Source organism: Triturus cristatus, chromosome 6 (assembly GCF_964204655.1).
Source record: "Triturus cristatus chromosome 6, aTriCri1.1, whole genome shotgun sequence".
In the NCBI taxonomy this organism is placed as follows: Eukaryota; Metazoa; Chordata; class Amphibia; order Caudata; family Salamandridae; genus Triturus; species Triturus cristatus.
This window is the reverse complement of record NC_140589.1, coordinates 1725016915-1725089003: the sequence shown is the minus strand read 5'-3', so window position 1 is coordinate 1725089003 and position 72089 is coordinate 1725016915.

The following is a 72089-nucleotide window of genomic DNA, read 5'->3' as shown; positions in this document are numbered from 1 at the left end:
CATCCTGGCTGATAGGGGCGGAGCTTGTAGGGTCATCGGATCAAGTTGCTGCGTATTCATACCAGAAAATTCGCCATCTGTATATAAAGCCATCACTCGCCTTCATAAGATTGTAAACCAGATACACCAGAACCCAGGCACTTGGACTTGGTCCAGTTGGTTTTGGAGTGTGATATCAGCCTGGGGATGGAGAGTTTTATCCTTCCTAGGTATTGGCTTTCTCATACTATTCAGTTGCTGTCTATGTCTACAATGTGGACCAGCGATTTGTGGCCTGTGTGCCACATCGTGTATTCCACCACCAAGATTTCATTCAAGATCCCGGAAGAAGAAAGAAGAACAAATGATGCTATGTGAACAGATCGATGGATTGATGAAGATCGATATCTCTTGAAGGGCAAGTAGGGGGACAAGGAGGGAATGTGGAAATGTGGATTTTCCTGGTCAGTTATGTCCCCTATCTTGGACCCCAACGGTTCTATGTGCATGTCACAAGTACATGTATGTTCCCTCCAGTTCCAGTTATGAAGACGCAAATACATGTGCGTCCACCGTCAACATGTCCTCTGTCAGATCCGCCATGAATATGTCGGATATTCCACTCCTAAACATGAAAGGCCACCGGCTTTATATGGTTCACTTATGCCATTTTACAGTCCAAGGCAAGTAGGCCCTGATTCTGTCATCAAACTCCTTTTTGCCTTCTGCCTCTGAAAGCTCCAGTCTGAGCCTGCATCTGTGACCATGAACTCTGTCTCATTCTCTGCGCGGCCCACGAAGCCTGACATCAGCCTATTCTCTGCCAAGAGCTGTATTTCACCTTCGAATTATCTGCTTCCCCCTCAGCCGATGCATTCCTGCCTAGTAGCTTAAGTAAACATTCCTCCAGTTACCAAGCAAAAGGCCCGGTTTCTCTGCCCTCATGCAAGTAATTCATAGCCCTGTCACCATGGAATATTCCCATCCCCTCGCATTCAGTGTAGACACTTAGACGCTTGTACACACACGCACAGTCAGTATAGAATAGATTTTGTCCGAGAGTCCTTCTTTATGGATAACATAGTTCTTTAAACATAGGATGATAGATATGATTTGGGATTAGGTTGATCTGACCCCCAGACTTTTCGTCTCCACATGTAGAGCTAATGTCAAGTTCCCTTCACCCCCTAGTTACACGTCAATTACACGTCATGCTGCTGCGCGCGCATCTATGTCAAGTATTATCTTATAGATCCACCTATGCATGAAATCATAACCAATCATGTGTCTTTTTACTCCTTGTAAACACCCATTTTCGGTTACGCAGGTACCACGTCAAGTTCCTTATCAATTATTACGCCTACTGTATTTGCTTCATTATAACGTATGTACTATAAAAAGTACTTCTTGTCAATAAAGTATGTACTTCACTTCCTGAACCCCGTGGTGATGGAACTTGAAGCATCCGATTATAATCGATAATTGAATAAAGCCCATTCAGAAACTCTAATATCACGGATTCTGCCTCTCATTTTACTGAGCTATTTTATTATGATTATGTATCAAATTCAGTCCCGGTAAAGGAATTTTTATTTACCACAACTCCCACACTGGTGTCAGATTCTGGGTGTTGGTTGTCAGTGTTGAACAAACAACAGGCAAATTACCCTGTGAAGGACAGACACAAGACACAGTCAAAAGCACAGCAGAACAGGAGAGAAGTGCAATACACATGCACAAAACATGTCACAATAAACCTACACAAAACAATTTAGCAGTACTACCCTATTGTGGAGTACACACCACCTGAATGGACACATCACTGCACGCATCCAGTCAAATGGCACACAGATACACTCAGACAGCAACAGAGCAGCCACAACACATTCCAGGCTAACTCCATACATTGACATAACAACCCTGGAAACTCACATTCAGGTGAAGTTGTTGATGAGCTGTGAGCGGACGTCATCCTCATCCTCATCATCACTGGCATCTTGGCCCAGGCCGGGATCCTCCACAGGTGCCGGAGGTTGGTCATCGTCATCCTGGATGAGAGGCACCTTCTTCCGCACTGCCATGTTGTGTAGCATGCAGCATACTAGGATTATTTTGCACACCTTTGCAGGTTCACATGGGAGGGCCCATCCGGTCTTGTCCAGGCAGCAAAAGTGGCTTTTCAGGAGGCCAAATGTCCGCTCAATCACCCTCCTGCTCCGACCATGTGCCTCATTGTAGCACATCTCGGCTGGTGTCACAGGGTTCCTGAGGGGTGTCCGCAACCACGGCATGTTCGGGTACCCGGAGTCACCTACACACTCAAAAATGAACAAGTAGCTGAGTTTTGTAGGAGTGCGGAATACAACATTGACAAACACACACAATGATAAACAGTCAGTACACACCGACAAGCCAGGCATGCTGAGCTGGCATCTGTCACATCAGCGTTGCAATGCGACTACTCCTCATGATGTAGGCATCGTGCGCAGAACCAGGGAACCGTGTACACACATGTGTGATAGACATGTCTGCAAGACATACCACCAGAGCAGTGATCGAGTGGAAATGTTTCCTGTTCCGGTATGCCTGCTCATGTGCCTGTGGTGGTATCAGGGACACATGTGTCCCATCAATAGATCCGATGACGTTCGGCATCCTCCCCAGTGTATAAAAGGCATCCTTTATTTCAGGGAGTTCAGCTGGGTTAGGGAACTTGATGTACAGGTCAAGGAAATGCAACATCTCCTCCAAGACATCGCGTAGCACACGACTAAACATAGTTTGCGACATACCACCAGCTGTAGCCACAGTGTACTGGAAGGTACCAGTAGCAAAGAAGTGCAGGGCTGCCATCACCTTCACCTCTGGGGTCAGTGCTGTAGGGTATTTCTGGCCAGGTAGCAGATGTGGCACCAACTGCTCTGTCAACTCCTCAATCAGTGGCCTGGTGAAGCGGTACCTTCGGATGCAGACGCGTTCCTGCATGGTTGCAAGGTCTGGGAACAGTCGATGGACAGCTGGTGCCCTGCAGAACAGAGATGAACAAAGGAAGATTGTCGGTTCATCCACCCATGTGGCCATGACCAGGGTCAATATCACATGATAGATCATGACATTACACAATGTACTGAGGTGTGTGTTGTCGGGCATGGACACATATGTCACCTACATGACCTTCACCTCACATCTCAATTCCACACGTCTACATGAGTCCCATGTAGTGCAATGGCCAATCATCTGGCTGTGTCACCCGGCCTATGTACTGCTGTGACGTTACAAACACACACCACAGTGACAAGTGAGGCCTGATGTCTCCCAGGCATCACATATCTTTGCCATGCAGATACCCAGGGTCCCTGTATTGCCACATCGACACTGCCATGTTGATGGCTGAGTCGCCTGCGCCGATGACCTCGCACCACTAAAGAACCCTCCCAGCAGACACGGCAGCAAGAAAACCCCCTGGTTCACCGACGAACTCAAGGAATCCAAGAAGAACTGCCGCACCCTCGAGAAAGCCTGGCGGCTCGACCACACCACGGACAACAGGACCGCCCTCAAGCACGCCATCCGCAAACACCATCAGCTGATCCGCACCACCAAGAAGACGGCACTCAAAGAACGACTGGACAACAACACCCACAACAACAAGGAACTCTTCAGCATCGTCAAAGAGTTCTCCAACCCCAGCGCCGGAAACAACGACATCACTCCCTCGCAAGACCTCTGCAACTCACTCGCCTCGTTCTTCCACCGCAAGATCGCCGACATACACAACAGCTTCGACGCACAGACCACGCACCCTACCACCGAACCAACGCCCGCCACCACCACCCTCTGCAACTGGACCCCGATCAGCACCGAAGACACCACCCGCACGATGAACTCCATCCACTCCGGATCACCAACCAACCCGTGCCCACACCACGTCTTCAACAAAGCCGATGCCACCATCGCACCCCATCTCCGAGACACCATCAACTCCTCCTTCCACACAGCCACCTTCCCGGAGAGCTGGAAGCACGCCGAGCTGACCGCCCTCCTGAAGAAACCAACGGCGGACCCCACCGACCTCAAGAACTACCGTCCCATCTCGCTCCTTCCTTTTCCGGCCAAAGTCATCTAAAAGACCGTCAACAAACAGCTGGCCGCCTTTCTCGAGACGAACGGATCCCTCGACCCCTCGCAGTCCGGGTTTCGGGCCAACCACAGCACCGAGACCGCCCTGATCGCAGCCACCGACGACATCAGAACCCTGATCGACAACGGGGAAACAGCGGCCCTCATCCTCCTAGACCCCTCTGCGGCATTCGACACCGTCTGCCACCGAACTCTAGTGAAGCGCCTCAGCAACATCGGAATTCAAGAAAAAGCGCTGGAATGCATCATCTCGTTCCTCACCGGAAGAACCCAGAGAGTCCGCCTCCCTCCGTTCAGATCCGAGGCCACCGAAGTCATCTGCGGCGTACCACAAGGATCCTCACTCAGCCCAACCCTCTTCAACGTCTACATGAGCCCCCTCGCAGCCATTGCACGCCAGCACAACCTCAACATCATCTCCTACGCCGATGACACCCAGCTCATCCTCTCCCTCACCAGCGACCCCACCACCGCCAGAGCCAACCTACACGAAGGGATGAAAAAAGTCGCCGACTGGATGAGGAACAGCCGCCTTAAACTGAACTCGGACAAGATGGAAGTCCTCATCCTGGGATCATCACCCTCCGCCTGGGACGACTCCTGGTGGCCCCCGGCCCTGGGCACTGCTCCCAAACCGACGGACCACGCACGCAACCTGGGTTTCATCCTGGACTCCTCCCTGACAATGACCAGACAAGTCAACGCCGTCTCATCCTCGTGCTACAACACCCTGCGCATGCTCCGCAAGATCTTCAGATGGATCCCCACGGAAACCAGGAAGACCGTCAACCAGGCACTCGTCACCAGCCGACTGGACTACGGGGACACCCACTACGCCGGAACCATAGCGAAACTCCAAAAAAGACTTCAACGCATCCAGAACGCCTCCGCCCGACTCATCCTCGACATCCCCCGACACAGCCACATCACCGGACACCTGAGAGACCTGCACTGGCTCCCCGTCAGCAAGAGAATCACGTTCAGACTCCTCACCCACGCACACAAGACTCTCCACGACCTGGGCCCCAAGTACCTCAACGACCGCATGACCTTCTACACGCCCACCCGCCAGCTACGATCGACCGGCCACGCACTCGCCACCGTACCACGCATCCGCAGAGCCACCGCCGGAGGAAGATCCTTCTCCTACCTGGCAGCCAAGACGTGGAGCTCCCTCCCCACCCAACTTCGGCGAACCCAAGACCATCTCGCCTTCAGGAAGCAGCTCAAGACCTGGCTGTTCGAGCAGTAACTTTCCCCTCTCCCAGCGCCTTGAGACCCTCCCGGGTGAGTAGTGCGCTATACAAATGACGTGATTGATTGATTGATTGACATGGCGTATCACGTACACACCACAAGGCAAGTGTGAGTCCCACAGGTAGTGGCCACTGTTGTCCCTGCAGGTCCTACATGTACGTCTCAGACACACACACACCATCAAGGTAGATGCATATACCACATGGATGTGGAGACTGTCTCCCATTGGGCACATTTGATTAGACCCATCAGAGACACAACATGCACACAGACTGTGGGTGCACATCAGAATTGTGGCGACAGGTCTCACTGTGACGTACATGCCATCACCCCCAGGACTCAGGGTGTATGTGACATGTCCTAAACATATCCAACATGAACCTTTGTCCGTGACTCACGCCCAATACTATACATTTGCACATCACAGTGGTAATGTGCACGACACACAAAGGATTCTGCCCCCATGTACATGTGCACAACCTGGGAGTGGCTGAACAAAAGTGCCACCCAACAAACCAAATGTGGCCCCCCCAACACACAGGGAATGCAGCCTTACATGCCATGGGACACTGTGTGGCCAATGCTGTAGTCTGGTAGGTGTGCACAGGTGTCCCTGGCAAGTAATTGTGTGTAGAATCCGTCGATTAGTCACACCAATGAGGTCCGACGCGGGTGACGATGTGTACGCATTGCACGGTTCATGACCGAGCCGCGCGTACGCTTTGCCATTGTCTGCAATGAGGTCCGACGCGAGTCACAATGTGTACGCATTGCACGGTTCATGACGGAGCCATGCGTACGCTTTGCCATTGACTGCAATGAGATCCGACGCGGGTGACAATGCGTACGCATTGCACGGTTCATGACCGAGCCGTGCGTACGCTTTGCCATTGACTGCAATGAGGCCCGACGCGGGTGACAATGCGTTCGCATTGCACGGTTCATGACCGAGCCGTGTGTACGCTTTGCCATTGACTGCAATGACTATCATGCATACGCGTCGGGCAGGCATGGTCCGAGACAGGTGTACGCCTTGGCCATTGAATCGTATGGAGACGGGTGCATGTGTATTTTCAAAATACGCGTTGTGCAGTCAGTTGACTGAGCAGGGCGCACCCATTGGCTCTGGACTGTCATGGAGACAGATGCGGATTCAAAACTTGTACGAGTTGTGCACTGGAAATTCAGTTGGATGCCTACAACAATGTTGCAATTCCTAGGGTTTCATGAAGGTGAAGATTTGAACGATGCGGAAGGCGTGTACGAGTAGTACATTTCCATAGATTGGCCAGATTCATACAATGCAACCGTGTTGGGCCTATCACTTGGGACACATGGCACAGACTCTGCCTCTGCAGCACAGATATAAGGCTGGCTGGCCCCAGGGAGCTCACTTGCCTGCACTACATGCTCCTGGACCACATCCCTGCTACCAATGCTGCTGTCTCTGCATCCTCTGGCTCCTGCAATGGCACATACTCTGGAGAGGGCCCCAGCCTTCACTGAGGAGGAGAACCAGGCCCTGCTGGACGGGCTCCTTCCAGAGTACAGCAAGCTGTATGGGAAACCAGGGGAGCAGGTGAGTGTGCAGTCCACTGCCTTCCTAATTGTGCATGTTGTCTGACTAGCAGTACTAGCAGTAGGTACACCAGTGGCAAGCATTCTCACTGACTACTTTCATCACCCAAAGTGTGTAGGTACATGTAAGGAACAGGTGTTCTGCTGCTAAAGTGTATTAGTGCAAGCTTAAACTTCCCAGGCATTGTTAACATGTCAGACATGCAGGTGATTTGTCCTTCCCATTGGTTGCACTACCTGTTTAACTCATTCTCCTTTGTGATGATGACATGTATACTCAAATTTGTGCAGCACAAATATGGGACATGTGTGTTAATGTACTTTTAACTTTGTAATCCTCACAGGTTGATGCCCACCAGAAGCAGGAGATGTGGCTGACCATCGCCCGGGCAGTTCGTTCGGTGGGGGTCTACAAGCGCCAGATCCGCAACTGCCAGAAGAGGTGGCAGGACCTTCGGGGCTGGACCCAGAGGATAGCTAGAGTCCAGCTGATGCTGTCACCTCCACGCAGGAGGGGCGGACACCGGACCCTGACCCCCCACATGCTCCGGATCCTGGCGGTGGTCTTCCTGGACCTGGATAGGCAGCTGAAGGCCAGACAGCAGCAAGAAGGGGTAAGTCCATGCCTAATCTGTGTACTATGTCTGAGATGCTAATTGCAGTCTTTTGCCCTGGTAACACCTCCACATTACGTAGGTCTTGCAGTCCAATACTCAGGTCCCTCAATTGTGTGATGCACCCTACTCATCTGTTCCACAGGTGTGGCCCCTACAGTCTGTTGCTTGTGTCACTAGGGCACGGTGTCCCTGCAGTCAGCTATGCTTCAGCTACCGGACAGCATCTGTTCCCGTGACTCTATTGAGTGTTTCATGGGTGGTTCAATTGTTTGCCCAATGCCTGTTATCTGATTTGTGATCTGTGTGTGCCCTTGATATGTGTTCCAATTGCTGGTCTGACTCGCCACATGTGGCTGGGGTATTTCAAACAAACCCATTTAGCAGGGGACTCCAATTTGTGGGCCTCAGGATTATGTATATCAAGTATGTCACACTTGCTTAGCGACCTGACTACTGGCCAGGGCCAAACACTGTTTCACGTAGACCTGGGCAGTCATGCCTCCTCAAGGGCATTTAGAAACACTCTGTAATCCCACTCCTGTGTATCAACGTACAGGTTGTGCTTAGTGACATGGCCTTCAGGTGTCTGCCTCTGTGTCATTATGGAGTGGCTTCCTGTTACGTACAACTGGGGTGTCCATGATTTTGAGGGTCAGCAGGACATCTGAGATGTGACTGTGAGAGACAAGACCTGTGTGACATATAGGTGTGTGAGCATCTGACAGCGCACAATGGTTTATGCAACTGTGTACTTCAGGCAGCTGGGTTACATGCACGGCAGACTGTGATGTGCTAATGTACATGGAGTTGTGTTTGCAGAGACTCATATGTCTGATTTGCATGAAGTGGGGTCTTCTGGGTCCTGGATATGTTGTTTGCAGGGGATGGGCAAGTGCACTTCTCAGCTGCAGAGTTTGCTTTACCCCGAGCTATGATTGTGACACAGTACATGCTGTTGTTGTCTGGTTCCCTGCCCCTGTGACAGGAGACAGTGTTGACTGACTTTCCAGGCATGCCAGTGCCATGGCATTTATTTTTGCTATGAGTGAGCCTGCATTGTGTTCAAGTGTGCACCATGCACCCCATTGTGGCATTGACTATCAGGACATGAGAACATCATAGTGTGTGTTGCTGGCATGCATCACAAGCATGTGAAATGAGTCTCTGCCCATCCCTTCATCCTGACACCTGTACTAAGGCAGTGGCAAGAGATGTGCTGTGTGTATAGTGACATACTCCTACATGTTCACTTGCATGTCCAACTGATGTGTGGGTGGTGCATGTCAAGACATTGGGGTATTATGTAAATGTAAATGTGTTTGTACTTATATAGCGCACAGCTACCCCATTTCGGGGTTTCCCGCTAGGGAACCCTTCCTGGTTTTTCCCTGTGAAATGTCCACTCCTGGGCATCCCCAGGGTGAAGCCAGGCATCCCAGCGCTGTTGGGGCCGTTGTGGAGATTAAGCAAGCTATTGCCCAGAGTTGCAGCGCGGGACCTATGATTAGAATAGGCACCGAGGCGAGAAATCAGGTCCGAGGAATTATGAGCCCAATACCCGCCAAGACCCGCCGAGGCGGGAATTGAACCCTGATCCCGGGCCAGACCTCCGCATCAGGGTCTGCCGCTCTAACCATTGAGCCACACTTCTCCACAACTATTAGCATCCAACATGCAACAGACATATGGGTGCAAGTCAAGGAGGGATATGTGTGCCATGGTTGATGTTGAGAATGACAATTGGCTTATTCTAAACAGTGTTGGCACGTTGAGCTGTGTTCAGCTGATGATGCCAGGGCTTGCCCTGTGATGTGATGTACTCACTGTGGTGTGTGCAGTCAGTGCAGGTGACTGATGTTGTCCTCTTGCTTCCTATTCCTATCCAGATACATCCACGGCCACAGAAGGGGACAGCTCCACGGACCAGGAGGAGCCACAGAGCCTGACAGGGAGAGAAGGAGAGGAGTCGGGGGGACCCAGTGGCACGGAGGGCGAGTGGAGCCACACCGAGGAGTCGTCAGCACCATCCACCCCAGCTGAGGGCCACAGCAGCTCTGAGGATGACTCCCTTGTGGAGGCGGGTGTCAGAAGCCACCAAACCACAGCTAGTGAGGCTGTCCCCGCCACCGCCCCCACCACCACCATCACCACCCTCCCATCGGCTCCCATCCCAGAGGTCCGTGGAGGCTCCCGTGTTCGGGAGCATGTCTCCTTTGTGCCAGGCACCGCATCCCCTGCCCCTGTGTCCCCTGCTGCCCTGAGTGAGGAGTCTGTGGACTTACTTAGACAGATCCATGTAGGGCAGACATCGATGCTGAGTGTCCTCCATGCACACACCACTCTGTTGACGCAACTGGTGTCGTTCATGGAGGGCATTTCATCGGACATGTCTGCCCTACAGTGGACCAATCAGTCCATGGCCTCCTCCCTGACGGCAGTAGTGTCCCTCCTCCAACAGTCCCGCACCCCTCCTACCCCTGCACCACCCAAACAAGGGCTAGACGTGCACATAAGCAAGCGCAGGGGCTGATACCACACTCACAGGGGATGGTTTGCAGACACACACACACTCATCCACAACCACTCCGCAGTCCTCCGAAACCTTTCTCTCCCAGCCCCCTTCCCTTGCCTCACCTGCAACCCCATCTCCACAGAAGCTCTTCCTCTGTGACCTTGGCCTCTTCCCCACTGACCCAGCAGATCCAGATTACAAGGGGAAGAGGAAGTCCCCACATACAGAGGGGAGTGCCCCTCACACCCAGACACCCTCCCCTAGGTGCAGTCAGACTGAGGCCCCCACCCGCAATTCCCCCCGGAGCCGGAAGAGCAAGACCCCACCGCCGCCACGCAGCTCCAAGGCAAAGTCTCCGTCCTCCATCCCCCAGGCCACCACTCCAGAGGTTCCTCCTCCACACCCTGCCCCGGGTTCCCCCACCCACAGATACACCATCCCCAAAATGCTGAGGCCCTTCCCCCTACCACTTGCTCCTCCACACCCGGTCAGACGGTTAGTGCCACTGATGTGGGGACCGAGTACCCCCTCTGTTCTAACGACCTCACCTGCACCCCATTCCGCTCACATGGATTTAGGCACTGCAGTGGAGTCCACGACCACCCCATCTGACTTGGGCACTGCAGTGAGGACACAATCCACTCCATCTGACCTGCCCACTGAAGTTGTGCCGGCACCCACCCCATCTGACTTGTGCCCCACAGTTGTGACTGCACCCAGCACTTCAGTCTGCTCCACTGCAGTTACAAGTGAGCCCCCTGCATCCACCACCTCTTCACTGCCTCCTTCTGCTGCGCCCTGATCCTGTCACTGCGGTGCCTGGCCTGCCCCCATGTATGCCCCTCCGAGGTGATGTCCCCTGTCCTTCCAGTGCAGGCAAACAACGTGTGACAGTTGTCACTCAAGTTCACTCCTTGTAATTTGATGATGGACTGGCCATTGGCCTTTTGTTTGAACGAACGTTTCAATTTTCATATGTTGAATAAAGCTTTTTTCTTTATCCTTGTGAACTTGATTTAGCTGTACATTAGGTTGATGATGTTTAGCATGCCCTTGCACCTGTAATGCTTGGATTCCAATGTTGAATACTGAGGTGTTGATGTGAGGTACTCCATGTGGTCCATGAGATATGTATTCTATTCTGGTCGGTATCCATGTCATCCTCTGCAGCTAACTGTGTGTGTCATGATCAACAATTGGTGGACATCTCTGTGAACATTTCATTTGCATGGTCACATCTGTGGCTTGCACCCATGCACATATGATGTGCTTCCCATTGTCCAATTTTACTTGACTTTGGGCGCATCTCCACTGGACCTACAGGTGTGGGCATCATTGGTATAGGAGCAACAGGGTCTTCTGTGCAACTTGCTGGACATATGTGTTGAGTATGTGCAGATGACTTGGGGGAGATTCACGTACCCAGGCTGTTGTGACCAGAGCCTTCATTGTGTGGTAACTGATGGCTGACTGACCAAGTGATCTGCTGACATGAGTGGGACGTACTGTGACCATGTTTGGCACAGCTGGACCTACACAGGAGTTGGGTCCCCTCAGGCTATGTCACGGATGTGTTGTCCCGTGACATAGCCTGGGCCCATGGTGTGTGTTGTATGAGCATGTGTGTGTGTGTCCACATCCCTTTTCATATACAGGCAGTGTTCCCTTGATATGTTCCTGTAGTTGATGCTTGCTGAGTGGTACTGTGTTCATCCCACAACTTTGCCATGGGGTACCAGATGTGTGGGTGCATGACACACTACTGTTAATTGGTGTTTCATCATTGGGATTTGTCTGTTCTGAGTGGTGATGATGTGGTCAGACACAGATGGGACACAGTCAGTGTTCCCCAAGGCACTTGTTAGTTCACAATATCATGTAGTTGTCCCTAGGTGGTACCTTTCAGTGATTGAGACATGTGTATGTGTGTGTGACTGATCCCACTTGTCGGGTTCAGGGCTGCAATGTTTGCAGGTGTCAGCATGTGTGCCTTGTGGTTCTCCTTGGGTTCTACATTGCCCTGGGACTGTGGCAGGTATTCGGAAGGTTACGTGAGCTTTGACGTCATGGCCATGTACCGCATACTGTGCAGTATGTCTGTCTTTCACCAGGGTTGTAAATTGTCCTTGTGTGATGAGTCTGTGTACCTTAGTTCCTCCCAACATTCCTGTGTTTGTCATGGGTGCATGTGCAATGTCACCTGTCCATGTGGGCTTCACAGATGCACATTGTTGCAGTTCAGGGTGTGTGGTGTTGAGGGTGGACTGATGTAAATGTTTGCATGGATGTGCCCTTATCTCCCGTTTGGCCATGGATGACGGGCCATGCTGAGTGATTTGTGTTTGTGTAGGTGTGATGTACGTTTGTGGCACAGGACACATGTCTGGGTTTCCCAGTTTGTACGACATCTACCTTTGTCATCACAGTGGAGGTGTCATGCATGCTTGTGTCACCCCAATGTCTGGTCCCTGGGGGTAGTGCTGTTGTGTGCCAGTCTCTTGCTGTGTTAGTTTGTGTTCATTCCAGCTTGTGTCACATGTGTCTGTTGTGCTCCCTCTCATCTCACAATGCCTGATTGCCCACTAAGGGTGTCCCAATGATGGTTTACTTTTGTATGGCACTGTGTCCACATCTGTGTCACTGTGGTTCAGCCCCCCTCATGTGTTGTGTAGTTGCCTGGGGATACTGAGACACACACACACACATGTTGTGTCAGATATGCAGTGTGAGGTTGCCTGTTTGTGTTTGTGCATCTGCATCAGTGCATTGGTATTGCTGTTGTGGGCCATTGTCTGGATGCTGTTTCTGTGATTTTCCCTGCTGTCCCTGTGAGTCATATCACATCATTGTGCACATTCATCCTGGTTGTTAGGTGCCATTGCTGGCATGGAATGGGAGTTTGTGAGCTGACACCTACAGTCTACACAGGTTGTTTTGATTAGTGTGCCTATTTTCGAGATGTGTATATGCTTTGTGATGGTCACTTCAGCTCTTGTGTCATTGTACACTGTGTGCATTGTCAGCCCCCATGTAAGGTGCTTGTCTGCACATGGCCAAGAGTATGTTTTTTTTTCAACTCACTGTTAGCCTCACCACATCTCTGTGGGTATGGGACACAACCACTAGTTTGCCCCAGAAGTGTTTAATGTGTTGGGAGCAGGGATCATACATGCTGTTTGGCATTTGCAGCTTTGACCATGATGACACTTACTTTTTGGTCACTGTGATGAGGGGGGGTTTAAACCCCATCACCACAATGCTCGACATTTGCTGCAGTTTGGAACCCCACACTTCACTTTTGTTCTACACAGTGAGGGGGTGTTATTTTTACATTGACACAGTGCTATAGTGATGCTTGCCTTGTGTAGGGCACACTCATTTGTTGGTCACACATGTGCTGTTAGTTACATTGTATGTTTGAAGTCATAATCACTGTTGTGGGCATTTGTCACAGACTACACACTGTTGTCATGATGTTATGGGGGATGTATTTTGCTGACATACCTAATGTTGGAGTATGATGGATGTGTGGCGCATCACCCATCCTATGGGTGGGGGTGGCAGTAGTGATGGGCAACAGGTCCCCTATGGGTGGGGGTGGCAGTGGTGATGGGCAACAGGTTCCCTATGGGTGGGGGTGGCAGTAGTGCTGGGCAACAGGTACCCTATGGGTGGGGGAGGCAGTGGTGATGGGCACCAGGTCCCCTATGAGTGGGGGTGGCAGTAGTGATGGGGAACATGAGCCCTATGGGTGGGGGTGGCAGTAGAGCTGGGAAACATAGGCCCTATGGGGGGGGGGTGGCAGGGGTGATGGGCAACAGGTCCCCTATGGGCGGGGGTGCAGTAGTGATAGGGAACATAAGCCCTATGGGTGGGGGTGGCAAGGGTGATGGGCAACAGGTCCCCTATGGGCGGGGGTGCAGTAGTGATAGGGAACATAAGCCCTACGGGTGAGGGTGGAAGTAGTGCTGGGCAACATGTCCCCTATGAGTGGGGGTGGCAGTAGTGATGGGCAACAGGTCCCCTATGGGTGGGGGTGGCAGTAGTGCTGGGCAACAGGTACCCTATGGGTGGGGGAGGCAGTGGTGATGGGCAACAGGTCCCCTATGAGTGGGGGTGGCAGTAGTGATGGGGAACATGAGCCCTATGGGTGGGGGTGGCAGTAGTGCTGGGAAACATAGGCCCTATGGGTGGGGGTGGCAGGGGTGATGGGCAACAGGTCGCCTATGGGTAGGGGTGGAAGTAGTGCTGGGCAACAGGTCCCCTATGAGTGGGGGTGGCAGTAGTGATGGGCAACAGGTCCCCTATGGGTGGGGGTGGCAGTAGTGCTGGGCAACAGGTCCCCTATGGGTGGGGGTGGCAGTGATGATGGGCAACAGGTCCCCTATGGGTGGGGGTGGCAGTAGTGATAGGGAACATAAGCCCTATGGGTGGGGGTGGCAGTAGTGCTGGGCAACAGGTCCCCTATGAGTGGGGGTGGCAGCAGTGATGGGCAACAGGTCCCCTATGGGTGGGGGTGGCAGTAGTGCTGGGCAACTGGTCCTCTATGGGTGAGGATGGCAGTGGTGATGGGCAACAGGTCCCCTATGGGTGGGGGTGGCAGTAGTGATATGGAACATAAGCCCTATGGGTGGGGGTGGCAGTAGTGCTGGGCAACAGGTCCCCTATGAGTGGGGGTGGCAGTAGTGATGGGGGACATGAGCCCTATGGATGGTGGTGGCAGTAGTGCTGGGGAACATAAGCCCTAAGGGTGGGGGTGGCAGTAGTGCTGGGCAACATAAGCCCTATGAGTGGGGGTGGCAGTAGTGATGGGCAACAGGTCCCCTATGGGTGGGGGTGGCAGTAGTGCTGGGCAACAGGTCCCCTATGGGTGGGGGTGGCAGTAGTGATAGGGAACATAAGCCCTATGGGTGGGGGTGGCAGTAGTGCTGGGCAACAGGTCCCCTATGAGTGGGGGTGGCAGTAGTGATGGGGAACATGAGCCCTATGGGTGGCGGTGGCAGTAGTGCTGGGCAACAGGTCCCCTATGAGTGGGGGTGGCAGTAGTGATGGGGAACATGAACCCTATGGGTGGGGGTGGCAGTAGTGCTGGGCAACATAAGCCCTATAGTTGGGGGTGGCAGTAGTGCTGGGCAACAGGTCCCCAATAAGTGGGGGTGGCAGTGGTGATGGGCAACAGGTCCCCTATGGGTGGGGGTGGCAGTAGTGCTGGGCAACAGGTCCCCTATGTTTGGGGTGGCAGTGGTGATGGGCAACAGTTCCCCTATGGGTGGGGGTGGCAGTAGTGCTGGGGAACATAAGCCCTATGGGTGGGGGTGGTAGTGTTGCTGGCCATACAACCCCTATGGTGGCCTGTTAGTGGCCAGGATGTGGATCCCCTGTGTGTGTGTGTCATTTTGCGGGTACGTGTCGTTTGTTTGTGTGGTAGGTGTCTGCACCATCGTTCCTGATTCGGTCATAGATGTAGAGTACTGGTATGACCTGCGCGATGGGATTCATGATGTGTTTGTATCGTACACGCTGCTTGTCGCTCCGTCTCGTACCGGTTGCAAGGTGGTCCGTCTCGTAGCCGTGGATTGAGTTGTGGCGTGAATCGTAGCTGATATGCTTGTTTTCCGGATGCTGTGACGTGCCGTACGTGGCGACCCGTCCGGCGCGTGGGAAGTATGCATCGTACTTGTCAGGGTGTAAACTGCTATGGATACTGGTTCGGCGTTCGGGGTTACGGCTCGGACGGAGAATGGAGCTTGAATCACAGCCTACGTATTTGGCAGTTATGCGCATTGTTCTTCATCTACAGGACGGACCGGCCACGGGTACGTGTCGGTCGCATGGTAAGGCTACGGACAGCTCTCGGAGAGCTGTCCGACCTGGAACGGAATCGACGCCTCTATAGGAATATTGCCTTGTTATTTGTGTGCTTTTGTTTCTCTGATTGCTTTTGATTGACTGTATCTCGCACGTAGCTTGGCGCGTGCTAATGTGGCTTTGTGAAAATTGCCTTGCGTTTAGCCATTATATTAACTTCTTGTGATAATATTGCTCATTGTATTGTGTGCTGTTGCCTGTTACATTTCGTGAGTCGCTTTACTGCCGCTGTGCTGCTTCGTTTACCGTTGTTTTTTTTCTGTCACAGGACGCTCGAGAAGTGCCGCGTCCTTTTCCACCCAGGCCGTGGGAGCATTTCTACTGCGGCTCTTCCCTGGTGCGTTTGCGGACCTCCCGCCGTCAGGGGGCATGGGAGGCAGCGAGACACGTCACGCGCATTCAAATCCAAATCCCAGCGAGCCCTGGCCTAAGGAGGACGCCTCTCTGAGGTGTATTGATCGTGCCATGCTGCATAATTAACACCCGATCTTGAATATTCACGCTCTGCTGCCTCAGGCACTGGTTTCTTTTTAGGCAGCAGGGTCAGTATTGTTTATACGCTTACGCCTTCTGTGGGTCTGTATATTTCAGGCGTCTGACGTCTGTTGGGCACTTTCCCAGGCCGGTCCTTTCAAATATACACAGTCTTGCACCAGATATTGTTGTGCCCAGGGCTTGGCCCCTTGAAATTCAGCGAGAGCCTTGTGGGACTCGGAAAAGCTGGGCACTCTGGGGACCACCAAGAGGTTCGACAAGTGGAATCTGATCGGAATCTCTACTATTGGACACCTGTGGAAAAACGGAGAGGTGGTAGCGTTCGCTGACCTGCAGCTAAACTACAAGTACTTCCGATATCTGCAGGTTCAACACGCACTACAATCGAACCTATCCAAAGACACCTCATTAGCGGACGCCTCGCCACTAGAGGACAGACTACTAGACGGATACTTACCAGATAGGGTTATATCTCTGACATACAAAAAGTTGGTTAACAACACACCGGATCCCTTGACACTCCTTAGACAGCGTTGGGAGGGAGATGGGCTTGAGATAGATGACGAGGAGTGGCTGGAGGCTCTGGCCTCCCAAAAGAGGTTTGCCATCTCATCCAGGTTGCGCTTGGTTCAATTAAAGATCCTCCTTAGGATATATGTTTCTGGGCCAACACTGGTTAAAATGGGTAGGATGGAAGAGGGTGATTGTAGGCACAGATGTGGACAGATTGGCTCATTTATGCACATACTATGGGAGTGCCCCCTCATTCAGTCCTATTGGTCAAGAGTGCTAGAATGTATGAGTCGGGTGTCAGGTGTAGTCATACAGCCGGTGGCAAAGAGATGCCTATTAAACATTTGGGAGCCCGCCAACCTCAATAGTAGAGACAAGATATGGGCTATGCTGGGCCAATTGATAGCTAAGAGGAACATAGCGCAGTCCTGGGGAGCGAGGGAGCCACCCGGGGTGAACTCCTGGAAAAACGACATGGACTGGTGCATGTACAGAGAAAAACCAGTGTATGTCTCCTGTGGATGTCCCAGAAAATGATCCTCCATTTGGAACAAATGGAATAACTATCGTGGATGTATCTGTTCCCCCCCCAGACCCTGATTCAGACGACCAACTTTCGCGATAATCCCCGTTGTCACTCATTGTGATTTGTATGTTGGTACCCCTGTAAGCTTTACAACTTGAAGTGTACATGTAGGTATCTCTAATGCCTTGTATTTTCAACTTTTTGGATGGTTAATAAAAAGAATCATTATAAAAAAAAAATGTATACCCGGAATTCCAGATTCCCCTAAGTTGTGTGTAGTCCCCGTCTGTAAGCATATGAAGAAATGACAGAGGAGTTCCGTCCGCCAGGAGAAGGTCAACTCCTTATTGCATTACGCAAACCATTTAAGGCAGTGTCGTCTCCCACCATGGCCAGATGGGTTAGGTGGGTTATGCAAGAGGCAGGTATAAGTCTCAAGGACTTTGGAGCTCACTCAGCTCGAGGGGCAATGGCTTCGAAAGCATTTGGCTTGGGTGCCCAATTAGAGGATATGCTCAACGCGGGGGATTGGTCTTCGGACTCTACCTTCAAAAGGATCTACTTCAAGCCAGTGCTGGACATGGCTCACCTCGTAGTTAACAAGCTTTAAACTAGCATAATCCTCGCCTCCAGTCCTGACATAGAATGAAAAATTCCTAGCTATCATAACGGAAGTTTCAATTCTATTAAGGACTCAGAGGTGAGGATTATCCCACCCTAGGGGTTTGGATTAAGATTACCCACCCCTTATTGGAGTAAGTATCTCAGTTTAATTCTAGACTGTTGAGAGTACTGATTTCATTGTCATTTCTTGTGGAAATCTGCCTCACTGCTTTTGGTTTACAGGCTGTTTGTTGAGTGATGATGTACCTTTGTCCTTGTAGGTTCGGATGCGAATAAACAGGATGCATGAAAGTGATCTAGCGGAGCTGGAGTGTCTCTGATTGGAGGACTCTAGACTGTGCCTGATTGGACCCTTTTCTTTCACTACAGGTTTCCCAAGGGTTCATGGGACATGTAGTCTTGTTTTAAAATTGGCTGCTGTTAATAAAAGTAAAGAGAGAAGGCATAATACTCGCCTCCAAGTCCTTAATAGAATTGAAACTTTCCGTTACGATAGCTGGTAAAGTTTGCATTCCAGATGTAAATCTCTCGCAAGACTGTCGAGACATTCTAGCCAAAGCAAGGGCTGAATCAACAAACAAGACCTACAGATTGAAATGGAAAAGATTTTGTTTATGGTGTCAGCAACATAACCTCCATATCTTGGAAGCGTCATCTGAACAGATTCTGCCATACCTACTCTGTCTAGCTAGATTAGGATTGGTAAATGCATCTGTAAAGGTTCACCTAGCAGAAATGTCAAGATTTAGGCATTCCTCTCATTCTCCCTCTGTTCAACTAGGATAGTCAAACAATTTATGATGGGGTTGTTCAGAAGCTTCCCTCCAGTAAGGGCTCTCCAATAGAATGGCATCTCAATGTGGCTCTCTCGCAGTTTATGAAACTCCTCTTCATGTCCATTCACAGGCCAGATCTCAAATTTCTCACCTGGAAGGTCCCTCTATTGTTGGCTCTCACTTCTACTAGAAGAGTCTGTGAAATTCAGGCTTTTACAATTGAGGAACGTTTCTTGCGCTTAACTGATGACGATGTGCTTCTCAGAACAAACCCATTGTTCATCCCCAAGGTTCCTTCACAATTTCATCTCAATTAACATATTATACTTTGCACTTTCTTTCCAAATCTGGAATCTCCACCTGAAATGTCTCTCCGCAACTTGGACATTAAGCGTTGTCTCAAATCTTATCTCCATCGTACCAAGCAATTCAAAAAATCTGATCAGGTGTTATTCTCTTAAGGACTCTCTCTTAAAGGTATGGCAGTCACGAAAGCTACCATTGCCAGATGGAGCTCTGCCGCTATACAATTTTGTCACAACGAAGCTGTCAAATTACTCTTAACTAGAGCGAAAGCCCACTTCACAAGGGCAGTATCTACCTCAGCTGGTCTGTTTGCAGGCGTCCTGCTGTAAAGGATTTGCCGTGCTGCAACATGGAAGAGCACTCACATGTTCATGCAGCACTACTGTCTAGAGTCGGCGCAGAAAAGTGATGCAGCCGTAGGACAGGCGGTTTTGCGTCATCTGTTGCAATGAAATGAGCCTCTGTAAATATGAGTGAAGTGAATATGTCTTTGCTAATGTATATCACACCACTGTATACTACATTATTGCCTCTTGGGAAATAGAATATTTACGTTAAGTTATGCATATATATATATATATATATATATATATATATATATATATATATATATATATATATATATATATATATTTTTTTTAGAATTTTAGAGCACATGCGTGCTATAAAGAATCATGATGTTAACTATCCGGTGGCACGCCACTTCAAGGAGTTTCACAAGTCCAATCCGAACCTTTTGAGGTTCTTCTGCCTGGATCACGTCCCAAAAGATGAGAGGGGTGGGGACAGAATTAAGAAACTCAGAAGACTCGAATCGAAGTACATATTAGAGATGCAAACCAAAAGCCCCTCTGGGTTGAACAACGAGGAAGAACTCTGGGTACACATTACATAGTAATCTGAGAGCAGCAAATATTTACTATATCGGGACTACCCTAACTTCTTCTCTGTGAAAAGGTTTGGCAGGCAACAAAGGGGGTGGAACAGGGGGGACACTGATCAATAAAGATATGAGCTTAGATTACAGGGGTTATAAATGATGACTATATAGCAGCAACGACATTAACCTCTGGTTGCGCATGCCCATTCAGGGCTAAAATCAAAAAGGCGTATTTCATGAATTATTATGAACATCTAATGTATATATGTATTATAAACTGTGTGAATACATGGAACCATACATGACATTTAAGCACGTTACAAGATGTCTGCCCATTAAGAGATCTTGAAAAGTGATACAATGTTTCCCTCCTCTATTTCAATGATATAGAAAGTAGCGACCTCCTCTCTCGATGTCAATGAAACTTTATTATTTGATTTAAATGACGAAGAAAAATGTAACCTTACCGACATTGACAAAGGCGTGTAGCCGAAACGCGTCTGTCGGGTGTTTTTTGTTCTGTTGCCAAATAAATTCTAATGAAGATATACCCATGGAGTGCGCCTCATTCATGATCCAGGATAGGATCAACGACTAGGAATATATATATATATATATATATATATATTCAACACCAATCCTTCTCGTCAAAGAAACAAACTGTGCCGAGCCCAAAATCCAGTTCAAATGTGGTTTATTTCTTTAGTTAAATGGCAAACAAACGCCAACACATTTCGGAACAGCCGTTCCTTTCTCACGGGTCCTGTGAGAAACGAGCGGCTGTTCCGAAACGCGCCAGGCGTTTGTTTGTCATTTAACTAAAGAAATAAACCACGTTTAAACTGGATTTTGGGCTCGGCGCAATCTGTTTCTTTGATGAGAAGGATTGGTGTTGGAGGTAAAAGGATCGTGTCCTTGCCGGTAGCCCGCTGCCATTTGTTGGCAGAGGTAACGCGAAAACTTTGGACTTGATATATATATAGATATATATATTTCACCAGATGCAAATCCACAGGAAGGAAAGGAAAGGATCCACACGAACCCGCTCGATCAGTGTAGCAGTTTATTTTCAATTAGGCAGAGATATATATATATATATATATATATATGTGTGTGTGTGTATATTACCTACTGGCGGTCGCCAGTAGGTAGTTATAGTTAGGACCTATTTTCCATAGGAAATCCGCAACATTCTATTCCCAATAAGTCTGGCGCCGGTTGACGAATCTTTGCAAAATTTTCCAAACTTTTGGCCAGCTCCGGTCCGCTCCTATCCTGAAAGTTTCGTGGTGATTCGTCAAGCGGGGGCTGAGAAAAAAAGGGGGTCCCAAAACGCGTTTTCCCCATGCAATTTCCCATAGGACCTGTTGACGCAGCTACAGCCTGAACTGCTGAACGGAATTACACCAAATTTGGCAGACAGGTAGACCTTGGTTCAGAGTCGTGCCTTTTGCTTAAATGGTGTAAATCCGTTCAGTAGTTCCTGAGAAAATCAAAAGTAAAATCACATATATATCTGGGCGGAGCCTAACCACACATCGCATCGTGAGATCTGATTAGCTGTCAGCACTTCATCCAAGAAGTGTTGGCAGCCATCTTGGGACCAATATACATGATAGCACCTCATTAAAAAGCATTGCAGTTAATAGAAGGTTTTAAGACTTTAGTTACATTATAAATCATTTGTTGATGGTACCATACTCATTTTAGGAATTGTGGTATGTTCTAAGGTGATTTTACCATGTGAAAAAGCCTTCTGCTGGGATGTCATGAATCATATTTGAGAGAAAACTATTTTCACATGCTTTTCCCACAGAGGTTTGGAAGGTGATCTGAGAGCATATTTTCGGTAAATTCACATTATCTTTCTTAGTCATGTGAGAATGAAGTCTGACATTCTCAGTAAAACATGTACATCCAACAAGGGCAGAGACTGTCATTTGATTCCTTTGTGTTCTACTGCAGCTTCCCAGAGTGTTCCAAAGAACAACTAGAGCGCTAACACACCTACTTATGATAAACGTATGGCACACCTGAAGCCATCTTGATTGGAATAAAGTGGTAACTCTTAAAACATTTAATTTAAAAAGGAACAATATGAGGGGGTTCATTTTGCCATAGAATGTATGATTAGTGCTGCAGGAAGAAAAATTAGGGCACATTTTGAGTGACTTCTCAAATCCTCTTCTATTTTATTAAAGAATTCTGACATGCAGACTGAAACATGCACTTTCAATACCAGCAGCAGACTTCCCTGGTGAGCAGTAGCTTTGCTACAGTGATCTAATGAGCAACTAGAGTGCTAACATTCTGAATTTATGGCAAATGTGTGACACATCTGAATGCCTTCTTGATGGAACCAAAGTAAACAAGCATTGAAAATGCAATAGGTCTCGCCCTCGTTTAAGTTAAAGCAATTCTGTTTGTAATTAGGTGGCTTTTTAGCTTTGCTTTTATTAGTGTTTTTCAAAATTTCATGTACATAACATGCATATATGTATATGTATGCATGCATTTATATTTGTATTTATATAGATATGCAGATTATATATATGTTTATATATGTATGTATATATATACACATACGTATATATAAATGCATATGCATATATGTGCATATGTGTGCGTGTAGAGAGAGGTAGAGGTGTAGAGGTAGAGAGGTAGAGAGTAGTAGAGAGAGAGGTAGAGAGAGGTAGAGAGGTAGAGAGTAGAGGATGAGTAATAGAGAGTAGAGAGTAGAGAGAGAGTAGTAGAGAGTAGTAGAGAGAGTGAGTAGGAGAGAGTAGTAGAGTGAGTAGTAGAGAGTGAGTAGTAGAGAGTAGTAGAGAGTGAGAAGTAGAGAGTAGTAAAGAGTGAGTAGTAGAGAGTAGTAGAGAGTGAGTAGTAGAGAGTAGTAGAGAGTGAGTATTAGAGAGTGAGTAGTAGAGAGTAGTAGAGAGTGAGTAGTGGAGACTGAGTAGCAGAGAGAGAGTAGTAGAGAATGAGTAGTAGAGAATGAGTAGTAGAGTGAGTAGTAGAGAGTAGTAGAGAGAGAGTAGTAGAGAGTGAGTAGTAGAGAGTAGTAGAGAGTGAGTATTAGAGAGTGAGTAGTAGAGAGTAGTAGCGAGTGAGTAGTGGAGACTGAGTAGCAGAGAGAGAGTAGCAGAGAGAGAGTAGCAGAGAGAGAGTAGTAGAGAATGAGTAGTAGAGTGAGTAGTAGAGAGTAGTAGAGAGAGAGTAGTAGAGAGTGAGTAGTAGAGGGTAGTAGAGAGTGAGTAGTAGAGTAGTAGAGAGTAGTAGAGAGAGATTAGTAGAGAGTGAGTAGTAGAGAGTGAGTAGTAGAGAGAGAGTAGTAGAGAGTGAGTAGTAGAGAGTAGTACAGAGTGAGTAGTAGAGAGTGATTAGTCGAGAGTAGTGGAGAAGTAGAGAGTGAGTAGTAGAGAGTAGTACAGAGTGAGTAGTAGATTTGATTCTGTCCCAAGATTTAAACTCTGGGAAGTTCTTCGGGCATTGTCCATGCCAACTGGTTTATTGAGGCTGTTGATTAGATTACATGATTCTACTTATGCCCAGGTTCGCTGGGGGAAACCAGGGGAAGTCTCATCTACATTTGAGGTGTCCAAGGGGGTAAGACAAGGCTGTGTCTTGGCCCCTACCCTCTTTTGCCTGTTTATTAATGGGGTAATTGATTATTTCTTAAATTTTCCGACTGATGCGCCCACATTGGCTGGTATGAAGGTCCCCCTGCTCATGTTCGCGGACGATACCCTCCTAATTTCTAAAACGCGTCAGGGGCTCCAGTTAGCACTGACCCGTTTCGAGTTGTTCTGCCGCGAACATGAGCTTGAGGTTAATGTGGGGAAGACCAAATTTATGGTCTTACGTGGTGCCAGACCAGTTAGGGCCAGGGTCGAAATGGGAGGAGTAACATTAGAACAGACTACTACTTTCACCTATCTGGGGGTCACTTATTCTGACAACCTTAGCTGGAAGTTCCAGATTGACCACTATACCCTTAAACATATTCAATTGGGTGGAGCACTGCATAGGGAACACAGGCTTTCGTTAACCAAACCTATGGCTCCCCTGATTAAAATCTATGGGTCCAAAATCCTTCCAGCGGTCATGTATGGTGCTGAAATATGGGGGTTTGGTAATTTGAATTCCCTGAGAGTTTCTCAAAACAAATTTCTTAGGTCTGCAGTAGGGTTACCACAATCCTCCCCACGTATACCCCTTCTATTTGATTTGGGTTGCCACCCTATTGAGGACATGGTGCGGTTTAGGCCACTGGCGTTATGGCGACGTCTGTGGACCACACCTGAGTTGTCCTCTTACGCCAATGCTTTGATAGAAGTTAAAAATCATGGGTGTTCCCACAGAATCAGTTGGTTGTTTGAAATTAAAACTATCCTGACTGATATGGGAATGGGTGAGTTGTGGTCTAATCCCGAGATTGCTGTTTTTCCTCAGAAAAAGATCTTTAGGGACACATATTGGCAGTGGGTCAAAGATAAGCGTTTTGCCTCTATGACTGGAGGTCCTCTGACCATAACATACTTGACCAACAAGGATGACCCATATCTTGAGGTATATTGGGATATAATCACAAAACTGCAGGACAGGAAACTCTACCATCGATTTAGACTAGGCACCCTACCAATTCGCTCCTTTACTAAAAGTTGGTCTACCCCGGGTAATGATAACTGTCCCCATTGTGAGGATATGACAGAAACTGTAGATCATTTTCTCTATGTTTGCCCGGAGTATATTCGCCCAAGAAGGTTGTGGTTACGCCCTGTTTGTCGCAAACTTGGAGTTAGAACAGCATCAATTGCCAGCAGAATATTGAAATCCGATACTTCAAGTTTTGTGATTATTGGTATGGCCAAGTATTTAAGTTGGGCATGGCTCTTACGTAATCGGAGTTTTAGTCCCTAACTATTTTGCTCCTAATATCGTATAGTCTGTTATGACATGAGTTTTAAACATATCAAGTCATTGTAACTTTGCACATTTAATATCTTTTTATTATTGGTGTTTTTAATAGTGAAAAATTATTTATTTGTTTTTATGTATACTGGTTCAATATATATCTGTATGTTTTTAACTTGTATTGATGATTTTTTAGCATGTCTTTTATGATGAAATATTCGCAATAAAGACTTCTTGACTTGACTTGAGTAGTAGAGTGAGTAGTAGGGAGTAGTAGAGAGTGAGTAGTAGAGTGAGAAGTAGAGAGTAATATAGAGCAAGTAGTAGAGAGTGTGTAGTAGAGAGAGAGTAGTAGAGAGTAGTCGAGTGAGTAGTAGAGAGTGAGTAGTAGAGAGAGTAGTAGAGTAGTAGAGAGTGAGTAGTAGAGAGTGAGTAGTAGAGAGTAGTAGAGAGTGAGTAGCAGAGAGAGTAGTAGAGAGTAGTAGAGTAGTAGAGAGTGAGTAGTAGAGTGAGTAGTAGAGAGTAGTAGAGAGCGAGTAGTAGAGAGTGAGTAGTGGAGAGTGAGTAATAGAGTAGTAGAGAGTGAGTAGTAGAGAGAGAGTAGTAGAGTGAGTAGTAGAGAGTGAGTAGTAGAGAGAGAGTAGTAGAGAGAGAGTAGTAGAGAGAGAGTAGTAGAGAGTAGTAGAGAGTGAGTAGTAGAGTAGTAGAGAGTGAGTGATAGAGAGTAGTAGAGAGTAGAAGAGTGAGTAGTAGAGAGTAGTAGAGAGTGAGTAGTAGAGAGTGAGTAGTAGAGAGTATTAGAGTGAGTAGTAGAGAGGGAGTAGTAGAGAGAGAGTAGAGAGTGAGTATTAGAGTAGTAGAGAGTGAGTGGTAGAGTAGTAGAGAGCAGTAGAGTGAGTAGTAGAGAGTGAGTAGTAGAAAGTAGTAGCGAGTGAGTAGTAGAGAGTGAGTAGTTTAATTTAAAAGGAACACAATGAAATGAAATGAATGAAATAAAAATAAATTTTATTAAGCGCGACTGCTGCCCAAGGGCGTCCAAGCGCTAAAATAGAAAAAGATAGTGCCTCGTAGCGCGATAGCTTCGGGAGTGGTTATTTAGTGAAGAGGAATGTTTTAAGCTTTTTCCGAAAAGACAGCAAATTAGAATCAGTTCTGAGGTATAAAGGGAGAGAGTTCCAAAGTTTGGCCGCATTATGGGAAAAGGATCTACCTCCTGCTTTTGATCTCCTAATCCTAGGAGCTTCGGCTAGAAATGATTTAGCAGAGCGGAGTTGTTTGCTGGGTTGGTAAGGAGAGAGCAGGCAATGGTTGATCTTTGGACCAGTATTCCAAAAGGCCTGGTGAGAGATACACATGGCTTTAAATTTAATTCGCGTCCTAACAGGGAGCCAGTGCAGTCTTCAGTCCTGACTCCACTGATGCTCTACAAGGAAGCTGAAGCAGCATGCGCGCAGCACAGTTCTGTATGCGCTGATGTTTTTGCAGGACATATTCCGGAGACCCTAGATATAAGGCATTACTAAAATCCAATCTAGATTGAATTAAGCCCTGTATCGCAACCTGCTTGGCTTCAAACGGTAGAAGCGGGAGAATTTTCTTCAGCATTCTAATGATTCCAAAGCAGGTTGCAGAAATCTTGGTTGCTTGGGTGTTCAGGGTTAGGGAATCGTCCAACCAGACTCCAAGACTTTTTATGTTGGTTTTTGGGATGGGCGGGGCGCCCAGACTAGAGGGCCAGAGGAGGTCAATGGTAGACAGTGCTGGTGGTCCAAGTAACATAAGTTCGGTCTTATCACCGTTAAGTTTAAGGGACGAGGCTGTCATCCAGTTTTTGACTTCTTCCATGCAGGCAGTCAGGTTGTTCTGTGCAATGTCACAATTCCTTTGTGCAAGGGAGACCACTAGCTGAGTGTCATCCGCATATGTAATGATCTTGATACCATATGGGTGAACAATCTCAGCCATGTACACGTTAAATAAGGCGGGACTAAGTGACGAACCCTGCGGAACCCCGCAGGCCAGGGGTTTACTTGAGGAAATACAGTCTCCATCAAAGACCTGAAAAGTCCTTCCACACAAAAAGGATTTAAACCAGGCTAAGGCGTTCCCTGATACTCCCAGATTAAGGAGTCGGTTCAGTAGGGTTTCGTGGCTCACTGTATCGAAGGATGCACTTAGATCGAGGAGGATGACTGCCACTGATCCTCCCCGATCTAAGATCCGCCTAGTTTCCTCTGTTACGGCCAACAGGGCCGTTTCTGTTCCATGTTTAGGACGGAACCCTGTCTGAGAGATATCGAGTAGATGATTATTCTCGAGAAACACAGTCAGATGGAAATTAATGTGTTTTTCCAGAATTTTACTCGCCCAGGGTAACAAGGAGATGGGGCGATAATTACCGTGATCCGTAGGGTCGAGGTTAGGCTTTTTCAACAGTGCTCTCACCATGGCTTGTTTCCACGTAGGTGGAACACTGCAGGTTATTAAGGAGGTGTTAAGCAGCTCCAACAGGGTGGGGAGAATGATTTGACTGACTGACACCATAGTCCGAGGAGGGGCAGAATCACGTGGGGAACCTGATTTTACTTGCTGTATAAGAGTCTCTAATGTGTCTAGATTAATCAAAGGGAAATGATCCAAAATCATTCGTGAAGAATGAGCCATTTCCAAGGTAGAAGAAAGATCATTGGGGGGGGGGGGGGGTTCCCGAGCCGAGACTACAAATGATGAGTAAATCTTATTGATTTTCTGATAGAAAAATTCCGCTAACTCATTACAGCGGGAGAGAGTATTGTCATTGGGGGTCCCGGGTGAAGGAAGTTTAGTAAGACTTTTAACGATATGGAAAATCTCACTCGGTTTTGATCTGGCCTTCATGATTTTATCACTGTAGTAGGAGGATTGCCTGGATTTTATTTCTGATTTGTAGGCTCTGATAGCCTCTCTGTACGCGATTTTATCTACAGTGGCATAGCCCAACCGCCACTTTCTTTCGAGCTTTCTGCAGTGCCGTTTTTTTGCTCTAAGCTCTACCGAGTACCATGGAGCTGTTTCTCGTACCCTTTTTAGGCTGATTTCTTTTACAGGGAGTACAGAGTCAAGCGAGCTACGAATCCAGTCGTCGAATTCCTTGTTGTCCAATGAAACATTCTGTGAGAGAGAGGGTCTGGTGGCTGTCAGATGACTGATCCACTGATCTAATGGGAGCTTAGACCAATTTCTCATCTTACCCGGCTTGGGAATGTGGGAAACAGATCTAGCTAACGACCAAACAAAAGGGATTAGAAAGTGATCAGTCCATGGAAGGCGAATAAGGGGCTCTATCTTGAGTTCCGTACTATTGCTAAATACAGGGTCTAACAGGTGTCCTTTAATGTGTGTTGGGGCCAGAACTAATTGCTCCAACTGAACTGCGGCCAGACTTGCTATCAGTTCTTTAGCCAAATTATCTGACTTCTTATCAAAGTGAATATTGAGATCCCCCAATAAAGTAAAATTGGAGGAAGACGTCGTTAATTCAGCTACATGGGAGGGTAATGCCATGTGAAAATGATTCAGGGGGCCTGGGGGGCGGTAAATGAGAATCCCTGAGAAGCAATCGTTGGGAGAAAATTTAATAGAAAAAGACAGACTTTCACATTCCGGAATAGAGTCTGATACACATAAGCACGAATATTGAGCCTTATAAATGATTGCCAGTCCCCCGCCTGAGGAAGTTCATTTTGCCATAGAAATTATGATTAGTGCGGAAAAAAGAAAATTAGGGCACATTTTGAGTGACTTCTCAAATCCTCTTCTATTTCATAAAAAAATTCTGACATGCAGACTGAAACATGCACTTTCAATACCAGCAGCAGACTTCCCTGGTGAGCAGTAGCTTTACTAAAGTGATCTAATAAGCAACTAGAGTGCTAACATTCCGAATTTATGGCAAATGTGTGACACATCTGAATGCCTTCTTGATGGAATGAAAGTAAAAAACCTGAAATTATTTCCTACTGAGGAGACTGTTGTAAATGAGGAAATTAGGAAACTTCAAAACAAATAAGTCTCCCAAGATGGCCACCAGAGACAAAAGAGCCCAAATGTAGCACAAATGTCACCGAGATGTAGCCCAAGTATAGCCCAATGACAGAATGTCCCAGAGTGTTTTAAAGAACAACTAGAGCGCTAACAGTCTTACTTATGACAAAAGTATGGCACACCTGATGCCATCTTGATTGGAATAAAGTGGTAACACTTAAAACATTTAACTTGCAAAGGAACAAAATGAGGGGGTTCATTTTGCCATAGAAATTATGTTTAGTGCTGCAGAAAGAAAAATTAGGGCACATTTTAATTTCTCAAATCCTATTCCATCTCATTAAAAAATTCTGACATGCAGACTGAAACATGCACTTTGAATACCAGCAGCAGACTTCCCTGGTGAGCAGTAGCTTTACTACAGTGATCTAATGAGCAACTAGAGGGCTACCATTCAGAATTTATGGAAAATGTGTGACACATCTGAATGCCTTCTTGATGGAATCAAAGTAAACAAGCATTGAAAATGCAATAGGTCTCGCCCTCGGTAAAGTTAAAGCAATTCTGTTTGTAATTAGGTGGCTTTTTAGCTTTGCTTGTATTAGAGTTTTTCAAACTTTCATGTACATACCATGCATATGTATGCATATATGTATATGTATATGTTTGCATGCATTTATATTTATATAGATATGCAGATTATATTTATATGTTTACATATTCACTGAAAAAAAACATAGGTTTCAGAGACGTTATAGTTAGAAATGAGCATTTAAAAAACCTTAGAAATTCACAGAAAAAAACATAGGTTTCAGGGGTGTTATAGTTAGCTGCCCATTTCACTCATACAAAACCATAGAAATTCCTCCGTTATAGTTAGTTCTGCTAACTATAACTCACGCGCCCGCAATGCACTGCTGATGATGTCACATATTGCATCATTCATGACATTGTCAGTGACATCACTGATGACATCACTGATGACATCTCAAATGACATCACTGATGACATCATCCACTGAATGTGGTTTAGTTTGAAATTTAAATATGTATTATATATATACCAATCTGTATTGAAGATTGAGTGGACATATAACTGTCTGGATGGAGGATTTAGTAGCTGTCTGACTGTCTTTTTAAGTGAGTAATTAAAAGTGTCTCACTTAATACATGGATTAGTACCTAAACTATGTGAATGTGTGCAGCACTGTCTCCGTTGTTGTATAACATGCTGAATCAGTTGGTCATTAACTACATGAGTGTGTATATTAGTTATTGATTAGTTGGGTGAGTATTAATATGGGACACTGAGTTTGTGTGTGGTTGGATGGGGTGTGTGTAACTCTATGCATAGATGTGTGAATGGTTGATTGACTAGGTGTATGGGTTTAAGAGTGCATGTGGAAACAGTTGTTTGGGTGACTGAGTGTATTTATTTGTGTGTTGGTGAGCGAATATATGTTTTAGTTGTACATCTTCAACAAAGTAAAAAAATAAAAGGCATTGTATGTGAGAGTCGGTGTATATAAATAAGTATGTGTAAGAGTCAGTGATTGTGAGAGTAACTATATGAATGAGTTTATAATTGTAATGATGCTTTTTTAACATATTAACGATGAGTTACTATGTGTTTGAATAAATGAGGTGTTGTTGGATAATTGTGTAAGTGAGTAAATTTAAGTGCGATAAATTTTTTTCATGAGTGAGTAGGATGACTGTATAACCGACTAAGATGACTGCTGATGTGTCAATGTCTATATATGTGTATAAGTGCATTTGATAGTGTTCTATTAATTAATGACTGCATGTATTGATGATTCTGTTATTGAATGGGTAGTTGTGTGTGTAGACTTAGGAATCAGTGAGTGGGTATGTAGTAACTGGTATTGGTGTGTCAATGGTTTCAAATATGGTACTCTGTATTTTACAGTGAGTGATGAAAGGTTATACTAGTGTATGATGAGGTGTATCAGATTGTCAAGTGGATGATGTCATCAGTGATGTAATTTGAGATGTCATCAGTGATGTCACTGACCATGTCATGAATGATGCAATATGTGACATCATCAGCAGTGCATTGCGGGCGCGTGAGTTATAGTTTGCAGAACTAGCTATAATGGAGGAATTTCTATGGTTTTGTATTAGTGAAATGGGCAGCTAACTATAACACCCCTGAAACCTATGTTTTTTTCTGTGAGTATATATATACATATATATATATTATCTACTGGCGGTCGCCAGTAGATAGTTATAGTTAGGATCGTGTTTCCATAGGAAATCCGCAACATTCTATTTGGAATAACTTTGGCGCCGATTGACGAATCCTCGCGAAATTTTCAAAATAGGTGGGGCGCTCCGCTCCGCTCCTTCCCTGAAAGTCTCGGGGGGATTCGTCAAGCGGGGGTTGAGAAAAAGGGGGGGTCCCAAAATGCGTTTTCCCCATGCATTTTTCCATAGGACCTTTAGTCCAAGCTACAGCCCGAACGGCTGAACAGAATTACTTGAAATTTGGCAGAGAGGTAGTCCTCAGGTCAGGGATGTGCCTTTTGCAGGTCTGGTGTACATCTGTTCAGTATTTCCTGAGAAAATAGCATTTAAAAGCATATATATATCTATAGGCGCGCTCCGTGCGCGTACGGTAAAACTTACCGTACGCGCACGCTGCCGTGCGCGAGCGCGATTCTGATTGGTTGTTAGATCTTAGTAAACATTCGAATCGGTCGAAACCAGGAAGTGTCGGCCGCCATTTTGTCTCTCGCAGTCTGAGGGGGTGAAAAACAAAGGTGGAGAACGTGAAAAGGGGGCAGGGTGGACAGTTCCTGACCCCCTAGCCTTTGTCAGGGGGTCCCAGGAGGACCCCCAAGGGCCAAAATGTCCTTTAATTTTTTTGCGAAAAATCGCGGAGTACGCGTAGTGTGCGCGTACGGTAGAAATGGAAAAATTCCGCGAACTGCGTAACGTGGGCGCGCGGTGCGCGAAGCACACCGTGCGCGTACGGTACGCGCACGGTGAAAAACCTTAAAAAAAAATAAAAAAAATACATAACTTAGCATTTAACTGCAAATTCACTTAAAAAACCATAGGTTTCACACATGTTATAGTTAGCTGGACATTTCACTCGTGAAAAACCATTGAAATTCCCCCGTTATAGTTAGTGCAGGCAACTATAACTCACGCGACCGCAATCCTCTGCTGATGACGTCAGATATTACATCACTGATGACATATGTGTCTTTCTGAAAAAAAAATATTTGTAATATATGTATAGCTAAAAATTAATGGAAGAAGACATGGGTAAATAAGTGTCTAAATACAGTGATGTAATATCTGACGTCATCAGCAGAGGATTGCGGTTTTTTAAGTGAATATATATAAGGCAGAGACATGCTGAAACGCGTAAGGATTTTGAGTGCGATGCATGCTGCAGCGCAGATGACAAATTAAAGTCAGCTTTTTGCCATTAATCGAAGTTGGGCTCTTTTTGTTTGGTGGTGATTTTTCACTTTTGCCAGGATTTCCATTCCTGTTTCACGAGCACGCCCTGCAGGGTCGGGCCCCCAGTAAAATGGAACTGTTTGGCACTACCTAATGAGGGGGATGACCCGCTCTCCGCAATTCCAGCATTTCTAGGATTTCCGTTGCTATTTGTGAACTGTGGGGGAGAAAGGGAGAGGAGGAATGCTTTCCTCCTGCAACTTCGTGGTATCAGCACAGAATATTTTTAAACGCTGCAGCACTGTGAGGCACTTGCAGAAGAAATTTCAGTTTGCATCAATTGGGAACCTAATACTTTGTGACACTGTGAAAATAAAGCTATTCAGCAGATTTATATCAATCACGAGTGCACACGCAAGGACACCCAGCAGATGCACTCTGGGACCTGCAGTCAAGAACATGACTACAGGCACGTGACCACTTGGATGTGATAAACGCACTCACCTGTGATCAAGGCAGAGACATGCTGAAACGCGTAAGGATTTTGAGTGCGATGTATGCTGCAGCGCAGACGACTAATTAAAGTCAGCTTTTTGCCATTAATCGAAGTTGGGCTCTTTTTGTTTGGTGGTGATTTTTCACTTTTGACAGGATTTCCATTCCTGTTTCACAAGCCCGCCCTGCAGGGTCGGAGCCCCCAGCAAAATGGAACTGTTTGGCACTACACAATATATATATATATATATATATATATATATATATATATGTATTTTACATGTTTACAAATATGGCCTACACTGTTACCCACCATTCTCAAGGGTACTTTTATTGGACATAAATATTTAACTACAAAACTGCTTGCTATTCTGATTCAAGCATGTAAATCTATGAAAGAACCGATACTGGAAAAGAAAATTAGTTACATACCTGTAACTGCAGTTCTCCAGTTCTGGTGTCTTTTATAGATTCACATGCAACCCACCCTCCTCTCCTTAGAGGCTCCCCTGGTAGATCGGGATTATTAATTCCCACTTGTGCTCGCAGTCTCTGTTGGGAGTGTTCTAGAGGGTGTTGTGGCCTGATTGGTTATAGTTCAAGTTTGGTCCTTTTTTAAAAAGGACATAGATAGGGACAGCTGGTAATCAATACAGTCTTTGGTGAGTAGGCCTAGACAGGTGGATGTGGGCAGTGTGTACATAACAAGTACTATATTTGAAGTGAATAAATGCAGTTAAGTGTTACCTGAGCTGTAACGATAAGGTAATTTCAATTACATTGTCAGTCCCTGGGGAATATTTATATCTAAAACATACACAACAACAAAAATGAATTCAGATATAGACAGTTTATACAATCTATATACAGAAACCAATAAAAAAGTAAATCAACAACATTTAATCACAAATCACTGGTAACTAGTCACAGATATTCTCTATTCCAGTTCTCTAGATTAAAGACAACTATTTAAACGTAGCCAAAACAAGGCTCTGATACTAGGAGAACAAAACCACATCAACCTTCCTTTCAAAGGGCGTTGGACTTTGGGTATTCTAAAATTTTCCCCTATTCTGAGAATCATCTTTGATCTCTTCTTTCTTTTCCAAGTTAACTGTTAGCCAGTGGGGTAAGCCTACAACTATGCATGCTCAGGAATATTCTTCAGCTAAAGCAAACCAGCTGTCAAGTGGAGTGCTGTAGTTGTGGGGCGGCTTGGTTATTGGAATGTGGTCCACCGAGATCCCAAAAAGATAGAGTAGAACTTCAATATCATGCTGCCAAATTCTGTCTCAACTTCTGGAAACATATCTTGCAAAATTGGACTCTCAACTTTCCTTTGAATTCAAGTGTAATTTGTGACTAAATGTTAAATCCTTAGGACCTGTTGGAGCGAACGTACAGCTATTTTGAAAACCTGGCTCCACTTTTCAGTTCAGCAAGCAACATTCACTCATCTAACCTGCACCCTACCCAGCAATGACTATTAAAGTCACTAGAATATAGATGCAGATACCTTGGTGCTGAGGGACCCAAACTGTGGAATGTGTTGAAAACCAAAACTCAGAGCAGATCCCAACCACCTGCAATTGTGGGAACCTGAAGACAGAACCTTTCAGTCAAGCATTCCCATATTCACTGGTGTCAACAAGAGCAGTGATAGAGTAATATTAGACGGGGTGCTTTAACCCGCTTTTGTTTGGATGCTACCTCTTTTCCCTTCACTTCCTTTGGGTACCTTCTTTTCCTTTCATTGTTCTGTAGTAGTTGCAAGGAGTTTGGTGCTTAGCATAACATCGAAATAAATAAAGAGAATTTGCACAGAAAAATCTTAAGATCTTAGCAGAAATCATTATGCTGCTACATACAAAGGTTAAACTGGTAGGACATTCCAATTAGATGTAGCCCAGCATTTATAAGATTGATTCTGATTTGGCACTTTCTAGATTTTGTGTTTTTTAAACTGAGAGTGCATCTGCTTGTGGCAGGTCCAAGGCCACCTTGAAAGGCAGAGATATTTTGCGGCCATATTGGGAAGGTGTGTTGAATCCATTCTATATATACATTCTGCTCACCTTTCTGGCATGGCCACTGCAATTCCAGGTATAGACCCCCCCCACACACACACCTGTATCCACTTCTATAAAATTACATATTTAGCTCGAGAGGATACATTGCAAACGTGTCAAGGTGTTCTCTTTCTGGCAGGTTCTCTGCTCGTTCTTGTCCTTACCTGTTCCTGTTCCCTTACCCTCTTCACCTCTCCCGCCTGTCTTCTTATAGCTTCGGGCAGTAGTCCTGTCTGCTTTTGGCTGCTAGGTCTAGTTTTCCCTAGTCTGTGAAGTTTAGCCTTATAGCCACTCCTTGTTGCCATCATAATATACTATAAATAGTAGTAAATACATTTTACACATTTATATATATTTTTTATGCCAAGAGCTTTTTCCTTTTTATCAGCGGTTTCTTGGGGGGGAACACTTCAGGTGGTGCTGACATTTCCCATCTGTAATTGTGGCTTCTGGGGTCAGATCCTCCTAATTGGAGAAACTAACTTGGCATCAAGTAAACCAGAGAGACCTGATGCTTTCTCAATTTCCGTATTAACCTTCCAAGCCACAGATGTCTTAAAAGTTTTATTTATGAATGCTCATTCGACCATATGAGATACAATAAATTCAAATTGTGGACATTGTCACTTGCGACAATGACAGTGATAGCCACTGAGGGGGTGGTTAAGATGAGGTGAGTTGTTTCCTTTTGGTACTCTCCTATTTCCTATTGATGTAAATGTAATTGCTTCGAAGGAGCTGGGTATGCGTGTATCTTAAGAAAATGTCAGCTTAAAAGATGCACTGGTTTGCAAACGTATTGAAGCCCTTCGAGCTATCCAGCAGCCCCAGTAGACAGACTCCACCTCTACAGAATTATCCATCACCCGCATAACTTCGGCGCCCATATTAGCATAGGTACGTCAGATAAGCACCCACATTACCCGACCAGGTCAATTTCAAAGAATTCTAACCAGACGACCTTGAGTCAAACTAGAAATACACCCTGCCCAAGTGAGACCAAAATAATCAAGTACTGAATGGTTTAAAAGAAGATGTAATCACAGCAGAGGAAAGAGAGTTTCTGGAAATCAATATAGGCTCAGCCCTTAAGTGTCCTTTTGTGACTGAGCACATGAATAAAAAGGCACTTACTATACAGAAGAGTTTAAAAGTAAAAAGGGAGGGGAGGGGAAACAATCATTTCAATTTTTGGGACGACACCTTAAAATTATATTAGCCTCATTTTGGATTTGTCACACTGTCTTATTTGAGGAGCTTTGCCGCTTGTGGGTGTAGCACAGAATGATATGATTACACAGCTGTTGCTTCTGCTGTTACCTGGTTAGTATTGGAATGGCAGGCGATTGTGAGAGTTTTTGTTATAAACGTATTTTGAGCAGTCTGAGCCAGAGAAGTGTGACGCACACGCTTTATAAGCCTTCTGCACACATAACGAGTTCACATGCCAGAGCAACACACTGCAGCCGCTGGATCTTAGCTCTTACGTCTTTCTAGAAGCCCCCCTCCCCCGCTCACAGCCTGCACTGTGAATACAAAGTGAAAGGGGCAGAAGTTCAGCACTACGATGGGGGCGTGGCTAGGCACCGGAGAGGATGGCCGCCGCGCTGAGGAGCTCTGTCGGAGCGTGAACGCAACGGGAGCCTCTAGGTGACTTATACGGTCACCCGATCTTCAAGGATGCACCAGAATACAGCGGAACGCGTGTGCTTTCAGTTATGACGTTTGTGGGCTGACGAGGTGAGCAGAACAAGCTGCTTTGTTCGGTTTCTGTCACCCGCGGATCGCGCTTGGAACGCGTCCGCCATTTTGCAGCTTCCACGATCCCTATATGCTCTCTTCGCTTTTTTCTCAAACGGAGCGTCGTTTCTTTTCCACAACATCTAGAGCAGCACTTGCTGTTATAAATGAATGGGGTGAAAGGAATTTTCGTTTTAAAAAAAGACAACTTTCTTTGTACCTCACAGCTGAAGAAGCGACCGCCATTTTGGGTTGATGCAGCCTCACAGGTGTACTTCCTAACTCTGCTGTCATGATGCAAGATAATGAATTCTTGCCTTCCAAATGCTGACATTATTAAGTATATGAAGAAGACTATTTTTGCTGTTACCTAAAGCTTCTTGCCCGTACAGAGCGCGACTGGCAAATAATAGACTTTTTGTTTTTAGTTATGCTTCTTGGGTTTATCAGCTATTTCTTCCCGTATGCTATAAGATAGTTGGAGACGATGTCTTTCTCTTTAAAATATTGTTAGAATTCGGATACTCTTCATTTGTTGTTGTTACTGAACCTTTTTAATGGCAAGCTGATCTTTGACCACTACTACAGGAATTTTCACTCAGCATTTCCTGTATTAATTTTTTCATAGTCATTTAGTCTTTTGGAACTACAAACTTTTCTCTTCTCTCAAGTTTTTCAATGGCGCTCTCAAGGCATACCCGTAATACTACTCAGCAAATTAATGCAAACTCGGTACCTTTGGAGGATAATAACCCATTCAGTGTATTACAAGACAACATGGAAGAAGTAACAAATGACTCTATTGTCACTAAAACCTCCTCTCCTCATACTTCCTGCCCTAGCTCTAAAGTTTCTCCTAAAACGTCTTCTGCTTCTACGCCAGGAAAACAAGTGAAAACAAATCCTCCTTCTCCTACTAATAATCCCTCTTCTATCTCAATGGAACTTCTACTTGAGGAAATTCGCTCACTCAAACCCTATATGGCCGAAACAAATTCTCGTCTTCAAAATCTCGAAGATAACTGGTCTCACACTGAACAAAAAGTTGAAGATTTGGAAAGGAAAATGGCCACAGTTCAAATAGTTACTGAGCAGGTTCCTTGCCTCCATGGGGAAATTCAAAATCTTAAACAAGTTGAAAATTTGGAAAATCGAAATAGGCGTAATAACCTACGCATTTAATGGACTTGCGGAAGGCCTTGAGGGATCGAATTCTATATCCTTTTTTCAATCTTTTTTACCTACACTTCTTGGTCTTCCAAGTTCTCTAACTTTAAACATTCAACGAGCTCATCGTTTAGGTCCAATCTCTCGTTCCTCCAATGCCTCTTCCGCTTCTGCTTCAACTAAACCTAGAGGAGTCATCCTGTACTTTCTAGAGTATACAGATCTTCTTAAGGTTCTTCAAGCTGCCAAACAGAAAGGGAAGATCACCTGGAATGGTTCTAATCTTTTCTTCGCACAAGATTACGCCAAAGTTACCGCTGATCGTCTGAAGAAGTTCCTGGATATGAGGCCTGCTCTTCGCTCCTTGAATGCCCGCTATGGCATATTCCACCCTTGCCTCTTTAAAGTGACTTATAATAACAAAACGACGACTTATGAAGATCCGGTGAAGCTTCAACAATTTTAGAACTCTTGTAGAGATGATTCAATGGACATCCCTCGAGCATAATTATTTTATGTATTCATGTGTCTTTTATGTTACTATTTTATGCATTTACGCGTCTTTTATGTCATGAAGTTTGTTACCCTATCCTACCTGCTGTATTTTGCTCCGTTGTGAGTTATATGGTTAATGGTATTTCTTTTTAATTTCCTTTAGATGCAATGATGTGCTCCTTGGTATATGTTCTTGTCACGTTTGCCTGGAGGCTACTTTCCCTTTGTTGCGTCCCATTGGAGTCTTCGGTCCGGTGTGCTGCTTTCCTCATGTGGCTCCACCATCCCCAGTTTCTTTGTTCCTTTGCGGTATGTCTTTGTGACACTTTTTTTATGGTCGAATGTTCCTTTTGTTTTTGTTTTCTGTTTTGTGTTTTTCTCTCCCTCAACTAGTTTTCATCCTTCTTTTTCATTCTTTTGTTTTCTTCTCTGACTCTGTTATACCCTACAATAATCTTCTTATGCTCATTCTTTTCTTCTATCCCTTCCTGAGTTTCTTACTTAATCTTATTTTCATCAATTCCAATCTCTTCTATAATGACATTTCTGTCTTTTATTTTGTTTACACATCACCTGTTCATGTTGTATTTGATGGTTTACCTTTAGAGTTGTAACTTGGAATGTTAAAGGAGTAAATAATCCCATTAAAGACAACGGGTAATAACACATTTAGCTAGATTGAACGCTGATATTGCACTAATTCAAGAAACACATTTATCTGACGACGAGGCATCTAAATTGAAACGTAGTTGGGTAGGCAATGTCTTTTCTTCCCCTGCCTTAGGTAAGAAAAATGGAGTCTCCATCTTATGTCATAAGAGATACCAAATTACTGTTGCACAGCAAGAGACTGATTTAGAAGGTCGTTGGATAATTGTTAAACTTCTTATAAATCAAATACCTCTAATTCTGTTTAATGTATATGCACCTGTAAATGTTGATAATACTTTTTGGATCCATGTATCTGATAAACTTCTTTTGTTTGACGAGGAATATGTTATTTTGGGTGGGGATTGTAATCAAGTTTTTGATCCCATATTAGACAGATATTCTTCTGTTAAATTCTCCAAAACAAAGATGCACTCACAGTTTACTTCTTCCATTAATCGTAAATCCTTAGTTGATATTTGGAGGCTCTGCAATCCTGATATCCGTGAATACAGCTTCTAATCTCCTCCACATCACTCACAATCTCGTTTAGATCATCTTCTCTTTAGTAAATCCTTAACTCAACAAGTTTCGCAATCTGAAATTGGCTCTATTTTAATATCAGACCATGCTCCAGGTCTAGCTGATTTTGACTTACTGCCTTTTACACCCCATGCAGGAAGGTGGCGTTTTAATAACGTATTATTATCGGACCCTAGTTTCACAAGCCAGTTCACCTCTTTTGCTTCTGAATTCTTTCCCTTTAACTCTACTCTGGATTCTTCTCAGTTAATGATATGGGACTCTTTAAAAAGCTGCCGCTAGAGGTTTTATTATTAATTTTGTTTCGCAAAAGAAAAAAGGGTTTGAAAATAAAAACTCCCAATTACTTGCTAAAATAAAAAAACTTGAATATACCTATTATCAATCGAACTCCGAATCCGCTTAAAAAAATCTCATTGAAGCAAAATTTACTTTTAACAAAATTTCCACGGAAGCCACATCCTCTTATCTCTTAAAAAGCAGCGCTCGATATTATGGAGGTCAAAATAAAATGGGAAACTGTTAGCAAATTACTTGAAAATTAGACGAGAACGTACCAAAATAGATTCTATACGGAATAACACGGGTTTATCTTTTTTTAAAGATAATGATATCTTGAATGAATTAGTTTCTTTTTATAAAAAATTATATACCCCTGAAAATCAACCAAGTAATACAGATCTGTCTTCTTATTTTCAATCCATTGTTCCCCCCCACCTCGCAATATCGACTATTCTCCCTTAGAAGCAGATATCACTTTATCTGAAATTGCTCAAACTATTTCGATATTAAAAAGAGGGAGAGCTCCAGGTCCTGATGGATTTACCATTGAATTTTACGCTCTCTTTGCAAATCTTTTACTACCACACCTCTTATCGCTTTACAATGCCTTTATCTCTGGAGGTTCTTCGTCTGGAACCTTTCAAGAAGCCATGATTTGTTTAATACCTAAAGAAAATAAAGATCCTTCTCTCTGTAAAAATTATAGACCAATTTCATTAGTTAATTTGGATTATAAGATCTTTGCAAAAATCCTTGCGCTTCGCATAGATCCTATTTTACCCACTCTAATTAGCCCGGAACAATCAGGTTTTGTAAAATGTCGTTTATCTTCTGATAATTCTAGAATATTTTTTAACATCCTTAGCAAGGCTTCCTCTCTTGACTATCCCATTGCTGCTATAGCATTGGACGCAGAAAAGGCGTTTGACAGAATAGGATGGGATTTTATGTTTCAGGCACTAAAGTGGATAGGATTTCCTCCTAAATTAATTTCTCTTATCTCTATTTTATATTCAGGTCCTAAGGCTTCTATCTATTTTTGTGAACTGCAAGATTTCTGACTACTTTCCACTCTCTAGAGGTGTGCGCCAAGGTCTGCCCTCTCTCCCCTCTTTTGTTCATAATAGCTTTAGAGCCCTTTTTGAAAAAATTACTGGCTTTCAGCTTGACACCTCTCAGGTCAAATGATCCGTTTATGCGGATGATATCCCTTTATATTGTTCCAATCCGTCTACCTCCATTCCTTCCTTTTTATCTCAAGCCAATACTTTCTCTCAGTTATCTGGTTATCGTCTCAATATCAGATAAATGCGAAGTTCTGCCATTAAATATTTTTTGTCTTAAGCAAGATTTCATACAAACAGGCTTTTCCTGGCAAACCTCTAGGATTAAATATTTAGGCTTGTGGTTTTCCTCTAACATTCCTGAAACATTAAAAATAAACTTTGATAATATAATTAAAACTTTATCTGATTCTATTGATCGCTGGCACCTGCTTTTTATTTCTTGGTGGGGACGATTGAACTCCATCAAGATGATGCTCACCCCTCTGATTCTTTACCTCCTTTCTATGATTCCGGTTCACATTCCTGTTAAGTACTTTAAGAAGATTGATTCTCTCTTGACTAAATTTCTTTGGAAGAATAAACCCTCTTGAATCGCTCTCTCTGCTCTAAAAGCAGATAAATCATCTGGTGGTCTTAAATTTCCTGACTTCAGATCCTATCATCATGCTTTTTCTTTAAAACAATCCTCTTGCTGGCTCTCTGAGGAGCAACTGATTCATCCTCCTATCTGGTTGAAGTTAGAAAAATATTTTCTATCTCCTTTTGAATTCAAGGAATCTCTTGCCTTCACTAACAATATCTCTCTTTTTCGCTCTCCAGTTATCCCACATACGCGTAAAATCCTTTCACCTCTTCTTCCTTCTTTTTATCCTTCTTCATCCTCATTAGATCAACAGCCCAATTGGCATAATAATTTACTACGCATCAATAATCGCTCCTTTTATTGGAAAACGTGGAGACTCAAGGGATTGCTCTGGATCTCCCAATTACTGATCAATAACATTCCCATTTCTTTTTTAGATCTTCAGTCTAAATTTTCCTTATCATCCTCCTGTAAAGCTAAATATGCTTTATTGTGCTCCTCTCTTTCCCACTATCTTCATTCTTTACCATCTCTCTCCACTCCTCCTTCCAAATGTTCCACTATCTTTCCTTTACTAACATCCTCAGCATCAGCTTCTTCCTTATATAGATGCCTATATTCCTCTTCTATCAGGAGCAAGGGAAAGGCTGATTTGGCTTGGGAGAAAGATGTTGATGTAAATTGGCCTATCCCCCTTTTGGGACAAACTTATGGCTGAAAATCCACAAGACATCCAGAGCTGCTAACACTTCTCAAACCCTATACTTTATCTATAAACGCATTTTATTCACTCCTGCAAAGCTAGCTTCTATTTCTCTGGATTCTTCCTCTGCTTGTTGGTCCTGTCCCTGTTTACTGGCTGATTTAAAACATATGCTTTTTCTCTGTCCTCCCATTTCTCGCTTCTGGCAATTAATTTGGCCTCAAATTAACAAAATCTTTCATACTCAGATTCCCTTTTCCCTTACTAACATTTTCTTAGGTTCTCTGTCACCTTCATGGTCTTCTACGTCTCATAATTCTAAGCTGGTTGATTCATTATTAGCAATAGCTTTCCACTTGATAACCTCTAACTGGACACATGCGGATAAAGTCACTTTCAAAGCATGGTGGAATGCTGTTTGTTTTCATCATAGACTAGACACTAGTTATGTAACTCCGGTATACCTTTCCATTAAAAGAGATATTTTATGGCTACCATTATCCTCTTACCTTACACTCGCTGCCTCTACTAGCTCTACACCAGCTAACACTTCCGATGAAGTCTTGAAGCCTCCTTGAGATACCTGTTGGTTTTGTATTTCAATCATAATATGTACTCATGATTACTCCTTTCGTTGTATTGTTAATTATAGTCACTCTATATTCTTTACGATTTTTCCTTCCAATGCCTATAAAGTTTGAACTCAGATGTTGTATTTATTTTGACCTTTTCCATTTCCCTTGTTTCTTTCTTCCTTCCCTATCTCCCCTCCCTGTTTTCCTTTGCCATTTCCTTCCCCTTAAAGTTAGTTTTGCTGAAGATTATCAGTTTAATGTATTAAATTGTATTGTATATGAAGTTCTCTTACGTTTAATCACCTTTTCTCAATAAACTTAAACTTAGAAAAAAAAGAAGTTCAGCACTACTTAGCCACTGCTTGTTCTAAGGAATAGGACACTATACTCTGCATTTTTTACTTCGCATGCCATTACCCCGCATTTTTTACTCCGCAAAACTTTTTCAACGCAGGACTTTACAAAGCAATCCGTTACAACGCATTCCTCATTCCAACGCAATAACTATTCTAACTCCACGGGGGCGTTACTTTGGGGAATGTGTTGTAACAGTTTTGCAGTGTAAAGCCCTGCGTTGTAAAAGTTTTTGCGGAGTAAAATATGCGGGGTAATGGCATGCGGAGTAAAGCATGCAGGGTAAAGGATGTTTCCCTGTTCGAAACATCATTCACCTCCCTCCCATTATCCTTTTCAATCCAGCTAATAGACTCACATTTACACTGCGCAAATTAACTCAGATTTCACTGTACTAATCCACCACTAATCCTTTGTGGATTCTGGAGTAGAGTGCTACTTGCCTACAAGCATTTCGACGCCTGGTCGGGGTAGTAAGCGCTATATAAAAGCAATTACATTACAATACAATATTGATCAATCGATATTGATCCCCCATTGGTTGATTTTAACTGTTGTTTGTGATGTGTGGAATTTTTCATCTTCATCAACATATAGCTTTTTCATTAAAACAGTAGTTGTAGGAGTCTGCATAGGGAGGGGTATCCTCTGTTTCCTCAGGGTTGGTGCGACCCTGGGACGGAAATGCAGCAAGCTCTGGCTCCTCTGGTAATAGGTCACCTCAGAAACATCTGGTGCCACATAGGTGCTGCCAGGGCACGAGTCTGGGGTACACACGGATGGACGGCGTCCACTGACTAATTTCACAGGGTGGACGCCGTCCACCCTGCCAAGAAGTTGGGCCCCACTAAAATATGGGCTGAATTTGTCCCTACATGTTGTCTGCATTCCTTCCACAACAAGGCGGTGGAAGGGGCTTTCTTAGTTCAGACTCCTGCTGGGGACATAACAAAGGCCGAAGTTGAGGGTCGTCAGGCCTCCATTTGTTGGAGTCTCCTGGCTGGGAGCAGTCAGGAGCCTCACACCGGATGCAAATGCAGCAGAGAGGAAACAAAGGCTCACACCTTGTTAGCACTTCACATATACTTAATAGAGGCAGCTTTTCACTTTGTTCAGGCTCTGTTTCGGAGATATGCATGCACTGTAAGAATGCCAGATGTGTTGGTCTTTCCCTGTATTTACACAAAATAAATGTAATTTATATAGTGCTTACTACCCCTGAGGAGGCGTTGAAATAATTTAAGTAGTACCACTATTTTTTCTTTTAAATCACTATGGATAGAGGATGTTTACGTAGACAAAAAGCAACATTGTTTTATGTGTAGCTTACAAAAGTGTGAATATTCTGTCTAAATCAGGAGGGTTGCCCTATATACTCGAAATTTTCTCCAATGTACTCATGATAGACATGTTAAGCATATATGTGAGAGATTAAGATCTGATGTCACGTGCTGTGATGTCACGCGCCGTGATATCATGCGCCGCAGTGTCACATGCTGTGATGCCATGCACCGTGATGCCACTTGCATTCTGATTAACTAGGTTAGTCCCCCACTTCTTTTTTAAGTCGAGCCTAGCGCAGCGCACATGCGCTGCCCTATGGGAGGCTTCTTGTGAGCACTCCAAACTTCCCCGAGACTTCTCCGTGTGGGTCTAGCAACTCCCACACATTCCTTTGTCATTTGCATGTGGCTTTCAATAATGAAAGCACGCAATTGGCCAAAGACGGTGCATATCCCGCTTTTTCTGTAAATGTTCACTCGTTTGGGTCTTGGGAGCGAGCAGCGACACGCAGGGCAGGGTGGCAGCTGCATTCATCGTCATGGATCAGGTTACGCGCCGTGCTTTTATCTCATCGCATTTACTGGGATTCCTGGAGTGCTTTACAAAAATGCAACAAATCCGAAACAAATTGTTTGATCGCAAGTTGTCCGCAAGTTCGTCACTATATATTTATACCTGAAATTCCTGTGCCTGAAAAGGGTTGCAAGGCTTTAAAAAATTATTTTTGGGCATCAATTAAAAAACACAAAGGCAGCACGATTACTTTTGTTCTGTAGATATATAGATGCCTCCCAGTCATAGCAAACGACGACTGAAATGTGAATACCGAAGCACTTTCAGATAGAATGCGAGAATACGATCTGATACGAATCAATTTTAAATTCATAGTAATTTGAGCCAAACTGACTCGAGTGTTTAAACCTTGTTCCTGCGCAGATCTTAAAAGCAGATTTAATGACACATTTAACCATTTTAATTTGCGCTGCGCTATTCCCTTCAATAGTGGTCAATATCCAATGTACGTGTGCCTGTGGCCTGAAAGTGGTGATATCACACAGCATGTCTCGGTATTTCAGAAACTAAGGGCAGTGACTAAAGGGAAGTCATGCCGCAGAAGCTAGGGCTCGCCGCTGTAATAAAATACGCTCCATGTGTAACTCCACCAAGCACTGTGCATTACAGCCATTTTACCACACACAAGGTAAAGCGGTGATTGATATGGTGCATTGCGATCTATTTTAGAATGTTTTCTTTTAAACTCTGATATCTTAAAATACTGTTATAACACAAGCCAGAAGGAAGAATAATCCTGTGTACACGGTGGCACAGTTTACGCAGCCAGCTGAGTGACCCACAGCAAACACGTGCAAGAATAAACGCTATAAAATTTCTTAGATACTTATTTCTGCCTTCATATTTTTCCCTCTCGTTTGCTCAGTAATGTTTCACCGACTGTGCCTGGATGAATGGAGGCCTGTGCATGCTCACTGCTGCTGCTGACAGTGTGCATACAGCGAGTGACTTTGTAGTTGTCGGGTTTGGTAACCGCCACATCCTGAAGCCCTCCAGACACAGTGTCTCGAGTCTGCAGCTTAGTAGTAACCTCCTTGAAATGCGATTTATTAACAGTGTCTGCAGCATAGCACTGCACTGATTCAAAGAGTGCCCACAGTTGCAACATTCATGTGCACAGCAGAAAGTGCCTGAGCTCCGGAGAAACCGCGCCGTTCATGACATGAGCTGTAAGTTACAAAAACAAGCATTGGCATAGCCAATAGGTCTCACATTTGGGACCTTATAAGTATTTAGTTATGCAGTACAATATCCTTGGTGCCACAACATCAACCGTTGGATAGCTAAACACTTTTAAGGTCCCAAAGGCGAGACCTATTGGCTATGCCAAGGCTTGTTTGGGACTTGTGCCCTGGGTGCTGCGCCAGAGCTTGCTGCATTCCTGTTTGAGGGCCTGCTCCTGCAACTTCCGGTTCTCCCATCCCGGAAACCATTAAAGTTACAGACACCTACCGGGTATTGAAGCATGCGGCTTCTGCAGGGGTGGGTCTAGGCAAGCTACGACATCTTTCCAGCAATGTTTATAGTTCAGTCTCTTAGACATCCTCTACCTTCAGGAGATGGGGCACAGAGTGACCAGATCATCAAACCTGGAAGCTATGAATGGTTAGTCACAGGACTATAATTTGGCAGGCACCATGGACACAAAAGAATTACAATAACAGCACCTTCGTGCACAGAAAACGGACCCCAAAGACACAATGAACAGACATTTCAGCAGCCATGTAAATTGCTTCTAATCAGCATGTTTTGGAAAGCTTTTAAACCCTAAATTCTTAGTATAGGTATGAGCGACTCAGGCAGTTAGCTTAGCTTTTATTTTCTATTCTGATACTCGGTTCTCTAGTTTGGGTGTTCACCTTATGAATGCGGGACTTAATCGCCATAATGCCTAGCATGAAACAACACAAGGCAAATGCAAATATGCAATATTTGATTGAGGATAATTAAGACGAAAGACAGTAGTTCAAATATAATAAAGAGAGAAAATCATCCAATGAGGATAGTTATGCACAACTTCCAAATAGGTCCATGTCATGTGTGACACTTTCAGCCAATCCTAGCTCTTTAGTCCACAGCACTTTGCGCCATAGAACTCTAAAGACAGATCTTTAAAGCAAAAATGACAAGTTCCATAATGAAAAATGTGTTTGCTAAAAATTCCAGGAGTGATGTGTTACACATGGATTGGGGCTGCTTGCCAGCTGGGTAACAAACTATTTAGTTTCCAAACTATGGCATTCTGAAAAAGGCCTTACTTCTTATGCAAAGCTAGAGACACCTGAACACTGCATGGTTCTATTCTCTCTGTTTTTGGCAGAGTACCAAGCAGAAAGGCTCAGGAAATGGGGTCGGAAGGAGGCAAGTTAAGCATCATTGATTGTTGTGGGTCAGCAGCAGATGTATTTAAACAGATACATATCAACATACATACAGGCAGGAATGCACCCAGACCAAAAGGCACAGAGGCGCCTAAGCCTACTCAAGCGCCCTGCACACACAAAAAGCGAGGGAGACAGCTGGAAAACACACTCCCTTCTTGTGGAGCGCTTAAACAGAAAGAAAAAAGTAGTGCTTCAGAAGTGAGCAGTGAAAGGACACCAGTAATGCGTCCATGCTGCAACGGAGGGATAAACACAAGACGATGAAGTAAAGCCCACCCAAGCTGACAAATGAAAAGCAAGCAAATAGGAGTGACAATAAAGCCAGCTTTTCGCCAAAAGCTTGCTTTGTCTGGTAGGCGTGACCCAAAAACCAAGCCTGACCGGTTCTTTCACATGTCACTAGGTAGCGCCTCATGCTGTATTTTGTCTTTCCTCTGCGTATTAATTACAAGCTGCTCCTTGGATCAAGAAACCAAAGGGAGGCCCTGCAAAAGATTTTAGCCCCAACCTCCCAAAAGTTTCTGACATGCCTGTGGCCAACACACATCAAAAGGGGGGAGAGGTACTACTCCTTTTCCATTCTTCCTATAATAGACCACTAGTACCCACACAAGGAGAATACGGTGGATGTTCAGACAAACCGCTTTGGGAAAACGCAAGGTTTTGGAAAAAATACCCTCACACACTGATAGTGGCATACTACAACATCCCTGCTCAGACCAAAGCCTGGGATGGAGCAAAGGGAGGGGGAAGACAAGACAAACAAATATGTTGGGATCTGCGCATTAAACTACACATAAACAATCAAAGTGGAGGCATAAAACTATGTCAGGACTACCCTGAACAGTCTTTAATCTTGGGCTTCCTAGATAAGATTAAAAAAGAATGTAAATATGGAGATGACCTTGGGGGTAATTAGAGCCCCTTCATTTCTCCTTTCTGCCTGTTTGATCGACATGTTTCGGCCTGTGGCCAACCACCTGTTCACACACCCCCATACACAACCTTGCCAACCAATGAAGAAGCACCTTCATTTATTTGAAGGCAGACCTACTGGCTTTATCAAATATAATTTGACATTGTGTGCATAGTGTTGCCTTGAGCAACCGGTTGCAACACGTTTTACAAACCGTACAAAAACCGACAGTCCCTGTGTGACGGCTCGGTGGTTGGTTTTGGGCATGAAGCTTGGGTGCAGTGACATTTTATGTCTGACTTGTTAAAACTCTCTTGAGGTGAGGACCTGTAATTTGCCAGTTCCAAGTGGCATCTCCTTCCACTCTCGTGCGGCGTTTCCTTCAGAAAGCTTTCACTGCAGGATGTAATTGTAAGTTCTATGTCACTGGGAGGAATGTGCCATTAGCAGCCTCATGGAGGGGGGCGCTCTTTGACTCAGTCGGACTGCAGGAAACAAGACTTTTAAATGATATACTAGCGCGGCACACCTGCAAGCATTTACCTCGTCTGTCTGCTGCGGCAAGAACTTGTCTCGTAGACTCTTGCATTTTGTTGTCAGCCTGTCCTACCCCTGGGGCAGGAGGACATTAAAGATTACACTTTGTTGACGCTTTAATCTTCACACAGACGGTTTGCATTAGAACCTCAGAGGTCCGGCATTTCAACCAATGACGTGCGAAGGCGCCTGTTTACCTCACCGCATCCGTGTGCCTCCCTCGGGGCTGGCGGGGTCGGCCTGGGACAGAGTCCTGGCCCAGTCACTGTCGAGATAAGTAGGCCACGCTCGCGACTTGGAACTTTTAGTGACACTGATTTGGTCTCAGATGTACTGTGCTCTTTTAGGATAATGTATACGTGTTGCATTTCAAATGTTATTGGGCCGGTAACATTATCCACAACTGCATGGAACTTTAATGCATTTTTGCAGGGATTATCGGGTGATGTCACTGTAGGAATTTCTCCTTCCAAGGCCCGGCCGTCGTGCTGGCACACACATGACAGCTGGCTGTCACCAGGCACTGTGCATCTCTGCTGGGTGATCGGCCGGTTCGCCATCACCAGGTTCTGGCAAATATAATATATTGCAGCTCCTTGACCCCTCCTTTCGCGTCCACTCCTCACAGCGCTCTGAGGCCACACAGCATGATTAGCAGCGCTTTACAAAAAACAACACGAATAATCTTCTGTCCCAGGAAATGCTCCGCTCATCTGTTTACTCTTTACAGTAGGAATGCATTAGTCATAAGATAACCAGCTCGTGAGCTACAAAATACGAGCTACAAAAGAAGTTAGCCCACATTAGACCTTTGTCCAGCACTTCAAGCATAGCTTTATTGTCGTATAGGACAGTAAAAACTGAAGGCAGGGCTATTAGTTCTTTCGTAGGCGTGCAGGAATTTAGTGGTCAATAAATGTGCAGGTTTTAAAGCCCAGGAAACAAGGGGCCAGATGTACGAAGCATTTTACTGGTCGCAAATGCTCCATCGGGTCGTTTGAGACCGGTAAAATGCATTTTGTCATGTACGATAGGCAAAATGCGACTTGTAACTTGTTACTGAATTGCATTTTGCTTTTGCGATTCAGTATAAGAAAGGGGCGTGTTTAGGGTGTCTCTTCCTAATACCGAATAGCACTGCTATGTATGAATGTTTTGCAACCAGAATGCGGTCGAAAACATTCATAATTTACTGACTCTATAGAGTAGACAGTAAACCAGCAGCAGCTACTGCCAAAATGAAGTGGAGGGGCAGCGCCGTGGCAAATAATAAAAAAATAAAGCACTTACCCGCTACTCTCGCGCCTGGCCGCCTTGATGCTTTTCTCTTCTGGAAGTCCCCTGGGCCAGCACAGGCTCCCAGACTCCCTATCCAATCCAGAAGCTGCTATCATACTGTGAGAGCAGTACCGGATTGGCCTGAGCGGCCTGGTTAGGCACTAAGAGACTGGAAGCCTGTGCCATTTCTCCACCCAGTTGTAGAATACAGCTGGATTGGAGAAATCTAAGTGCGAATGTCTATTTGGCCGGCCTAAGACATCCAGCCAAACATGCACACATACAAGTGCCCAACACTTGTCCTCCCAGTCCCTGTGCTGTCAAGAGAGGATTGCTTGGCTCCACCGAGACACGGCAGCCAGTGAAAAATAAAACAGTTATGAAATTGATTTATTATCGTTTGTTTTTCATTCTGCAATGGGGCGATGCCCTTTTGCAGTAACCCATTTGCAGACGGAACTTTGTGAATGTGGGTGAAATTTTTTTTTTAGAGCAGACAGTGGTGCCACCGACCACTGCCTACTCTTAAACAAGCATTAAAAATGCAATAGGCCTCATCTTTTATTCAATCAATCAATCAATCACGTCATTTGTATAGCGCACTACTCACCTGGGAGGGTCTCAAGGCGCTGGGGGAGGGGAAAGTTACTGCTCGAACAGCCAGGTCTTGAGCTGCTTCCTGAAGGCGAGATGGTCTTGGGTTCGCCGAAGGTGGGTGGGGAGGGAGTTCCACGTATTGGCTGCCAGGTAGGAGAAGGATCTTCCTCCGGCGGTGGCTCTGCGGATGCGTGGTACGGTGGCGAGTGCGTGGCCGGTCGATTGTAGCTGGCAGGTGGGCGTGTAGAAGGTCATGCGGTCGTTGAGGTACTTGGGGCCCAGGTCGTGGAGAGCCTTGTGTACGTAGGTGAGGAGTCTGAACGTGATTCTCTTGCTGACGGGGAGCCAGTGCAGGTCTCTCAGGTGTCCGGTGATGTGGCTGTGTCGGGGGATGTCGAGGATGAGTCGGGCGGAGGCGTTCTGGATGCGTTGAAGTCTTTTTTGGAGTTTCGCTGTGGTTCCGGCGTAGAGGGGGTTCCCGTAGTCCAGTCGGCTGGTGACGAGTGCCTGGGTGACGGTCTTCCTGGTTTCCGTGGGGATCCAACTGAAGATCTTGCGGAGCATGCGCAGGGTGTTGTAGCACGAGGATGAGACGGCGTTGACTTGTCTGGTCATTGTCAGGGAGGAGTCCAGGATGAAGCCCAGGTTGCGTGCGTGGTCCGTCGGTTTGGGAGTGGTGCCCAGGGCCGGGGGCCATCAGGAGTCGTCCCAGGCGGAGGGTGATGATCCCAGGATGAGGACTTCCGTCTTGTCCGAGTTCAGTTTAAGGCGGCTGTTCCTCATCCAGTCGGCGACGTTTTTCATCCCTTCGTGTAGGTTGGCTCTGGCGGTGGTGGGGTCGCTGGTGAGGAAGAGGATGAGCTGGGTGTCGTCGGCGTAGGAGATGATGTTGAGGTTGTGCTGGCGTGCGATGGCTACGAGGGGGCTCATGTAGACGTTGAAGAGGGTTGGGCTGAGTGAGGATCCTTGTGGTACGCCGCAGATGACTTCGGTGGCCTCGGATCTGAACGGAGGGAGGCGAACTCTCTGGGTTCTTCCGGTGAGGAACGAGATGATCCATTCCAGCGCTTTTTCTCGAATTCCGATGTTGCTGAGGCGCTTCACTAGAGTTCGGTGGCAGACGGTGTCGAATGCCGCAGAGGGGTCCTGGAGGATGAGGGCCGCTGTTTCCCCGTTGTCGATCAGGGTTCTGATGTCGTCGGTGGCTGAGATCAGGGCGGTCTCGGTGCTGTGGTTGGCCCGAAACCCGGACTGCGAGGGGTCGAGGGATCCGTTCGTCTCGAGGAAGGCGGCCAGCTGTTTGTTGACGGTCTTTTCGAGGACTTTGGCCGGAAAAGGAAGGAGCGAGATAGGACGGTAGTTCTTGAGGTCGGTGGGGTCCGCCGTTGGTTTCTTCAGGAGGGCGGTCAGCTCGGCGTGCTTCCAGCTCTCCGGGAAGGTGGCTGTGTGGAAGGAGGAGTTGATGGTGTCTCGGAGATGGGGTGCGATGGTGGCGTCGGCTTTGTTGAAGACGTGGTGTGGGCACGGGTCGGTTGGTGATCCGGAGTGGATGGAGTTCATCGTGCGGGTGGTGTCTTCGATGCTGATCGGGGTCCAGTTGCAGAGGGTGGTGGTGGCGGGCGTTGGTTCGGTGGTAGGGTGCGTGGTCTGTGCGTCGAAGCTGTTGTGTATGTCAGCGATCTTGCGGTGGAAGAACGAGGCGAGTGAGTTGCAGAGGTCTTGCGAGGGAGTGATGTCGTTGTTTCCGGCGCTGGGGTTGGAGAACTCCATTTGCTTGTCTATACAATACCATCAGCAAAGCAAATGGCTTTAACTTAATCAAAGGTGAGACCTATTGCATTTTCAATGCTTTTTCTTTTTCCATCTTTCATCTTTTTCTTTTCTCTTAAATTATATCTGTCTTACTTCTTGTTTTTTTTATAGCTCCACTCTATCTTCTTCCTTATTTTCAATTCTCCCGTCTTGCTTCCCTCCTTTTCCCTATTTCTTTTTTCTTCCTTCCTCTCTCCCAGTCTTCCCTCGCCCTTCCTCTGCCTTGCCTTAGTTGTCTTTTCTCGCAGCTGTGCACGCATTAGCCCAAGTGGCGTGGAACCCCCCACCCTCCCACATGCAGCTGAGGGCAGCTCCCTAGGACAGGATCTGCAGCATGATGTAATCTTCTCAGCAGAGAAGCGGCTACCATCTCCCCTTAAACCCTCATCCCCGTGTGGCTGTGGGGCTGGGACAGGAGACCTCAGCAGAGTGTTTCACGGCGGTGGGTGTTGTCTTTGAGGGGGGAGGGAAGAGGGACACCACAGTAGGAGCAGTTAAGGGCTGGTGAGCATCTAAGCATCCCCAACCCCACTCCCGAAGTTCACACGAGTTTCAACTCACAGGAGATACACTCCTTTTCAAAGTTAAAAACAAAGAGAGCGCAGTGTCACAAGAACACAAACAGCTGTCGCTACGCCACGCAAATGTACGCAATAGTAAAAAAAAAGTGTGTCCAGTCATTATTGAGCCCACTGTCTCACGACGCCAGTGAAAGATCCAATCCAGCTGGGCATGGCCTAAAACGGACAGGGTGGCAACAAGGAGGTACTAAAAACACTCCTGGCCAATCAACAAAGTCTGTTCTGAATAATAAGTGACGACAAACGACGCACACCAATCTCAATTGCGGGCGGAGCTCAGACATGACTTCTGGAACCGTATCGATTCCAAGAAGCCCTCGCATGGCGAGAGCAGCCCATGCGCGCTGCTAACGCCAAGCGAGACCTAAAAATGAAAAAAAAACAACTCTAAGGAAAACGGGCTGCATTATAAAAAAATGATTGCTTTCTTTCAAAAGCAATCACAGACACGGTGGTCTGCTGACCCCAAGCGGGCCACCATCCCTGTGACTGCAGCCATTCTCGATGGGTCGCAAATTGCGACCTGCCTCATGAATATTAATGTGGAAGGTCCATTTGCCTCCCATTTAGGAATCGCTAAATGTGTCCCAGACACATTAGTACATTTGGTTTTGTGATTCTCTCATGGCAAGTCTAAAAAAAAAACGCAATTAGAGACTCACAAAATCAAATGGTTTTACATCCGGCCCAAGACTTTACCTTGGTTACCTTCTGGAAAGATGGGCTGACAGGAATCCCCTTTCCCGACATCACCTAAATATTCGATGCCAATCAACTTCCACCCCTTAAAGCCCGTTAAAGCAGTCACCTCTCGCAGCTGTTCACCAAGCCACAGTGGGGTTCTCCCAGTCAGCGTGTTCGCCCATCCTAGGAGAACATAACGTATATTCGTAAATCACACATTCACATCTTGGGGCATCTTGCCGATGACTAAATGATGTTTAGTTTACTCATTTTATTCAACTCAGAACGATAAAAGGATTCAGAAGGATGAGTGGACCTGCTGGGATTTGAACCTTTGACCCCTCCCCCAAACAGTTAGTAAAAAACGTAGGCCTAAAATTGGACCGGGATTTGACTATGAAGGATCATATCGCGGCTACCACAAGTTTGTGCTATTATGGTCTGAGGCTTCTAAGGAAAATATTTCCTTACATGCCCACCTCCCACCGCAGAACTCTGGTCCAGGCACTGGTCATCAGTCGTCTGGACTATGGCAATTCCTTGCTGGCAGAAGTGGGAGAGACCCTATTGGCTAAACTCCAAGCAGTACAGAACACCGCAGCGAGAATGATTTAAAATCATCCGGCAGGCTCCGCCTCGGCTCCTCTGTTAAGGGAATTACATTGGCTAACAGTAAAGAAGAGATCTTTTTTAAAGATCTGCTGTCTCACACATAATGCGTTGAATGAAAGAGGCCCCCTCTATTTGCGGAAAAATTTATTAGAATACTCCCCTTGTTGGAAACTCAGATCGAGTACTCTGGATCTCCTCCAGGTTCCTCGAATCCACCTCATCCGCACTGGGGGTACAGCCTTCTCATATCTTGCGCCAAGATATTGGAATCAGCTCCCCCCAGCCTTGCGCAAAATCCCAATGTTTAGCAATTTTAGGTAACAGCTGAAAGCTTTTCTGTTTTAACAGAGATATCCATTTTTAATCCGGGCTTACTAACTCTCAGTACACTTTCCAAGTCAGCGCCGAGATGCCCCGGGGTGATTTGAGCGCTCTACAAAACTTATAACATAACATAACATTGAGTGGCTACAGAAGTCCACTGAGCCACCAGACCCAGAAACGTGGGAGTTCTGTCAAATGACTTCTTTATAATTGTGATACAGCTGTCTTAGTGGCCGGTGCTCTTGTTTTATTTGTGTTTTGTAGTTGGTGCATCCATTTGTGATGTTGTGTGTAATGTGTTTTGTTGTGTGTATGTGGCACCTTGAAGTGGCTGTTGGAGTAAGAAACAACGCGCCACATGTGAGTGGTGTTGGATGCATGTGAAATGTTCAGTGCTAGTGGTGCAGATCAGAGCCTCCGAATCACCTCTACTTCCACGGACGGAATGATTTCACAGTCACACATGCATACACACATCACACGCTGGTGGGGCCCATTACACCAACATTCACCTTAAATCACACTATCCGTGCCCTGTAAAGGAGAAACACCTTTCACATATGCTCTATCTAATCTGCCTGTACTTTGAGGTCAATGCGACCAGCTTAGTTGCTTGTAAATCTAGCGAAGAACATTTCAAAGAATACACAAATAAATTCAATAAACATGACCAGAAATAACCACCCGAGACAGGAATTCAAACAGATTGTTCATTTATCTAATATTTCAAGAAAAGCCAATTAAATGCAAATTCATTTTTCTCATATTTACCTATTCTGTCTAAATGTCTGTTCCTAAGTCAGAAACCGGTCCTCTGGAGAAAATAAGAGTCTTCTGTTGTCATGTAGAGTCATCGTCCTCTCCGTCAGCATAGGGACCTCGCATCATCAGCTCGGGAAGAAGTGGCGCTAGACCTCTCTAATCTACTTATTTTTATACTGAAATTTACATTCTAAAAAGTATCATTTCTTTATTCAGAACGGATGAATGGCGGAAATAATGTCATCTCGGTACTTTTTCGATATTTTACAAAAGGTTCTCACATAGATTGTCCCAACTAATGAATAGCAAAATTGAATGTTCATGACTAATTCGCAACATTCACGGATGTCTCTTTTAGTTGAATTTGTTGCAAAAATGGGTTCATTCTTAGTTCGTATCAACTTTTTCCGTCTTTCAGGGGCTTTTGGCTGTTGTCCCAGACTTGTCATCATTCTTATGGCTTTTCGGTTCACCGGAGGTGCAAGGTCACAGGCAGAGCGAAGCCTTTCTGTAAATTTCCAGCAACTCCAATGCAGGCTGCAGGTGGCGGCCATTTTGTGGCAGGCCACAATTGTCAACTTAAGAGCAAAGAAACACAAAACATAATTACTGCACAGAAATGATGATACAGTGTTATTCCCCAGCTAATACCCTTATGTGTGTGTATTTATCTAGCCATTTGCGACATCAGAAGCCATTAATGCATATTAATTATAAGCGCAAAACACCATAACATTACATAAGCAACATCGTTTTCTGTCAGTTTGCTCACCAACTTAGTTCACTTGTTATTTAGCCATGCAATAGCATTCCCACATGTAATTCTCTTGTTAATAAGGTTGATTAGTCAACTTTCGATAAACTTTTAGTCATTAATAATTAATCAGTAGTACTTTTAGTTATAACATGCGAAAATGAAACAGATATTCGGTTTTTGAGAAAAAAACCCTGCTCCATCAATCCCCCCTTTGGTGATATATAATCACCACAAAAATCAAAACCCCAAAATCAATTTAGTTTCCCCTTTTAGAAGAATTTGAAATGTCTTCTTGTTCTTGTTTTTAGACCCTAGTTTCCATCTCATCTTCCTTTTTAGTTTCTATGTACATGCTTTCTCTTAGTTCTTCTAGTTCTATTTCTTGTGGATCTCTTTCTGATTTCTTTTGTCTCTTTTTAACATTTTCTTTTATGATTTTCTTTTTATTTCTTCTATATCTACAACACATACATCCTAATCTAAGAATCAATAATGCAACTATTACACAAGTTAATGGAAATAGTATCTTACCAAATATAGTACTACCTAGTTTTGCTACAAAAATTTTAATAGCAATCATCTTGTTAGCCATTTTAGTCCAGATACTTTCAGCTTCCAGTGGTACTAATTCTTCATGCAAATCAGTAATATTTTTGATGTAAACTTTTAGATCTTTACTTTCGTCAGGAATGTAAGTGCAACAATGTTGAACTTTCAGCATTCCACAGACTCCACCCTCTTTTGCCAAAAGAATGTCAAGGGCAAGTCGATTTTGCATTGCCATAGCACGCAAAGCAACCATTTCTGTATTAACCAAAAGAAAGCCTCCAGCGGTGCTTGTTGACAAGCGATCTACCACTGTTGACAGCTTCCGAATGCCATAGGCATTTAAAGAAATTCCCACTGCTGGAATTAAAGCTCCAAAAATATCTCCTACAATTTCTGTCCATGTTTCTCTTTTATAGCGTGTTAATGTGTTAGAATGTTCAGCATCATCTACTCTATCCATGTGAAAAATCTTTGGAAAGACCAGGCCAACATAACATGTACCAAACCAATGGTCAGGCAAACGGTAATAAGCCTTGTTCCCACAAATATAATACACTCCCGGAAAAACTGGATCTTCTCCTCCTCTAAATCCCCATCCGGTTGCAATAAAATATGTATCATGGCACTCACTAGTCCCTATGAAATAATAATCATATTGGGATCTCTTCCTGGTAATGCACAGTTTCCCTTTCTGTGGGGCATCTATAGCCATAGTTGGACTGGCTCAATTTTTCAACTCCTTTTCTTTCTCAATATCCCACATTGTGTCACTCATTTTATGCCCTTCTGCTTTCTTGTGCATGTTCAATCTTCTTCTCTCAACCATGTCTAGAAAATTCTTCTCTCCTCCTTTCAATTTGCAAGTTAAATTGTTTCTAAAAACATAGTCTAAGGTTAATTCTTTGGTTTCTAGAAAAATCTCACCTAAAGTGTTAGCATCCTTTGCAGGATTCAGTGCTTTATTCATAGGCAACTGCCCAAGAATATTATCTACATTAGACATATTGTAATCTAATTTCCCTAATTGATAAAAAATACTAATCAACACACTACAGGAAATTCCATACGTAGCCGGAAGATGATGATAAGTCACTCCTTCCGAAACAGAGGCAGGTAATTGCATGCAGACGTAGCAATCCCTTACTTCCATTGTCTTTACGTACTCATACAACAATTTAGAAAAAACATTGCTAGAAAAATCCTTAATTGACCTATTTTTATGTATATGTACATTACTAGTTCTAGTTGGAACTACCTTTAATGGACTCTTCCCTATATTAGTCTTGTTCTCAGTATGACCTTCTAAAGTGTCTATAGTGACTCTAAATGAAATCAGTAGAGCAAGCACACTCCAAAGCAGCATTAATAAACCTGTACAGCAGCAGCACATTTTGCACCATCTTTTCAGAAAGGTACATCTACTTTTATTCTCAGTGTTAGCCATTTTGTTAATTTGACCGTGTCTTTTGACTTAGCCTCTTCTACTCCTTTACTGAACTTTTAAGGGCAGCAATACCCACCAGATTATTAAACTCTACTAATTTTAGTACTACTTCTTCTTCTCTTCACCAAGTGATTTTTCTTGGATTCACTCAATTTGGATTTTCATCACTTTTCACTTTCTCTTCATCATCATCAAACTGTATCAGGTCCTGAACATCCGTCTCTTCTCCAATGTCGGACAAGATAACTCTCAGGATTTCCACAGCTTCATCTTCAGCAACCTCCTTCAGTAAAGCCTCCTCTGGACTTCCTTGGCTGTCCGCCTCTTCTCCTTCTTCAGGCAGTGCCACACACGTCCATTCCGGTGACTTGTACCTCTGGTTTGGTTTTCTTACTCTTTTAGTTCTCTCAGGTATCTTTGCTTCTTCTTCCTTGGTAGGATTCTGACTTAACACTTCGTTCACTTGTTCAGCTTTTGAAGAGTTAACTCGTGTCAGTCTGTACCTCAGTCTCTTTATCTTATTTGGCCAAAGATCTCCTTTAGCATTTCTCTTTTGCTTTCCTTCTTTATTGTTTCTTTCTCCAAGCCAAGTTCTCTTTCTCAGAACTCGTCCTCCATGAATCTCATTGTCACTTTCATCAGACTCTGTTTCAGTTGCTACTGGTTCATTAACAGCTTTCTTTTCTTTAACAACTTCCTTTTCTCCAACAGTCTCTTTTTCCACCACTTGAGATTTCCCTACTTCTGTCCCTCCTCGGGTCTCCGACACGCAATCTTCTTGCTGTCTACTTGTCCCTTCACCTAGCTTATTGTGGATGTTCCCTACACCTCCTCGGGGTTTTTCCGCAATCTGTCCCTCTCTGTCTTTGTCTGTCCCTTCTTCTTCAATATTTATCTCAGGTGGAACTTGTCCAATTCCTTCATGTGACTCAGGTGTCTCTTCTGTTGGAATGTTCTTTTCTTTTCTTTCTTTCTTTTTGTGTTGCTCACTGTCAATTGGAACCTCAGGCAATTCTTCTGAGTCTAAGCTTGCTTCTGCAGTTTGCACTGTTCTCTTCAAAACCTCTTCAGGTGGGATGAAAGCTTCTCTTGACTCACTTTCCCCACTTTCATGATTCTTCTTCCTTCTTACTGCCTCACTGTCTGCATCATCACTGGAGTCTGATTCTTCAAAGTATTCTTTTCCAGTACCACCTCTTGGATTTGGAACTCTCAGTGTGTGGCTTGCATGTATCCAATTCTTCACACCAGCGCACTTCACAGCAGTCGTTGTGGTCAAGATGACTTGTCTTGGCCTTCCCCACCTTGGAACCAGGCAATTCCTTCTTCTGTGGACTTTTATCCTTACCCAGTCCCCTGGGCTCAGATCATGGGCTGGTTTCTTTTCAAGTGTGGTGGCGTCTTCTCCAACCTGGTGAAACACAGAATGAACTGCGTCAGCCAGGCCTTTGCAGTAATCCAAAATCATGTCATCAGTTATAGTCATCAGCTTGTTCACTGGTACATATGCATGCCTCATAGCACGTCCCATGATAATTTCATGTGGACTCAAACCTGTGGTTCTGTCTGGAGTAGACCTAATGGTCATCAGGACTAGAGGCAAGACATCGGGCCATTTCATTCCTGTGGCTAAGCACATTTTGCCAATTCTGTTTTTTATAGTGCCATTCATCTGCTCAACAACCCCAGAAGCCTCTGGTCTGTAAGCCCAATGCAAATTCTGCTGTACACTTAATGCTTCACAAATTAGACTCATGATTTCATTATAAAAATGTCCTCCTCTGTCTGATTCAATGGTTACTGGGAACCCGTACCTTGGGATGAACTCTCTTAACAGTAATTTTGCCACTGTTATCCCATCATCTCTTCTTGTTGGGTACGCCTCCACCCACCTTGAGAACAAACAGACCACCACCAGGACTTATCTCAATCTATTGACTGGGGGCATTTCAATGAAATCTATCTGCATTCTTGTGAAGGGTCCTCCCTCTCTGCCTATTGATCCTAGGCTCACCACTGTTTTCTTTCCTGGATTGAATTGCTGACATATCAGACATCTCTGGCAGAGACTTTCTGCTATCAGTCTGAACTTTGGACTGTACCAGGTTTGCTTAAAGGCTCTTATCATAGCATCCCTCCCCAGGTGTCCCTGGCAATGATGCATCCTTGCCATTGTTGATAGCATGCTGTTAGGCATGACTGGTCTTCCATCCCTGTAGACCCACACATGATCCTTTTCTCTAGGTGCACAACCTGCCTTCACCCAATCTCTCATTTCATCATCTTCTGCCTCATCCTGCAGCTGTTTTACTTCCTCCCATGTCCCCACTTCATTAGTAAACATTAATGAACAAGAAGACATTTCCCGTTATTTGCTCCTGTTAATTGAGTGATTGTTCTTTGCACAATATTGTGCTATGTCATTGGCAAACTTATTACCAACTGTTACAAAATCGTCACCCTGACCATGAGCAGCATATTTTACAACTGCTAGTTCTTTGGGCAGCTGTATCGCCTCTAGCAGTTTTCCAACCACTTCAGCATTCTTTATGGGAGTTCCACTTGAGGTCAGGAAACCTCTTTGTAGCCATAGCTGGCCAAAATCATGGACAACTCCGAAGCCATACTGGCTGTCAGTCATCACAGTCACTCTCACACTCCTCCCAATCTTGCATGCCTTTGTCAGTGCCACCAGTTCTGCCACTTGAGCGGATTTAACTCCTTTCAAGGGTGATGCTTCCACGACTTCTGAGACTTTGCACACAGCATATGCAGCACTCAACACTCCTTCATCTGTTCTCAGACAAGACCCATCCACAAACAACACATGATCACTTTCAGGCAGTGGCAGATCTCTTATGTCTGGCCTTGGTTTTGTGCAGTAATCAAGTACATCCAGGCAGTCATGATCAATATCATTTCTCACTCCCACACATTCAGCATCAGGCAACAGTGTCGCTGGATTCACATTCACACATCTCTCCAGACTTACATTGGTTGCACCAAGAATGACTTTCTCATATTTAGTCAGCCGACTATGAGACATAAACTGTGTCCGGCTCCTTGTTAAAAGGATTGCCACATCATGAGGTACAAATACCCGTACAGGGTATCCCATTATGATTCCCTCACTTTGTTCCAAACTTTTGCAAGTAGCAGCTACTGCTTTCAGGCAACCTGGCACACCCACAGCTACTGGGTCAAGAGTTGCTGAGAAATAGGCAATTGGCCTTCTCAGACGTCCGTGTTTCTGGATTAACACTGAAAGTGCACATCCATTTCTCTCACTACAGTACAGCTCAAATTCCTTTTCATAATCAGGCATCCCTAGGGCAGGAGCTTCACAAAGTCTGTCTTTCAGCTCTCTGAATGCAGCCATTTCTTCTGGGTTTAGTTCCAAAGGATCTTTCACCTCACTTTTGGTCAATTTAATCAATGGTTTGGCAATCAGGGAAAAATTACTTATCCACTGACGACAGTAACCCACCATTCCCAGGAACATTCTCACCTCTCTTTGTGTCATTGGGGCTCTCATTCCCCTAATGATTTTGATTCTGTCAATAGTCACTTTTCTCAGGCCTTTCTCAATATTGTGTCCCAGATATTGGACTTCTTTCTTACAGAACTGCAATTTGGCTGGAGATACCTTTAATCCTCCATCTGCCAAGTGATTCAATAATGCAATGGTATCTACTTCACAAGCTTCGCGTGTTTTTGATGCCACAAGTAGGTCATCAATACATTGGACCAAGACTGAATTTTCAGGCATTGTCAGACTTTCCAGAGATTTCTTTAGCAATTGATTAAATATTGAGGGGCTCTCTGTATACCCCTGTGGGATTCGGCACCATGCCAAAATCCGCTCTCCAAATCTAAATGAAAATATTGGCTGACTGTCATGATGCAATGGGATTGAAAAGAAAGCATGATATAAATCAATTACCGTGTACCATTCTGCATCATGAGGAATCTGATACAAAATCACTGATGGATTTGGCACGATCGGACAACATGGCACAACAATCTTGTTAATTTTTCTCAAATCTTGTACTATTCTGAACTTTCTATTGGGTTTCTTCAGTCCCATTATCGGTGAATTACATGGGCTGCTCAATATTTCTCTTAACACCCCTTGCTGGATCATCTTCTCAATTAAGGGTGTTATCCCTTCAATTATTTCAGGTGTCAATCTGTATTGCGGTATATTTGGGTAAACCACTCCCTCTTGTACAGTAATCTTTACTGGATCTACATTTCTCATCAGGCCCACATCTTCTCCAGTAAAATCCCAAACTGCTGCTTTCACTGTCTGTTTCAACTCTGTGGGTAATGCATCAGGACTAAATATTGCATATGTTCCCAAAGCCTCACATTCTGTTATCCATGGTCATTCTATACAGCACATCCTCATCAGGTGTCTCAAAGGTTATTCCATCTGGAGTACAGAAAATAGTGCAATTCATCTTGCACAGCAGATCCCTGCCTAACAAGTTCACTGGACTGGTGTCACACACCACAAATCGGTGCATGTCTGAAAATGTCCCTATTCTAACCTTTACTGGTTCAGTAAGTAGTGTTTTGATCTGTGTGTTGGACACACCAACCACTTGGATCGCTTCGTCCGAGAGAGGAATATTCTTTATATCAGCTGACCTGACAGTTGATCTTGTAGCCCCAGTATCAACTAGGAAGGTGATGTTTTCACCATTAATTTTCCCGTCTACAAAAGGTCCTGCTTGGTCTATTTCCAGAGTAGCGCCAAGTACGCACTCCTCCTCCTCTCTTCGGCACCGTCAGAAGTCTCCCTCAGAGTCACTTCCCTCATTTTTCATCCAGTACTGAGATACAGCGCTTGCGCGTTTTTGTTTGATTACCTGTTCTTCATCGTAGAACCCCGATTCTTGACTGTACTTCTGGGATCCTTTTCTCTGTGGCAAGGGTGGTTTTGGCACATGATTCTGCTGCTTATCAGCCTTCTGCTGTTGCCGATGCTGACCACACCCCTCACTCTGCACCTGCGAATTCAATGATGAATTATCATCGTTAGTGGATGGTGGATTCTTACACTCGGATTTCCAGTGCCCCAATTTTCCACAGTTGTGGCAGGGGAACTTTTTCTTTGCTTCCTCTATATTCCCTTTTCCTTTTCCTGATCCAAACCTAGGTTTATTTCCTGGGTTATTTGCCTGTTCAACCAGCTGAGCTTCCTGTCTTTCTGCAACTTTCACCTGTGCCCACATTGCCTTTTCTTTCAGCTTTCTTTGCTTTGCCTCAATCTCATCACTGGAGTATTTTGCATGTCTCAAAATCTCATCAATCTTCTTACTCTGCCAATCCACGGTATGCTGCCGTATCATGTCACTGATTTCAGGCCGCAAACCATACACAAATCTATACACAAAATGACTCAGATCCTTGTCACCCAGGTGTTCATCTCCACTGAACTGCTTAAAAGCTAGTATCAGTCTTTCATAGTAAGCATGGACTGATTCTTTCAATTCCTGATGTGTTCGGTCTATTTTAACCCAGTCTGTCTCCTTGGGGGGTACTTTATTTTTCAAGAAGGCCATAACCTGCTCATATTTCTTCATGACCTCCGGGTCTGGAGCTCCTGTCTTTTGATCTCTCGGGTATTCTTTAGCGGGCCAGTCTATGACTATTTTACATTCTGCCCACAGGTCTGCTGGTACAATTATATCAAACAGACTATTTAGGTCAATCCATAGTACTTTTGACAGCTTTACAAATCTGTCAACTTGTCTGTACCACTCCACTGGCTTTTCCCTTAATCGAGGGAAATCATTCGTGAATGATAAAATATCCTGTCTGGTCCATGGGACATGTACGTACCCTCCTCCTGGAATCTCTCTCATGGGGTAAGCTGTCACTGCCTTCTCTTTTTCTGTCAGGGGAAATGCTGAGTAGGTTCTATCCACTCCATCCTCTCGCTTTCGATACCATCTGTCTTTCCATCTTTCTACATCTCCCCATTTCCTTAACAAGGTAATCATTTCCTTAATCTGTCCTGTTCGGCCTGCATAGTTCAGATTCTCAATATCTTTGTCTGAAAAATCTACTCGGTATGTTTTCTGTAAAGCTTTTACCTTATCCATGTCAATTCCTACTTCACTGGCTATTCCTTTCAACCTGTCATGTATGTTCTTTGCTCTCCATGTGATACTTTTACATAAAAAGAGAATCTCCCCTTCCTGATAATTCTTCAGTGTTTCTGTAGGTATGGTTCCTACTATCAATTCTGCCATTTCCATACGTAGCCTAGCTACATCCATTCCCTGTGACTCTTTCTCCTTTTTCTGTAATGTTTTCAGCCAGTCATTCAAATCTTCAGCAGTTATCACAGATTTTTCCGCACCCCCTGGTTCTGCCACCCTCTGCGGTTCCAGCATTGATCCTCTGTTCCCTTCCATACATCCAGAATTTAAACTTGAGTTAGTCTGCACACTCATTTCCCCTCCACATACAGTATGTTTCCACTGATTTTCTCCTGTTCTCCATTGTGTTTCTCTCCATTTCTGCCTGTTCCGGAGGTACAATCAACCTATTGCCCCATATGGCACCGTCAAACCATTTTCACCCTTCCTCTGCTTGTCAAAAATTGGCATAACCGGGCCTATTGTCACAGGCACTGTAACAGCCTCAAGATTCTTAGTCAGCTCCCTGATTTTCTCTGTTAGTTCAGATGTAGTTCTTGCTAGTTCTCTGGTCTTTTCATTTTCAAGTTCATTCTCTCTCTCTATTTCTCTTTCTCTCTCTCTCTCTCTCTCTCTCTCTCTCTAACTCTCTTTCTCTCTCTAACTCTCTCTCTCTTTCTCTCTCTCTTTTCCTATCTCTCTCTCTCTCTCTCTCTCTCTTTTTCTCTTTCTCTCTCTCTTTCTCTCTCTCTTTCTCTGTCTGCCAGAGAACAACCGCTTTTCAGCTCAGGGGCTGTAGCCTCCGTCTTTATAATCCGCAGGGTGTTTCTCATTGGGGTGATTGCTGTTCCTACCTCTGGTTCTCTTCTATACGGGGGTGGTCTTTTGTAAAGCATGTCCTCTAAGATATCATCATCAGACTCATTTGCCCCATATCTTCTGGTCTCTACATTATGTGCTTTCTCTGTACATTTTCTCCCTCCTGATTCCTCTGCCGTTCTTACAGGATATAATCCCTCGGTCATACTGGCATCTCGCCACCTTCTCATTCTGTCATGATGGGTTTCGCGATCATACTTTCGCCCAAACATGTACCTGTAGCTACCCCCACTCCTCTGCTTTTCTCGTTCATGCATTTCGTCTTCCCATTCAGTCAATGCCTCAAATTGCGTCGGCCTAGGCCGAGGCTCTAGGTTCATCATCTGCTCTCGTAAGTTCCTCAGTATGGCCAGATTAAATGAACCATGTTCTGGGAACGCTAACACTCCGTCATCTTTGGTGTATTTCGCCCAGTTATCCAACCAAATACAGGTATGATACCCATACTTCGCAACCATGAAGGATGCCGGGGTTCTTATCTGGGGCAATAACTGTCCTTCCCTTGTCACTATGTCTTTATCCTTGTCAAACCAGGTTTTAACCTTACTGAGCAAGGACTTTTTCTTCTTTTCCTCAGCATGGTAATACATCTTTCTTATTTTCCACTAGCTGTTTACTCTTACTACAGCTGTACGATCTTTTGTCCAATTGCAGCGCGACTCACACCAACGCACCAATCCTGGAGCGTCTACGTCACTGACTCAGTCCGCGAATCCCAGCGCGACTCACACTAACGCACCAATCCTGGAGCGTCTACGTCACCCTGTATGTCTCCCAATCCTAGCGCGGCGTACACTAGCACACCAATCTCTGCGCTTCCTCCGTTCTAACCCACTGTCCAATCACAGCGCGGTCTTCCTGACGTCAGCAGCCGCTGCAGTCGCTTCTGCTCCTGTCTCTTCCTCTTCCGTCTACCCCTCCTTTACAAGACTACTTGGTAGACTTTGTTTCAACTTCTACGAGTCTGTTAGTTACAACATACAAACATCTCCATTGTCTGCTTCGCTAGCTACAGAACAGCAAAAGACCTTTCCCACGAGAATTCTGCCTTTCCCGAGAACAGCGCTTACCTCTGCCCTACTACAGAATCGTTACTTCCGTTGATAAAGTAGCACATCCCTCTACTTTACCCTTCTAACAAGCATCAATTAACTGTTTCCCTCCGGAATGCTCCTAAGAGTTTTACAATTAACCAGAATGCCTTCTCATTCACGCACTTACACACCAGAAAATGTAGTCAGATCGACGTCACTGATCTCCCGACGCGACTCCGGGAGCAACGCTTACCTCCAGCTTCAGTTTTAACGGAACCTTGGCAGTCCCTCTGCCAGCGCTGTGGACTCTGCGCTTTTTTAAAATAAACATTGCACTTTCCTACCTGCTTGCACTCCCGAGCGCCTTCCGCTCCTCGCTCTCCTCCTTTGCCGGCTGGTCACTGGAGCGGGGCGGGTGGGGTCGCCATCTTGGACGCTCTGGGGTTGGCGGTGCAGTCTCTTGGTCCCTCCCCCCCTGGTTGGTATATCAGTTGCCTGGCTACCCCTTCGGCCAGCTTGATCGACATCACTGATCTCCCGACGCGACTCCGGGAGCAACGCTTACCTCCAACTTCAGTTTTAACGGAACCTTGGCAGTCCCTCTGCCAGCGCTGTGGACTCTGCGCTTTTTTAAAATAAACATTGCACTTTCCTACCTGCTTGCACTCCCGAGCGCCTTCCGCTCCTCGCTCTCCTCCTTTGCCGGCTGGTCACTGGAGCGGGGCGGGTGAGGTCGCCATCTTGGACGCTCTGGGGTTGGCGGTGCAGTCTCTTGGTCCCTCCCCCCCTGGTTGGTATATCAGTTGCCTGGCTACCCCTTCGGCCAGCTTGATCGATGTCACTGATCTCCCGACGCGACTCCGGGAGCAACGCTTACCTCCAGCTTCAGTTTTAACGGAACCTTGGCAGTCCCTCTGCCAGCGCTGTGGACTCTGCGCTTTTTTAAAATAAACATTGCACTTTCCTACCTGCTTGCACTCCCGAGCGCCTTCCGCTCCTCGCTCTCCTCCTTTGCCGGCTGGTCACTGGAGCGGGGCGGGTGAGGTCGCCATCTTGGACGCTCTGGGGTTGGCGGTGCAGTCTCTTGGTCCCTCCCCCCCTGGTTGGTATATCAGTTGCCTGGCTACCCCTTCGGCCAGCTTGATCGACGTCTCTGATCTCCCGACGCGACTCCGGGAGCAACGCTTACCTCCAGCTTCAGTTTTAACGGAACCTTGGCAGTCCCTCTGCCAGCGCTGTGGACTCTGCGCTTTTTTAAAATAAACATTGCACTTTCCTACCTGCTTGCACTCCCGAGCGCCTTCCGCTCCTCGCTCTCCTCCTTTGCCGGCTGGTCACTGGAGCGGGGCGGGTGAGGTCGCCATCTTGGACGCTCTGGGGTTGGCGGTGCAGTCTCTTGGTCCCTCCCCCCCTGGTTGGTATATCAGTTGCCTGGCTACCCCTTCGGCCAGCTTGATCGACGTCACTGATCTCCCGACGCGACTCCGGGAGCAACGCTTACCTCCAGCTTCAGTTTTAACGGAACCTTGGCAGTCCCTCTGCCAGCGCTGTGGACTCTGCGCTTTTTTAAAATAAACATTGCACTTTCCTACCTGCTTGCACTCCCGAGCGCCTTCCGCTCCTCGCTCTCCTCCTTTGCCGGCTGGTCACTGGAGCGGGGCGGGTGAGGTCGCCATCTTGGACGCTCTGGGGTTGGCGGTGCAGTCTCTTGGTCCCTCCCCCCCTGGTTGGTATATCAGTTGCCTGGCTACCCCTTCGGCCAGCTTGATCGACGTCACTGATCTCCCGACGCGACTCCGGGAGCAACGCTTACCTCCAGCTTCAGTTTTAACGGAACCTTGGCAGTCCCTCTGCCAGCGCTGTGGACTCTGCGCTTTTTTAAAATAAACATTGCACTTTCCTACCTGCTTGCACTCCCGAGCGCCTTCCGCTCCTCGCTCTCCTCCTTTGCCGGCTGGTCACTGGAGCGGGGCGGGTGAGGTCGCCATCTTGGACGCTCTGGGGTTGGCGGTGCAGTCTCTTGGTCCCTCCCCCCCTGGTTGGTATATCAGTTGCCTGGCTACCCCTTCGGCCAGCTTGATCGACGTCACTGATCTCCCGACGCGACTCCGGGAGCAACGCTTACCTCCAGCTTCAGTTTTAACGGAACCTTGGCAGTCCCTCTGCCAGCGCTGTGGACTCTGCGCTTTTTTAAAATAAACATTGCACTTTCCTACCTGCTTGCACTCCCGAGCGCCTTCCGCTCCTCGCTCTCCTCCTTTGCCGGCTGGTCACTGGAGCGGGGCGGGTGAGGTCGCCATCTTGGACGCTCTGGGGTTGGCGGTGCAGTCTCTTGGTCCCTCCACCCCCTGCCACGCCTTGTCTCTACCATTGGTCCCTATAACATGCCCCTTTTTCCTCGGCAGCGCAGCGGACGAGCGCAGCGGGCGCGACGAAGGCGCGCCGAAGTTGCGCCTAAGTTAAGCCCGTCTGCGCCCGTCCGCGACGGGCTGGGACCAGGGGCCATGGACTCTGCCTCTCTGCAGGTGTACACCTCCGCTCAACTGCACTCCTACAAACGTGCTCAGCCTCTTGCACCCTCATTACTGCTACACTTGGACACGCTTGGCATCCTAGTTTCAGACCCTCCCCCCTTGCTTGATCCTTCTGTTTCGCCTGTTTCTATTACTCCCAATTCCGCTTCTGCTTTCTTATTTAACACTCGGTCTGCTGTGAAACATCAACTGGAATTATTTAACCTTTTGCACACTGAGTCTCCTGATTTTCTGTTTCTCACTGAAACTTGGTTTTCGTCCGACTCCCTTCCTGACGTCCTGGCCATCCTCCCCTCCACCTACTACGCCCTCCGGTCGGATCGCCCTGACGGCAAGATGGGTGGCAGCGTGGCCATGATAGCTCGTTCCAGCTTACAGTTTCAGCTCCTCCCTCACTCACCTATATCCAATGTGGACTTTCTAGTTGCTCGTTCACTCAATCTCCCTGTCCCTCTCACGGTTGTCCTTATGTACCGCCCTCCCCAGCACATGCCCTTGTTCGTTGCCAACCTTCAGGAACTCCTCGCAACACTTGTGGTCAACAATTCTTCGGTTCTCCTGTTGGGGGATTTTAATTTCTGGCCAGGTGACGCAAAGGAGGATTTGTCCTCCAAGGATTTTTCTGCTACTCTTCAGTGCCTTAATTTTCATGCCCATGTCACGGGCCCCACCCATGTCCAGGGTCATACACTTGACCAGATTTGGTCTTTAAGTTGTACGCTTTCTCCCCCTAGCATTTCTCCCTGCACCTGGTCTGATCACTCTCTTATTTCCTTTTCCATCACTCTTGGTGCTCCTGATAGGCCCTCCCTACCCAAAAACCTTGTTGTTCGAAATTGGAATCGGGTTGACTTAGACTCTCTTTCTCTCTCTCTTGCTTCTTCCACTCCTGATCTTTCTGCACTCCCTCTGGACTCTCAAGCTGAAGCGCTTAACACCTGGCTGTCCTCCTCTTGCGACCAGGTCGCTCCGCTTAGGAAAACCAAGGCCGTTCGTCCCTATGACGCTCATAAGTGGTTTAATACCAAGCTCAAAGCGTTGAAATTAGATCTGAGACGCTCTGAGCGTCATTGGAGACGAAATTACTGCCCCGCTCTTCGGGCCCAATATAAACATCTCCTCCTGGAATACAAGCGTGCCGTCCTCCTGGCCAAAACAAATTACTTCTCTGAGAAAGTGGCCCTCTCTGCCAATAAATCCAAGGAGATTTTCTCCTTGGTCAAAGATCTGGCGTTCTCGAATCGTACCAATTCCACTCTTATCCCTTCTCAAGACCTCTGCTCTTCGCTCAATGATTTCTTCATCGAGAAGATTATCAAGATTAAAGCTAACATCCCCCTGCTCCCTCCCCTTACCCCCACTTCCTCTTTTTCGGTTCTTTCTTCTTCTTTTGATTCTTTTCCCCCTATTTCTTTAGACACATTTCTTACTTTGCTCGCTAAGATCAAGTCTGGCTCTCCAGCCGACTGTGCACCGGCCCGGATTTTAAGAGCTCTATTTACTAATTGTCCTTCTCCCCCTCTTTCTTTCCTCAATGCTTCTCTTGCCTTGGGCTCAGTCCCTTCTTTCTTTAAATCCGCTATTGTTCTGCCCATTTTAAAAAAATCTGTCCTTGACCCTTCACTTCCCTCTAATTTCAGGCCCATTTCCCTTCTTCCCTATCTTGGCAAGGTCTTAGAGAGCTATGTCACCTCTTGCCTCTCTGCTTACATTGAGGAGAACCAAGTCCTGGCCTCTCATCAGGCAGGCTTCCGTCGAGGCCACTCCACTGAGTCAGTGGTTTTGGCTGTCCTCGACGAGCTGAAATCTAAGGTTGATTCTTCTCTTCCTCAAGCCCTGGTTCTCCTTGATCTATCCGCTGCGTTTGACACGGTCGACCATTCCATCCTTCTTGACCGTGTCAGCGCGGCGGGCATTCGGGGCCTTGCTTTCTCTTGGCTTGCCTCCTTTCTTTCTGGCCGCTCTCAGGCTGTTCACTTCTCTGGTTTCTCTGCTCCCACCCGCTTGGTTTCCTGTGGTGTTCCCCAAGGCTCCTCTCTTTCTCCTCTGCTATTTAATCTTTACATTTACCCTCTTATCTCTGCTCTTCTTGCTCAGGGGGTCTCCGTGTACAACTACGCCGACGACCTCCAGCTTGTCTTTGATCTTTCTTCCTCACCTCTGTCTTCCTCTAAATTTCGCTCTACTTTGGTCTTTATCTCGGATTGGATGAGCTCTAACCATCTCAAGCTTAACCCGGACAAGACCGAGTTGGTCTTGACGGGCGGCTCATCCAGTCCTTGGTCTTCTGCTTTTTGGCCCCCCTCCTTCGGCCCTCTCCCCACTCCTGTCTCTTCAGTCAGAACCCTGGGTATTCAGGTCAGCCATGATCTCTCCATGCATGCACAAATTAGTTCTGTTGTTTCCTCTTGTTTTCTATCCCTTCGGCTTATTCGAAAGATCTCCCGCTTCTTTTCTTCAGATGCACTCAAAATCATCATTACGGCTCTGATTACCTCCCGTCTTGATTACGGGAACAGCTTGTATGTGGGCATTCCAGCTTACGAATCTCGCCGCTTGCAAGCTATTCAGAACCAGACCGCCCGTCTCATTTTCCACCTTCCCAAAACTCATCATATCACTCCCGTCCTCAGGTCTCTTCATTGGCTCCCTGTTCTTCAGCGATCTCTTTTCAAAATGGGTTGTCTGGTTTTCTTGGCTCTTGCCCGATCTGCCCCTGTATTCATATGTTCCCTTATCTCTTCTCACACCCCTGTTCGCACTCTCTGGTCTTCTTCTTTGGCCCTTCTTAATGTCCCCCGCTTCCGCAAATCCAGAACTGGAGGCACACGCTTTTCTGTTTTGGCCCCCCGTTTCTGGAATAGTCTTCCCCTTTCCATGCGATCCATTCCCATTTATTCCCATTTTCGTAAAGCTTTGAAAACTTTTCTTTTCTCTCAGGCGTACTCCTGCTAATCCCTTCGGGCTGCCTCTGTGACTGCTGCTCTTGCTACCAGCGCCAGGAAGCCGCTTGGCCGCAGTGCGCTTAATCATTTCAGTACATTCACACAGAATTCTGTCTTTCCCGAGAACAGCGAACAGTCTGTCCTACTACAGAATTATATCATACGTTAACAAAGCAGCGCTTACCTCTGCCCTGTCCTTCTAACAAGCTCCGAGAATACCTATTACTTCTCCGGCGGTAAGCTTTAACGGAAAACCTTACGGATCCCTGGGACTTAAGACCAGAGTTT